Here is a 72,089-nt window from a genome sequence, read left to right as displayed (position 1 = left end):
CAAGGTCATGCAATGGCTAAGCATTAACAGGCCTTTAGAACCCCATCACTCGGGAGGGATCTCCATAACCCGCAGGGTAGTATGGGTAGGTAAAACAACAAAAACGACCCGCGGGGACTGCATTATAGTAACTTGCAGGGACCCCTCCGTAGTGGATCACATCTGCGCGTGGCCCTCGCTGGAAAAAAAGGGGGGAATTGATGCTCGGCATCTTTCTTTCTTTTATCCTCCAGCAAGACAACCTCGCTATACCCCACCCTGGAACTGGCACCAGACTCCTAAAGAACCATGGAACCAGTTGGAGTATACCTACGACCACGGAAGCAGAAATGCCCCGAGAGATTGGCCAAGGCAATACTGGCAAGATAGGCCTCTTCAATCCAACGAAGGCTGGCAGAACTTTTCAACGCAAAACCGCTTCGACTGCCTTGAGATGGTCGATTGACCACTCAGGGTTGAACCCAGGAACATAAACACCATTATCACCCCACAACTAACAAACCTAATTCAGCTCCGAGCACCCTCGGAGCCCATTCCCTGTAACTATAAAAACCTATTCCCAGAAACGTCAATTGTCTCCCCTAACACTTTTAACAATGTTACCCGCACAACCTCCATAGATCCAGACAGAACCACCACTGGCTTGTACCATCAGCAAATCACAACTCCTAAAGCTTCTTCTAACCCTCCACAGGTCCAAATACTTCAATCGCCAGAAATCCAGACTGCGAATACTTTGTTAGTTACACCCCACGTCTCTGCTGACTCCACAAACCTGAGTTTTTCCACTGCATACTGGAACATTGCAGGCTTGCCCTCAAAAATAACACTGGGGTTATGGCTTGATACAGCCAGGGAACATCAGATACTGTGCCTACAAGAAACTTGGTGCACAACCCCATTACACCTTGCGGGATATAAAACCTTGTTCACCTCAGCAGTGCAGGGAAGCATGGGTAGACCAAAGGGGGGGGCTCACGACCTATGTCGCTAATACCCTCCCCCTCAGAGTGAAATTACTAAAGGAGTCCCCAACATTCCAAATCATGCAAATCATGCAGATAACAGCACCCAAAGACAATAACTATATATTCATAAATTACTATAATAACTCTGGTACCTCGGACTGCTGGTCAAACCTAGAAGAGATCGCCACATTTTTATTTTCGCTTCAAAACGACAACAATACATCTGCAACTCATATCTGGGGTGGCGATTTCAACTTCCCTTTGTGCCCAAACCACAAAAATGGAAACTGTGGTCTCCAAAACGAACTTGGCAACCCTATACCTCACTTCGCCCACTCGATATGTGGAAATAAACTTAACGATATCCTATTCTCCTTAGATATGGATCACGTGAACGAACTGGTTGACCCGCAGCAGGATTTCTTACCTACCTTTCTTGGGCGAGGTTACTCCACAACCATAGACTATATAATAGCCTCTAACTCACTCAAAGGGCAACTAGCGAACTTTGAAATCGGGTCAAACCCAATAAGTGACCATTACCCGCTCAGTATAAAAATTAACATCGAACGGGCAAGAGCTCACCCTGAAAAGCTGACCTCCCTTAACCAGCAAACACTGTCCATCAACAAACTGAATGGGTATACAGTTAAATGGGCCAAGATCGACCCGGAAGAGGTGACACAGAGGGTCCTTGGAAAAACTGAACAATGGCTAACCAAATGTATGTCCCTGGAGGCACCACCGCAAATAATCGTCAGTTGTTTCCAGAGAATTCAGGAAACAATAAGGGACGAGCTATTTGTCAATTTAAAAAACAAGATTAAGTCCCCTACCACGAGATGGTTCGACACCGCTTGTCGGAAGGCACTTTCATCTCTTAAAGAAGCCCTGCGTAAACCTACGAGAGATCCCCATGAAATCTCTTACCTGAGAAAAATATACAACTCTGCAAGGCAAGACCGCAAAAAACAAATCAAACAAGATCTTTGGCTACGATTACACGATAGTGCCCGAAGAAAAGACAGCACCGCATTCTGGCAAATCATAAGATCTCCCTTCTTGGCCAATAGTGCAGACACCGAACATCTTGATGTGGCAATAACCGAGGAAGACTGGGTTTCTCACTTTGCAAAAATTTTTGGGACACCCTCAGATTCCGCAGCAGATAACCCAACGTACGTGGTCCAGCCAACGAGCAATGACATCTATCCGATTAAAATACACTTTCATCTTAATGAAATTACAAAAGCAATCAGGGCTTCCAAAACAGGCAAGGCCCCCAGCCCTGACGGTGTTCCAATGGACTTGTTTCTCCACGATGTAGACTTTTGGTCGCAGATAATCACCCGGGTTATGTCAGCAGTAGCTTCGATCGGCCTCTTTCACTCATGGTCAACTTCAATCCTCTTACCCATTTTCAAAAAAGGCGATCGCAACGATCCCGCTTGCTACAGACCAATCTCCCTTCTGGACTCCATGGGTAAGATTGCAGGTCGAGTACTCCTGGACCGATTACAATCTTGGGCCCGGGAGAATACCATCATAACCGACCTGCAATATGGTTTCCAGAGGGGGCTCGGGACCATGGAGCAGGCCCTCAATCTTGTTCTCCTGGCTGGTAAATACGTTCACGCCAAAGGAGGGAACATCTTCCTCGTCTATGTCAACTTAAGTGCGGCATTTGACTGCGTCCAGCATGCGAAACTCTGGCAAATACTAAGCGACCTCGGCGTGGATCCCCCGATAATAACTTTTCTACGAGAACTCTACTCAAATGCTGAAGGCCGAGTAAGATTCGGTACCAGCGGCGAACTGTCCCGTTCATTCCAAATAATGAAAGGAGTAAGACAGGGATGTGTACTGGCTCCCTTCCTGTTTAACCTTTATACAAATGGGCTTGAACAGGCTATGTTGGAAGGGAGCCAGGACCTCCCCCAGATAAATCATCGCCCGATACCCACACTGTTGTATGCTGACGACTCAGTCATTTTAGCACGGACTTTAAATCAACTTCAGACACAAATCAATAAATACGCAGCATTCATGGACTCACTTGGTCTCAAAATAAACATCAAGAAAACTTTCACAATGCATATCGGTCCCAGGATCAAAAACCCCAAACCAATAATGGTTGATAACAACAAACTGGAAAAAAAACGCAGTTTACCCATACCTGGGAATCCTAGTGGACGATGCAATGAATTGGCGAAAGGCAATTGAAGCCAGGAATCTTCACTTCCGACGTGCAACATCGGCACTAACCTCTTTCTCGAGGAAATTGGGGAAACCAGCTCCACCCGAACTCCTGACCATATACTATGCAAAATGCCATAGTGTGGCCACCTATGGAGCGGGAATCTGGGGTCATGGACGTATCGACCAGCTACAGGTCACTGAAAATGCTTTTATAAAATACATTTTAGCCCTCCCTCAAAGCTCCCCGATACTAGCCTCACGCCGAGAGCTCGGCATGGAATATATTATTGACACCGTCCGATGCCAGCCTATCTTACTGTGGCATCGAATATGGTGCAACCCTGAATGTCACCTAACTTGCTCCCTCATCACTGACTGTTTAGCGCTTACAAACTGGCGAAAAATCCCGTGGCTAACCTATATATGTAACTTTTTTAAAGACCTGGACTGTGAGTCCTACTTTGAAGAACCTCCCTCAGTGGAAGACATCTCTCGGAAACAGTTAAAGTTAATGTGTATGGGCCATTTGAGGGATCTACGGAATCAGGCAGAGATCACTAAACCACTAAACGAAAAAATCTGTGCCCAACAGTCTGGAAAATGCATACAGCCCTATCTGACGTACTTTTTATCTAATCATGAAAAGTTTTTATTAACAAGACTACGCTTTAATATTTTCTTTCGCTTAGTTTCATTTCCGGAAACGCATAACTGGTCGCGCAACTTGATGAACTGTCCCTGTGACGGAATCTCCCCACAATCTACGATCCACGTTGTCCTTTTTTGCAAATATTATAAACTACCAAGGAAAACGTGGATTATTCCGATTCTCCGAACCAGTGGATATAGACAATCCTTTCCAGCATTTCTTTACTTGCAATCTCTAAAATCATTACATGAAGCTAAACTCATAGTGACTTTCCTTAAAGCAGTCTTAACAATACGTCGTAAGGTCTCTAGTCAAACCAGTACTATATAGAACTGTAAAACCTATTTTTCTACTTAAAATGTTTCTTTTATTTTGACTCTTTCTAACTTACTCATGTGTTCAAATTTTTAGTATGTACTTTTCATGATTATTCAAATTGATAATCGAATAAAAGTTGATGAAACAGAGACTCATAAGTTGAATCAATAAATAGGAAAAAGACTTTTAACCATCTCATATGACGAATCCGATGCTTTGCTTCCATAAGTGCATAGTACATCTGGCCCATGCATTCTTATATTAGGTTCTGGTATATTCACTACATGCAGTTTAACTCCCTCAGTTCTTGAACCCACTCAGGGATAAGACTGGTGGAGGGTCAAGCACACTACCCTTTAATGTCCAATTCATCCATTGGTCTAATTTGTGGAAATTATTATATAACGCGAACACTCTCAATTCCGACTACCCCACGCCCTCCTGCCCGAACATCAACAGTCTAAAGGTAGAATTTTATCTCCGATTACATGCCATGTCTTACAAACGGGTACAAAAACCAGTCACGCGCGAAGATGAAATCCCACCAGCTTGCTTCTCAATCTGTCACTGCGATTTTGGCAGACTTATTGGGAAGTAGGATGAATAAACATTCTATGTAATGCCAGAGGAAACAGATTGAGAAACCGAGGTTGTGTACCGAGCAACAGCATAAACAAGCACGCGAGAGTAAGTCTGATCGCAAGATTTAACAATTAAAGCTATCGTGGTACTGAGCCATTTTTCATGTGGATCAAAGCTGAATATTTTCTTGGCATTCCGTTCCATTTCTGAGGATTAATTGTCATTTGGTATTTCAAAAAATGTGTTCAAAATCTAGCATGTTGTGTAAAGTTGCCATTGCATAAAAAATATTAATGAAGCTGTCAGACCTGCAATTTTTATTTTTTTTGGCCTACAGATCAGGCAAATAACAGTGGGTCTATGTAAAAAAAAAAAACATCACCAAGAAGAAGTCCTAAACTCGGGTAAGTAGTAACATAATAGGATAGGCAATACTTTTTACACATGTACTAAATGCTTTAGTGATAACTCGCATTTACTGATCACAAATATTTGAAAGGATCTCAGATCTGTTGAAGAGCTGAATAGTCCTTGAATTGAAATCTTCATGATTGATGGGAGTATTGTGCTTAAGAAAGCAGGAAACACTTAGGCCAAGAGTTTCAAAACATTCACACCACGCAGTACAGCAAGCAAAAGTTGCTGCTCAGTGTTGAGTGACAGGGAGAGAGCAGGGAGGCGACATATCTACTGAGATATGGTGCAAACCTGCTCCCTATTGTGATGTTGCTTTGTCCCACACTAAGCACAGAGTCCATATATGTGAACAGCTTGTCTTTATTACAATTATAATAGGTAAATTGAGCTAAAGGGCGCCGAGCGTCTAACAACGACTGCTCCGGTCGCCAACTCCGTTTTCCCCTCGTTCGCGCCTTCACTCTGGCGCCTACAGCGCATGCGCGCACTTCGCGCTCCTGTCTATGGCGTGACGCGTCATCGCGTTCACGCTCATAGACTAGAGCGCATCCTACATATCTCCCCCTTTTTAACAATAAACAAAGTTAACTATTCAACCTCCTCAATGTTGCACTAGGTGTCCCAATGTTCTCTGGCTGGCAGCCAGGGTGCCAACTTATCATTAATGTCCACCCATTTCATAGTCTCTATATCTTGAGGGCACTGTAACTGCCCGGCCACTACGGGTGTGTCTTACCGGCATGCTCTCCTCCACCTCTCTGTCTCCGCCTGGTCTCGCACCATCTCTCCAATCTCCACTCTGTGTTACTCCAGCCGGAGTGACATCTCTTACTGCGCACCCTGCGCCGGGATTGTCTGTCTCACTGTTCTCTCCTGTTTCCTCGGGCAACCCTTCATCAGCCTGCTCCGGTCGAGGCGTGCTCTCGTGGAAGTCCTTCTGTGCCTCTGTCTCTTCCAGCTTGGGCCATACAACAATCCTGTTTACTCAGCCATGCGGTCTTGGGACCACACTCTGCCATCGCTGAGGAGGGCAGCTCTACCTCTCACCTCCTTGACTTGTAGGGGCTGACTATATTTGCTGTCGCCTTTCTTTTGAAGGGTAGGGAGTTTAACCCTAACCCACTCTCCTTCCTCCAGCTCTGTTCCTTTCACATTCCGACGTTTGTCATAATTCGCAGCATAGATCTTTTGGGCTTTTTCCAAGTTGTGTTGAACCACCGCAGGGGACCATTTACTAGTAATGGTCTTCTCCCTCCACACAACATTGTCTCGTGTGAACGGATGCCGTCCTCTTAACACTTGAAATGGACTGTACCCCACCGCCGTGGGGGTGATCCTGTAAGACCACAACATGCTCATTACCTCGATCTCCCAATCCTTTCCCTGCATGATGGCCGCCTGTATGGAGCCCATCAGCACACGGTTGAACCGCTCCACCTGACCGTTGCATGCGGGATGATACACTGCCGTGTGTTTGGATTCGATACCATTCCTCCTCATGAACCTAGTCCATTTGTCCGAGACAAACTGCGGGCCATTGTCACTAAGGATGGTTTTGGGGATGCCTTCCCTTAAGAAAACTGAAGTCAGGAATCTCAAAATCGTGTCAGTGTCCATGGATTCTTGAATGTCCACCTCAGGCCATTTTGAGTACTTGTCCATCACTACACACAAGTACTTGTTCACACCTTTGCTATCCAGGACCGGTCCCAGTATGTCGATTGCCACATTCTCCCAAGGTCCCTGTGGCGTGTCGAACTTCCCCATGGCCGGTCGGAGAGGCCTCAGCACTTTGTCAGCGCCCTGGCATTGGCCACACTCCCTCACTTGCCTTTCAATGTGGACATCCATGCCTGGCCACCAATACATCTGCTTGACGCGTGCCTTGGTCTTTACAATACCTAGGTGGCCCTCATGTAGCAGAGTTAGTAATCTGGGTATCAGTGAATCCGGCGGCACAACTCTTTCGCCCCGATAGATAAACACCCCAGAGTCACTCAGGGACAGTTCTTCCCTAATTTCATAGAACCTTCGTACTCCCTCAGTGAGCTTCCTTTTGTCAGGCCAGCCTGATGTTAAGTATCTCTTGATCTCCCCTTTTTCCCTGTCCTCATCATAGGCGGCCTCCCATTCTTGGGCACTTATCGAACTCTCATAGTCCTCCATGCTTGCCACCATCTCTTCCTTGTCCAGGGCTTCCTCTGGCGCCACTTCCATCGCCGCAGCCCTGCTGAGATAATCCGCTACCCTGTTCTGTGTACCCGGCAAGTATTCAACATCATAGGTGTAATCGAGCAGCTTCAGAGTCATTTTGGCTATTCTCGGGGTCGCTGTCTCATGCCCCGAGGAAGTCAAGACCTTGATGAGGGGTTTATGGTCCGTTTTCAGTTTGAATCTCGTACCCCAAACGAACTGTCTGAATCTGCCTAAAGCCCAGGTGACTGCCAGCATCTCTTTTTCAATTACGCTGTATCGTTGCTCCGTCGGAGACAGCGCACGGGACGCAAAGCAGATCGTCTCAGTGGCCCCATCATCCCTCACTTGAGCCAGGACCGCCCCTAAGCCCTTGTCACTGGCATCTGTGGTTACCACGGTCTGGCCCGATGGAACAAACCCTTGCAACGGAATAGCTTGACTAATGCAGGTTTTGACGGTGTCAAACTCCTCTTGCGCCTCTGCATCCCACTCAAACTTGGTCTTGTCTCTGATGAGTTGTCGCATTCTGTATGTCCGGGTGGCGAAGTGTCTCACGAACTTACTATAATACTCGGCCATTCCCAGGAACGACCTCACCTCCTCCTTGGAGCTGGGTGCCTTCGCCTCCTTTATGGCCGTCACATTTCGTTCTTTGGGTGAAATTCCGCTCGTGCTGATCTCATGCCCCAAGTATGTCACCGAATGGGTCCCTATCTTGCACTTACTCCATTCCGCCGTTAGCCCTTTGTTCTGCAACACTTCCAGCACGCTCCGCAACTTCCTGTCGTGATCACCTTGTGACGAGCCCATCACCAAGATGTCATCCTGAAAGTATTGTACTCCCGGAATGTCCTTGAACAAGCGGTGCATCAGCTTCTGAAAAACAGCAGCTGCTGATGCCAGGCCAAAGGGCATTCTCCGGAACTGGTAGCACCCAAATGGAGTAATGAAAGCGGTGTACTTCCTGCTCGATGGATGCAGCTCTATCTGGTAGTACGCAGACGTGAGATCTATAGTGGAAAAGTGAGTCACACCTTTAGTCTTGGCGAGCATCTCCTCAATTCTGGGAAGGGGAAACTTTTCCACGATGAGACTTTTGTTGAGCTCGCGGAGGTCAACGCAGAGCCGCACCTGCCCATTTGGCTTCTTGACCACGACCAAGGGGGATAGCCACTCTGCACTATCCACCGGCTCTATGACACCTTGCTCTTCTAGCCTCCGGAGTTCCTGTTGTACTGCTCCGCTGGTAGATATGGGAATGTTCCTGACTTTATGCACCACCGGTACTGCACCCTCCTTGAGGACCATTTTGTGAACGAACTTGTCCAGTTTTCCCACTGATCCGTCAAAAACTTTGGGGTATGCTGACTTCCAATCTTCCCCTCTCGTGAGGGGCCACTCGTCTGTTAAGAGAATCTGTTCTTTACCTCCCGGGTTGAGTATGATCCCCAGATCTCCTGCATCTCTCCACCCCAGCACTGAAGGTCCTCTCTCCGCTATGTACAGGGTGCACGTGGCTGACCTCCCTCTGAATTCGAATTCGAAGTCTCGGCACCCCACCAAGGGAATGGCATTTTCCGTGTACGAGATGGGTCTGATGTCCGGCGGCCATAGGTCTGGCCCCACCACAGGCACAAAGTCTTCCTCCCATATGGACCTTTGCACGATGGTCCAAGGAGATCCTGAGTCGACGGCCACGTGTACCTTGACTCCCCCTATCAACATGTCCGTGCGAGGCTTGTCTCTTCGCTTCCCCGTTACCTCAAGTACCTGGTCCTCGATGCACAACACCAAGTCGTCGTCATCCAAATCGTCCTCCTCGCCGACATCGGCTGCAGCCGCATCGACGCACTTGACCGTAGATTTCATCCCCTTTTTGCGGCAGACTTTCTCAAAATGGCCGACCAGGCCGCAAAATGAGCATCTGGCGCGAAACGCGGGACATCGTTTATCCTGCGCCGAATGTGCCGTGCTGCCACATCTATAACATGCAAACTTGTTGTCTGTACTAGGGCGGCCTGCCTGCTTCCCTGACCATCTCAAGTCCTTCCTCTGATCTCCATACACTCCCTTGGATCTCCCAGGCTGGGGTGCATCTTCTATCTTGTTTACCATTTGCCTCGGTGCGTTCTCACGTTTTGCTGCCTCCGCACCGCGTCGTGACATCTCAGCCTTTTTGACCATCGCCACCACTTCTTTAAGGGACGTCTCACTCTGCGCCCACAGTTTGTCCTGGACCGACCTGCACGTGGTGTGCATAACAATTTGGTCTTTTATATATTCTTCCTGAAGCCCTCCATACTGGCACGTGATGGCCAAGCGTCGGAGCGCTGCCACGTAATCATCAATCGACTCACCAGCCTCCTGCTTCCGCTGCTGGAAATTATACCTGTCTATGGAGACACAAACTGCTGGGCGGTAGTGGCTGTCCAGGTCATCCAGGGCGTTTTTGAAGACATCTGTCTCATTCACTCCCCTCTCCTTGGGCACCAGATTCTTGAACACTCTCACCCCTTCCGGGCCCAGGTTGTGGAGCAATAGTCTCTTCTTCCTTTCCGAGGTGAATTCCCCTTCATTCTCATCTTCGAGTGCCTCAATATAGTTTTGAAAATAATCCTTCCAGTCCTCCCATTTTAACTGCGGTTCGCCCGGTCTAGGCAGGAATGGGACTGGGGCCATCAGAGCAGACGCTTGATTTGCCATTCTGGCTTCACCTCTGGGGTCTACCACCTGGGCACTGTGTTGACTGAGCCCACCGGATGCTCCCGCACTCCCTGCCGTGTTCCCTTGCCCTCTGGGGCTGCCAGGCATGCTATCCCTTCTAGTCTGTGTGGGGTCGTCGGTGTGCGCCCCTTCCTCTGACTTGGGTCACTGCCCTTGGCTGCCAGGGTGCTGGCTGTGCTCCCTTTTCCTAGCCCAGCACTGACCTGGTTGTTGAAGCTGGCTCAGGTGGATTCCCGTGGTTGTTTCAGCTGCTGCCACGCCCTCTGCTCGTTTATTCCTGGTTTGTCTGTTGCTGTTGTCCTACTGCTGTAAGTATGGGGCTGTCATGGAGGGTCTGCTCCTGACCACTGAAGTGCCTGGGGTTCGTGGTCCCATCCTCGTCGCCAATGTGATGTTGCTTTGTCCCACACTAAGCACAGAGTCCATATATGTGAACAGCTTGTCTTTATTACAATTATAATAGGTAAATTGAGCTAAAGGGCGCCGAGCGTCTAACAACGACTGCTCCGGTCGCCAACTCCGTTTTCCCCTCGTTCGCGCCTTCACTCTGGCGCCTACTGCGCATGCGCGCACTTCGCGCTCCTGTCTATGGCGTGACGCGTCATCGCGTTCACGCTCATAGACTAGAGCGCATCCTACACCTATCTTGCACTGGTGCACAATTAGTCTGCTGGGAGTCACACACACACATTTGTTCCATAGTGCAAAGAAGTCTGCAGGATTCTAGCATAGGTTTCATACTGCAAGGGTACGTTCCCTTGCCGTACAAAATACTATGCTTAGACCAATTAAAAAAAATATTTCAAGTTGGATGTGTGTGGTTCAGTGCAGAGCACTTACAAAATGCGAAATGTATGTAGAAATAACAGCATTTCTGCTTTTTTAACCTATTTTCAAGCGGTATTATTTTTTGGTGCAAAACCCTGGCAACTATTGTCAGTAGATAGGGTTTTGCTTCAAAAACCATGGGTGGCTGCACGGTAATGCTCATGTACCACCCATAGAATTCCCCCTAGACTCAGAGCAACACAAAGCAGAGTGTGTGCTGCTTTGTGCTACTTTCAGGGAACTTACCAGGACAAAACAAGTTTTAAGCTGTAATGTCAATAATCAAAAAACATTTTAAACAAGATTCTGCCCCTGTATTGTTTGTAACACAACAAACCAGTCCCGACCTCTAATGCCTCTTTGGAAGAAAGAAGAAGAAGAATACAGTGACTCCAAAATTTAAATTTCGACCTTCATGGCTAAAACTGCAAAACTCTCTAATATGCCCCATGCTCAGATAGGAAATCATGTTCTGCAAAGTCCAATTAAGTATTGTGCACTATTCAGAAAACTGGAAAAACCCAATTTATTTCTCAGGTCCAAGTCAAAGAAAACATTTGCATAAAATGTAGACTGACAGCAGTGGACATGTGGGTACACAATCATTGTGCGCTGATATAGTTATATCTATCAGTCGCTGCACAATCATAGGAGCACATTACAGATTCATTCCCCCACACATATACATGTCACTAGGTAACCACTGCATACACACATTCACACACATGCCAATAAACATATTTGAGGTGGGCGATACCAAATTTGTAAACCAAAAAAACGGCTTTATTTTGGCTGTCTCCTGCCTGAAATTGCCTCTGCTACAAAAAAATTCAATGGCGAACATACATTCCCTAATTTTCTCCAAAATGAGGGAATATCTTTTCTCTTCTAAAATGTTGGCATGTATGACCAACAAGTTTTTTTGGCTTTAGTGACAAAGCACCACAAATTCACAAAACCTATCTGGATGTTTTCCATGTACATATAGGTGCCTCACTGTGCATTTCTGGATAAAAAGTCTGGAACACATTGCAGAATATGGAAAGACCACTCGGCTATATAAAGACCTAACAAACCAACGTCCTCTTGGGTATTGATTGGTACCCATGCAACCTTTCAGAAGGTGAGTCTTTGGGACCTGAATATGAAATCCTAAGGGCAGCTTATAACAATGAAAACTAGACTCCTTGGCCTAGTATTTGGCACCCCCAACATTGAGTTGAACTCTTTGTGGGACGCTGAGCAAAAAAATGGGCACAGGCACTTATTGGTTCATAAACGAAGCATTGGTGTCACAGTATTTCATCTGCATCTGAAATGCAATGTCATCTTAGTGTATGGGGCTTGAAAAATAGCGACTTGCAATGTGCAAAAGAGACATTGAGGGGCAGATTTAAATTTCCTGGTGCATACCTGCCAATCAGGAAGGATGCGCCAGGAAAGATGCGTGATGCAAATTTACCCTTGCGTCACCACAGATGCGCCGCATTTAGAATGTGGCGCATCATGGCACAAGGATAAACAGATGCGTGTCTCATCTGCCGGGAATATATGATTATACCACGATTTCAATTACCACGCATGGCTTTACCACGCGAATTTTACATCGCAAGTGGCTTTACCACGCTGGTATTTACAACGTAGGATTTTACTACGCCTAGACTTACTTCCATCCTCCATTGAAACAAGCGTCAAAACACGTATACCAAAATAAAAAAAGGACTGTTTTTTTGACGTACACGGCACGTCTTTGGGGGAGGCTCTTTCCTTTTTCTTTTAAAATTATGTTCGTTTTTTTTTTTAAAGTAAACTGCTTGTTATTTTTTGGGGGGGAGACCCCCCCCCAGCCCCCCTCTGCCCCCGCTTGTTATTTTTGGGGGGGGAGACCCCCCCCAGCCCCCCTCTGCCCCCCAAGCCCACGCAGAACGACTCGAAGGAATACCACATCTCCCCCCCAGCCCGTGGTAAAGACGTCGTGGAAGGCACCCTGCGTGGAAGGCACCCTGCGTGGTAAGTGTCACGTGGTAAATGTTAGTAGTGGTAATGCCTTCGTGGTAAATGATGTTTCCCATCTGCCGGCATAAGGTTGCCGCAGTGCTAGAGTTGTGTCGCGGGCGCAACTCAATTCCAGCACTGTTCCAACCTGGCCTATCCTCAACATGGTGCGTCACACCTTACGCCTGCTTCAAGCAGGCGCAAGGTTTTGATGCAGCGGCGTCGGAAAAGTGACTGAGTGAAATCTAGTAGATTTTACTCAGGCATTTTTACGAGGCGTTCCTGCAACGGAACGCTCCCGCGACGGAACACCTGAAACCTGATGCAGGTTTCATGTGGCGCAGGGCTTTACATCGTGAAGCATCTCCCTAGATGCCTCACATTGTAAATAGGGTGCAACGTGGCGCATGGTTTACACCACCGCTGTATCACAGAAGTGGCACAACGGCGGCACAAATGTGGTGCACAGGGCTTGTAAATCTGCCTCTGAGAGTCCTGCAAAAATCGGTAGGAAAAAAGTGTGGGAAAGGGGCATCTGCTCCTTAGTTTCAAGTTGCAACGATATATATCAAAGGCCTGTGACTTACTGTTGTCACAAACCATTGATGAAATACCTACACCTGAAAGGGACTGGTCCTCCAGAGAGACCGTCCTCTTTGTGAAAGACATCAGGGAAGTAGACAGGTTGGCATTTATTAATTGTGAATTACTTTGTGGAGTTCTGCTCTCCGGCATGGTCCCCATCATTATATTCACAGCCTTTTGCAGGATTTGCATAAAAAATCCTTCCTCAATTTTACAGACAGGACAAAGAAAGCATTGGACAATATCACAGCACTATGCAAACAACAAAAACTGCTTTGGGGCCCACTCTTTCATGCATCTATCCCCACATCTATAGATATATTTTAAAAAAACGGCTGTTTTTGTTGTTTGCCTCTTCTACACTGTTATAATTTTGCAATGAAGCACAACATTTAACGAGAAGTCCCAATGTTTGTGCTGCTCGCTTCCTTTGTACTCTGCCCAGAAAAAAAATTGCTGCATTTATGCAGTGGCTGCACACAGTAAATGCAATTTGCAACCATCTAATTTACATTCAGTGAAATGCTTAAGCTGTGGCAGCCTGAAACATTTCCATCATGTGCTAACTTATCTCAAAAGATTAATTCCAGACTGCTCTTTATTCAGGTAATAATATGTTCTTGAAGTTAAGTATTACCAGACCCGACAGCATATTAATGAAAGATATTTCAATTGCATCATGGAGAAGAAGCAAAACAGATAAATCTCATTGTGTTTTTCAATTTTGGAATATTGATGGTGTAGGGGATCGAAGTTTACTAAAAGGAGTTAATTTGGACAGCCTTACAAAACAAGTGAAAAATCAATTTCTTCACGCCTAGCAAGAACCTTTGGGAAATAATTATGAGGGATTAAGGGTAATACTTAACCCTTCCCTGCGTGTGTCTTCAGAAAATCAATGGTTCTCTTTCCACCACTGAGAAGAAAGGAATGTCGGGCGTTTGCGGAAGTGTTGGGGGGTGGGGGCTTTAGATGCAAGTTAGAGCCACAGTAGCGCTTTGCAATCCCTATCTTCCTTCTAGAAATATAATTAGCATTGCAAAATAAACATTATTATAATTTACCACAAGAAATTTAGATGAACAAATAATGCAAATCATAAAGTGCTGATGATAATATTTGGTCTGTGTATTATCTGCACGCATATTTGAGTATTTGTGAAAATCAAAGAACATGAAGACCGATTTTTATCAGGGGTTCACTATAACAAGGTAGTGCCAAGTAAAGCATTGTGTGTGAAAATTGTAGGTGCTGTAGTTTGAAGTGTGTGACATTTTTAGGTGATGTAGTTTGAAATAACAACAGGTTTTCCAATTTAGAAAGCTGCAATCCTTTGGATTCCAGTCATTATGAGTTTGTCAAGGGGCGTGCCGAAAACATTGGCACTGATTTAGAAACACTTCTGTCGGGTTTGCATAACTTTTTTATTGTAGGCCCGTTGCAAAGTGTTTGATTGGTGTTCACAATACAACGCAAATCACTATCTGCATTGGATTTTAATCAAAAGTAACGACGCACGACGCAAAGCGCATCCATGAGTTTACAGTGCATCATGGAGCTGTTCCATGAGACGTGAATGGGCAAACCCCTCCCAAGAGGCGAGTCCCCTCCTCCTCCCTCGGACATTTCCAACTGCCTCCAGCTTAATCTTCAAAATACTCCAGTGACAACGTGCTTGGTACCTTAAAAGGTCGCAGTTTATTAAAACATAACATTTATACATATCGCAAATTTAATGGTCAAGCACAACATCTAGTTCACACATCTACTGTCTTTGCAATTATAGTTCTTTAGTCCGTTCTTGTTCATTATCTGCTCCCAGACAGACTGGGGAGGGCCTGGGCCACTATTTCAATGGTGTTAGACTTCAACTTGCTACCGACTTGGTGGGTGTCCGTCCGACCTGCCCGGGCTGCAAGTGCCGTCCCGCTTGCCTTCGACCCCTTCTTGGCCCCTCCCTGCTCCTCCAGGTCCCTGCCATGTGGCATCGAAAGGACACTGTGTGATTACTTCATCTATCCAGCCTGAGGCTGAGTTCTGACATCTTGCTCCTTTGGTAATCCTGCTGTGAGGCATCCCAATGGCCCAGTGGAAGCTTCACATCTACTCTGTCTGTGGCTGATTGCCACTATTGGCTCCCTCAGTTCCCCTGCCGTGAGGCATTCCAGGGACACTGTGTGAGCCCTCCATCTACCTCTAGCAATGTATCTCCTTTTTCTATCTTTCTAGGGTTTCTTACGCCACGCTACCTATGGTTTTCTGATTCGAGGGAGTACATCCCCCTGCTCTGCTACCCCTTCTTCTCAACGAGGGGGGTGTGTGCTCCATTTTCGCAGGCTTGTGCCCTTGGTGGGAGGGATTCCCGCCTCAGGGCGACATTTGTCCCGGGACCCCAATGGGTTCGGCTTTGCCTTCCTCGGCCCGGGCTCCTTTCCTTGCATCCATCCTTGGACTTTGATGCAAATCCATATCTACAAAGACTTGTAGACATCGATATGCGCCACAATCCTGTGCCTTCCTGAACATGGGGTTTGTGCTGCATTTTGCAGTACACAAACAAAGAGGAAATCGCTTTTCAGCATTGATATTGTGCAGGAAAGGACTACTTCCTGCACAAACACTATGCTGGCCACAGCACAGACACTCTTGCACAAGTAACCACTATTGACGAGGTGCTGTAATGATGATGGCTTGATGGAAGAGTTAGGTGGCATCTAATTGCTGAAACATGAGGTGATCTGATGGCTACAAGATTACATCTTGGCATGTCTGACTCAGCCTTTAATCCTTACAAGATTGATACATTGAATACCATTTAAATACCTATTTACAGAGTTTTAAATGTAATGTAAAAAAAAATGTAATGTAATGTAAATAGACACTTCTAGAGCGCTTCTTTCACTCCATGGAGTATCTTGGCGCTAACCCCACCCAGATGGAAGGGTTGGAGGGAAAAAGGATGACTTGCACACTACACCACATATTACACCAGCGCCCTACATGCCCATCGGACAGGGAAAAGACCCAGGTTTTTAGTGCCTTCCTGAAAGGGACTTCTTGGGACAGTGATCGCAAAAAGGGCGGGAGCTTATTCCAGGCCTTAGTACCTAGTACAAAAAGGGATTTGCCACCTTTTGTTACCAGCTTGAATCGAGGAATTGTAAGTAGATTCTGACTGGCAGACCTCAGGCAGTGTGTCGGGTGGTATCTTTTAAAACCATTGCATAGGTATTTTGGACCTCGCTGATGGAATGCACTGAAGGTAATTATAAGAATCTTAAACAAGATTCTTTTACCTATTGGCAGCCAATGGAGTGTGTTAAGTGCTGCTGAGGCTGAGGATCTGCGGGGCCAACATAATACAAGGCGGGCCGCTGCATTTTGGACCATTTGCAACCTATGGAGAACGGTTTTATTAGCTCCAGCATATAAGCCGTTACAGTAGTCCAACCTGGAATTTATTAAGGCCACTGCAACTGTTTTTCTGGCCAACAGCGGGAGAAGATCGAAGAACTTCCTCAGAGCTTTTATAATCTGGAAGCACGTCCCAGCTACTGCCACTGCTTGATGTTTGAAAGCTAGTTGGTCATCAAATTTGATGCCCAAATTGCGAGCAGATGTAATTGTGTTGGGAGGGGATTCTGCATCCACAGGCCAACACAAGTTTGGGGAGAACAAATTATGACTCCCAAATGGCAAGATTTCTGTTTTTCCAGCATTACATTTTAAATGATTGTTAGTCATCCATTTAAATGTTGCTGTTAGACATTCCCTGAGATTTTCCTCGGCACCCGGCCGTTCCCTATCCAACACCAGGATGAGTTGGGTGTCGTCAGCATATGATATTGAACTGATCTTGAATGATGCGATCAGTTCCACCAGGGGTACCATGTACAGATTAAAAAGTACAGGACTTAAACTCGAGCCCTGAGGGACCCCATAGCTGATGAACTTTGCTTCAGACTGGTATTGACCCAACACTGTGACTTGGCCTCTGTTGCTGAGGAAATTCCTAAGCCAGGCCAAGACCTGCCCTCCTACCCCTGCGGCAGCCAACCGGTCCACTAAGATGTTATGTGAGACCGTATCGAAGGCTGCCGACAGGTCGAGTAGGATAAGGACAGCCTTTTTTCCCTGGTCCATGGCCGCTCGTAGGGTCTCTGCTGTAAATAGCAGGGCCGTCTCGGTAGAGTGTTCAGACCGAAATCCTGACTGGTTAGGGTGGAGAATGTTGTTCTTCTCCAAAAAGCTCGTCAGTTGACTATTGACAAACTTTTCTGCCAGTTTGAACAGTACAGGAAGCAGGGAGATAGGGCGCAGGTTGGAAAGAATGGTAGGGTCAGCTAGTGCCTTTTTTTGGAGAGGCTTGACAGCTGCCAGCTTCCAATCGTTTGGAATGTCTGCCGTGGCTAGAGATGAGTTAATAATCCTATTGATTATAGGATTAACCATCTCTATTAGGGTCTGTAACACTAGGGGGGGACAGGGGTCAAAAGGGGATCCAGATTTACTGGCCAAAACAGCCTTAGAGGTGTCTTCAAGAGATACCGGGGCGAATTCCTCCAGGCGAGCAGAGGTTTTCATCTCCACTGTCTGTTCAGAACCAACCGACATGGTTGGTCCTGGAGGGAAGGTCTTCACGATGGTAAGGATCTTGTTGTCAAAATAGTCAGATATTGCATTGCAAAGATCTTGGGACGGAGGACTCTCCTGCGATAGAGCTGATGGATTCATAAAGTCCTTTACAATCTTGAAGATTGCTTTTTATCCCTGGCCCGCCGAGGAAAGGACCTGTAAATAATGGGCTTTCTTAGTAGATTTTATTCCAGCATGATACTTCCGTCTCGCTGACCTATAGGTGTTACGGTCGGTGGCGTCATAGTTTCTACGCCACCTCCGTTCCCGTGCTCTTACCTCTCCCAGTTCTAATTTCAAGGCCAATGAGAACCAAGGGGCACTTTTTTTGGTCTTAGTGGTTCTTGAGTTATTATTGCTGGTTGAGCTTAACAAGGCCCCCGCTCTGGCGATCCAGAAGCAAAAGGCCTGATTATCTGCAGAGGTATGGTCGGATAGAGCCGGTATACTGGCTTTTAGTTGTTCTACAACATCAGGTCTACTAAGTAGGGCTTTCCAATTAGGAGTGGGTTTAGCCTTAAAAATGTTTGTACTCGTTATAGGGGTAGTGATAGATGTAGGGTTCAATTCGATATGAAAAGGGATAAAAAAGTGATCGGTCCAAGTCTGGGGGCTGAGGGATTTAACTCTCAGGCTGGTGGAATTAGAGCAAATACAGTCCAGCAGATGTCCTGCCAGATGAGTGGGTTCCCGATTCAAAAGCGTAAGACCTAGCACATCGATGATGTCCATGAAGCAACCCACTCCAGGTTCTTTAAGGGAATCTAAATGCAAATTTAAATCACCCAATACTGTGAAATGGGAGTATCTAAGTGCTAGTTCACTCAATGCATCGCCCACAGTTTCCAGGAACTTTGTTGGAGGTCCCGGAGGGCGATAAATAAGGGCGTCAGAGAAGGTAAAAGAGTCGTGGATGCCCAAGGAGAAGGCTGGCGCCTCAGCCCCTTTAATATCCACCAATTCTTGAATGGAGCACTTAAAAGCATTACGGTAGATAATAGCGAGGCCCCCTCCCCGCAGATCAGGTCTATCCAGACGTTGGATGAGAAAATTCTGCGGGAGGGCTATGGCTAAGTCAGGGTTACACCAAGGTTTTAGCCACGTTTCTGTGACCAAAAGCCAGTCAAGATTAGTCTCCACAATGAGATCATTAATGTTCTGGGCATTTTTGGAAAGAGATCGTGCGTTAATTAATCCACCCCGAAGAACTGGGGAATACGCGGATGTTTTCAGGGAGGGCTCAGGGGTCAGCATAAGCTGACACTGACTACAACAGACAGGGCCGTACCAATTATCAGGATGTACCGCATCGTGGCAAAGTACATGGGGCCCATTGTGGGACAACAGAAATTCCCTAGACATACCTAAATAATGATAGGCGGATGGCAATGGTCACCCAGAGTTTCCCGCCTCCTGCGCCTCCTTAGCGCTGACGAGCGCAGACGGGCAAGACTCAGGCTCGACTCCGGCGCGAGTCGGGCGCTCCCGCTGCGCATCACCGCTGCGCGAAAAGTGGGAGGATTAAATAGAGGCTCACCTGACTGTCCGCCTGAGCACTAGAGCGCTCAGCCCGATGGCACCGCGATGGCTCCCCGGCTACCCCCAAAATGGTGGCAAAACGCCACGACCAGCAAACACAACCAATTCTGTCCGCTCAACACAGCGGTGGGGGACACAATTAATGTGCAAGTGTGTGGACAAAGTAATATTTTAAAATCAGGGGCAGAATAAACGATATAAAAATTAAATACAATAAATGCGGTAAGTTTTTTTAAAAAAAGCGCTAATAAGTCCTGTTGCACGCTCGCTTAAGCGCTGGTAGATTATAATGCGCCGCGAGTACAAAGTACAGCCTTTCTCTGGGACCAGCTTGCCAAAGTGGTCGCCTTAAATAGAGGCTCACCTGACCGTCCGCCTGAGCACTAGAGCGCTCAGCCCGATGGCACCGCGATGGCTCCCCGGCTACCCCCAAAATGGCGGCAAAACGCCACGACCAGCAAACACAACCAATTCTGTCCGCTCAACACAGCGGTGGGGACACAATTAATGTGCAAGTGTGTGGACAAAATAATATTTTAAAATCAGGGGCAGAATAAACGATATAAAAATTAAATACAATAAATGCGGTAAGTTTTTTTTTAAAAAGCGCTAATAAGTCCTGTTGCACGCTCGCTTAAGCGCTGGTAGATTATAATGCGCCGCGAGTACAAAGTACAGCCTTTCTCTGGGACCGGCTTGCCAAAGTGGTCGCATTAAATAGAGGCTCACCTGACCGTCCGCCTGAGCACTAGAGCGCTCAGCCCGATGGCACCGCGATGGCTCCCCGACTACCCCCAAAATGGCGGCAAAACGCCACGACCAGCAAACACAACCAATTCTGTCCGCTCAACACAGCGGTGGGGACACAATTAATGTGCAAGTGTGTGGACAAAGTAATATTTTAAAATCAGGGGCAGAATAAACAATATAAAAATGAAATACAATAAATGCGGTAAGTTTATTTTTTTAAAGCGCTAATAAGTCCTGTTGCACGCTCGCTTAAGCGCTGGTAGATTATAATGCGCCGCGAGTACAAAGTACAGCCTTTCTCTGGGATTAGGTACGTTTTTATCACAGAAATATAAGTAGAATGTGTTATTTTTGGCAATGGTTGAGGTTTTAATGGCATCGTGGATAAAAAAAAATTCATAGGATCCATGCAAGGCACACCATCTGGTTGTCTAATTTTCAGTAAACTCTGTGGTTCATAGGTTTGCATGGGTGGCACGAAAGCACAGCCACAAATACTGCTGCTACCCCTATTCCTTATCTATCATTGCAGTTCTTTAGAAGCTTTTGTGTCATGGTCTCTTCGCCCGCCCACACAAATGATCTACCATTCTTATCCATAGACACGTGGGAATTCAGGATACTAGGAAATGTATTGCCACTGTGTAGATTCCATAACTTTCAGTCATAGAAATGTGAGGGCAATGTGCCTAGCTGTGGATTTTGGGCATGAACTTAGCCAGTACCAAGAGAAACCAAGCAAACATGCACATTTTTTAAAACTAAACAGTAATGGAGACCAGGGATGTGTGACCTACATTTCTCTCAATAGGTAATTTTATCCAGAAGCCCTTGCAAATGTCAACATTTGGTGAAAAGCACTAATTTCCCACACATTTCCATGACTGAAAGTTATGGAATCTACACAGTGGCAATACATTTCCTAGTATCCTGAATTCCCACGTGTCCATGGATAAGAATGGTAGATCATTTGTGTGGGTGGGCGAAGAGACCATGACACAAAAGCTTCTAAAGAACTGCAATGATAGATAAGGAATAGGGGTAGCAGCAGTATTTGTGGCTGTGCTTTCGTGCCACCTATGCAAACCTATGAACCACAGAGTTTACTGAAAATTAGACAACCAGATGGTGTGCCTTGCATGGATCCTATGAATTTTTTTTATCCACGATGCCATTAAAACCTCAACCATTGCCAAAAATACCACATTCTACTTATATTGCTGTGATAAAAACTTACCTAATCCACAGAAACCCACAAAATTCCTACCACTCAGCGTTACCACACTTGTGTCAATAAAAATGATTGGCCACTTGAGTGGCTGGTCCTGGTGCTTGTGATAATTCAAATCAAGCTGAGGTCAATGGGAGTCCCCTTGCTTCCCATTGACCTTGGTTTGATCCATTACTGTTGCAGGCACTAGATCCAGCCTCACAGGAGGTGCACCAGGGAAAATAACCCCCATCCACTCCCCAGTGGGGAGGTAGAAAAACTGAGATATTTAGAGGTGGTGGAGGAGCACAAGCCCTTGTTTAAGTGCTTGCTCCCCCATGCCCCTGAGGCCTAGTGGGTGGATCCCTACTTTGGGGGTGGATCTCCTGTGGCGATTCTCAAGCAGGGATACACTGGGCAGAGATATCATTGGCTGGGGTAGATTCTCCCCTTTCCAGCGATTCCTTTACCAATGCAATCAGTGCTCAGAGGGGCTAAGATACACCCATCATTTACTTTCACTTTGCTGTAATGTTGTCAGCGTGCCCTGCATGCTGATTGTCAGCACAGCAATAAAAAAAAAGCTCTTACTGAGAAGGGCAGACACCCGGGCTTAAGTGGCTGAAGGAAATGGCCGAGGGGCGTGGCTACGACGTGGAAAATGGTGGACATGTGAGAGAACGGCTCCACTCTGTCCCACCCGAAATCCTGAAGCACCGTCATGCTAGTGGGGTGATAGTGGTGCCAGGATTGCCACTTGTTCGCAGGAATCTCGGGCACCCTGGCAGAGGGCTGGTGTAGCCCCACCAAGGACGACACTGGGGCCAACTGAGGAAGTGCCTTGTGAAAGCTGGACTGCGGCCCAGAGGCTGGCCTGGGCCTCCTCGTGGTGGGTTCTCTGGTTGCGAGCATTGCACCAGAGTTGGAGCTCTGAGGAGAGTCCCCACCATTGGTGTGTCTCCCATCTCTGAAAGCCGACATGCGGGTACCCCCAGAGGTCCGGCGGAGAATGGACGGTTCCCCGTCCAAACTACGGAGACTGTCATGGCGGGGCCTCTGTGACGACTATTGCAGCAGGACCAGAACTGTGGTGTCAACAGATTGCTAGTAGGCACAGGGTATCTGAGCAGAGTCCCTAAGTGATGGGTGAAATGGAAACAGACCGGGGTGGCACCCCGTCTGAGACCGGATGTGAGGACAGTTGGGTTTGCTCTTCTGGCCTGGGTGCGGCAGGCCCTGGTGCTATGCGGCAATGCGGGTGCTGTCAGAGTCGTTTGCAGGCTTTGTTGAGATCCTGCTGTGCTGGTGGTGAAGGGACAGCTGTGTGAGGAGCAGAAACCGAGGCTGACATCTGTCCCTGACAGGAGTGCTGAGGTGGGAGCCATGCCTACCCGCATGGGTGAGAACAAACAAGACCGCAGTTGTGAGCCTGAGGGTGTTTTTGGGAGCAGCCCTCCCAGCCATCTGATGGGAGCCTGGGACCAAGGCAAGGTGAAGGTGTTGGCCCTGTCATTGAGTGGGAGAGCCTGAAGTGCACCTGAGTTCGGGGCCTACCTCAGACCAAGTGTAAGAACCCCCTGAGGTCTGTGGGGGTTGCGTGGATATTCTCTAGTAACTCTGGAAGAGGTGCCGGGCTATGAGACTGCAGAAGAGGGGATTGTAGCAGTAAGTCCCTGGGCCTTGCCTGGGCCATTGTGGCCCTGAGTCGCATTGGGAAGGAAGACATAGGCGCATTTGTATGGCCGCCATAGAGGTGTTGGCTGACGGGAGGGCTGGGACCCAGTCTATACTGGTGGATAGTGCTGGACACTATAATCTGTTCATTCCCTTGTCGGATGGGAGCAGCCCTGTATGGCTGACTGCTTAGGGGCCTGAAACTACAGAATTAACTGGTGCCTCTTCCATATTATGGCCCAAACAGAGAGGGAGTCTGCAATGAGCAAGTTGCAACCGAAGCAAGCTAGCGTGCCACCGGGGGGGGCTCGAATCTCAGGGGAGCTGGGGCAGAGGAGCCCAAAGCTGCTGACCAATCAATACATGTGCACTTAGATAAAGTACTGGCTGCCATTGCTGACACAAAGGCCACTCTACAGCAAGACATTGGGACAGTGTCTGTCATGCTGGGCCTCCTTCAGGCAAAGCACAATAAACTGGTTAATAGAAGGAATTAAATGGAACAGGGTGTACAGGTAGTTCACCCTGCACAAGCAGCTGCATCCCGCAAACTTGGCGATTTGTCTGCCAGGGTGTCGATCCCCGAAAGGCAGGTGGATGACACCAAAGGATGAAACCGTTTTAATAATATTAGAGTGGTGGCGGTCCACAAGGGCGCAAACATGGTGACCTTCCTTCAGGACAGGCTTTGGACCACAGTGGCTCCGGGTTTGCTCACATAGTTTTTTCCTTAGAGAGAGCGCACAGAGTACCGGCACGCTGGCTGGAGCTGGGGCAACCCCTCGCCCCGTGGTGGCATGTCTCCTGCACTACAGGGACTGGGATATCCTAATCCACATTCCTAGCACCAACGATATGTGATCTGCAACAGTAAGGTGTTAATCTTCTCGGAAATTGCGGCAAAGGTACAGGCCCAGAAGGCTTCCGTCCTGGAGGCTAAGAAAGCATTGCAAGAAAAAGGCCTCCAATACTCCTTACTATTTCTGGACAAGCTCTGAGTGACTCTTGATGGAGTGACACATTTCTACGACTCTCCGGATGAGGTATGGTCTTGGCTGGAGACCTATAAGTCAGGCACGCCACCACCATGACTGACAGGTGGCCCTGCAGCAACAAACAGACTAAACTGGAAAAAACATTGGAGCAATGCCAGTAGGAATCCGCAACAGAAGCCTACTTCATCGCAGACAGCACAGGAAAGACTGGCAGCGTTGCAGGTGGTTGCTGAGGTTATGGTGACCCAAGTGGCGGAGGGGGATTCTGGGGATCCTCTGACAACAAAACTGGAAACTTAAAAATGGGGGACTCAATCCAGAGCGAGATGGTGCTCCCGGTGTTGACCCCGAGGTCAGCCGACGATTTGATTTAGCAGCTGGTTGAGTGACTTGTGTTTGCCCGGTGGTAAGATGAGAGGCACAAGACCCCTTTTTTCCTGCTGTTGGTATGGATGAATAGTGCTGTGAGAATGGCACTGTGGCTGAAGCGGTGAGCACAGACCATGCAAAGTAGGGGTGAGACATTCTTCTGAACAGGGGCCACTGGCCAGACTCTGCCCCCCATGGGGGGGGCTTCGATTTTTCTTTTTGATTATTGGGCCAGAGAAGGACTACTTCAGTGTTTAGTTTCTTAGCCTACCCTCGATCAGATAGACCCTACTAGGAAACAGTGGGAGGCCATCTCCTTTTGATGCTTTTGTTTTTCAGGTTTGGGTTGTTAGCTGTTGCGAAGCTGCCCTGGGGATGGGGAGTTACTTATTTGTGGTGTTCAGTGGTCGTCTGGTAGCTATTCTCTCTTTGGATCTAGGAGACTGGGCTATTGGGGGGTTGGGGGAGTTCTAGCTCATAAATATGCCATGCATGACACAGGTACACCATGAGGTGAAAATGTTATCCCAGAACGTGAGGGAAATGGGCTCGGCGTCCAAGCACCACAACATACACAGCTCCATTATTTGTAGGGGGCTCACATAGTGATGCTACAGGAGACCCACCTCACATCCAAAGAGGGGGGTCTGTTGTGATGCAGATGGCAGGGTCAGCTGTATGCCACCTCCTATTCTGTGTTCTCAAGAGGAACACTATTGTGGATCAGAGCTGGCACACCCTTTGAAGTGGGCTACGCCTTTCTGGACCCCAAGGACCGCTATGTACTGTTGGAGGGAAGATTACTAGGGAAAGTGATTACTTTGGGTAGTGTTTACGCCCAAACCAATATAATAATATAATATAATATAAGAACAAATACAAAACATTAGGCACCTGTCTGCACCCTTCTCCTTTCTCAACACAACTGACCTCCTTATAGAGGAGACTTCATCTGTGTAGCTGATATTGAACTGAACAGGTCGAAGCCACCTCTGCATGGTACACTGGTCTCCAAGGTGACAAAGGGGTTCCGGGAATATTTGGGGCGGTGGGACCTGGTAGACATTTGGAGAGTGCAGCATGGGCGACTGCAGGACTACTCTTACTACTCTCACCTTTATAACCTTCACACAAGATTAGATATGGTTGTCTGTTCTGCCCACCTGGGACCCACTATATTACTCACTGAATATTTGGGGTGCTCCTTATCTCACCACAACCCACTTTTACTCTTCCTTTGCCCTCTGGTGGAGTCTACCATTACGTCCACTTGATGGCTTAACCCTGCCTTCCTTGAAAATAGTTGCTTTAGAGATTCACTACAGACATCGATCTCTGAGTATTTCCAGTTTAATCAGGGTACAGCCAGCTCCAGGGTTGTAGAGTGGGAGGAATTTAACGTGGTGGTGAGGTGGCACTCCTGGAACAGATGGTGTGGATGAGGAAGGAACTGTTGGAGGAGCTCACCAAATTGGAAAACACTCCATGTCCAGGTTGCCCGACTGATGCATTAACAACTGGAAGACAGGAGGGAGGAGTACAATAGGGCACTAGAGCGGTTGAGATGCTTAGACCTGTGCAAGTACCAGACACGAGCACATGCTGAAGGGGGTAGTGCGGGTAGATTACTTGCATGGTTAGTGTTCCCAGAATCTAGGAGTTCTCCCATTAAATCTGCAGATGGGACCATGCTGCACTCCCCTATGTCTGCAAATGGGACATTTAGCAACTATTAAGAGGTTTCATGTGGTACAACATGTCCACAGCCGTGGGAAGGCAGGGTCAAATTCTGACACAGAGGACACTGGACCCCGCTCCGAGGTAGGGTTTGGAAAGGCCGTTGACAGCGCAGGAGATACGTGAGACCTTTAAAGAGATGGCCAGAGGGAAGATTCCAGGACCAGATGGATTGCCTGTGGAGTTCCATTCCATGTTCGGACAGACCTTGGCTTCTAAAATGGAGGCGCTCTACGCAGAGGCATGAGAGAAGGGTGAGCTGCTGCTCTCCACCAGGGATGACCTGGTTGTGCCCATCCTGAAGACAACATCGTTAGGGGCACTTGCATTGGAATCCCACTCCCTCTCCATGCTCAATGTAGATTTGGAAGTATTGAACAAAATCCTGGCCTCGCACCTCCTACCTCATATGACACAGCTTATAAATGTGGACCAGAATGGATTCATACCAACTAGGTCCACTTTTGGTAGCATTCGCTGACTGTGTTAAGTCATGCATTATACGAGTTAAGCCATTACCTGCAGGCTCTTATCATGTTTATTGACCTAGAAAAGGCATTAAACTCGGTGAGATGGGGCTTCTTATATGCCATGATGGAATGCATGGGATTAGGTGGAGTATGGATCAGGTGAGCAAAACTGTGATACTCACACCCAATGGCACATGTTAAGACAAGTGGGGTTATATCACACTCATACAACATCCATAGAGGCACCAGACAAGGGGTACCCATTGTCCCCGCGGTTGTTTGCTCTGGCTATTGAGCCACTAGCTGAAATGTTCAGACAATGAGGGCACTGCCACAGCATGTGGTAGGGAGGGAGGACCCATCTAATTTCCTAAATTAATTAGAAGTTTTTCTAAATTCTATGCCAATGATCTGCTATTGTATCTGGGGGATGGAAGTCAAGGGGTGGAACAAGCATTGGCTCTGTTTGACGAGTACTCTGGACTGGCGGGACTTAGGCTCAATAAGGCAACGACTCATGCCTTCCCACTGGTGAGTGACTATCATTGTCCTGAGGGCCTGCCTGAAGGTTGGTCCTGGTTCCCCGGATCCTTTAAGTACTTAGTATTACAGATATTTCACACAGTGGCGGACCTGAGAGCTGCCTTCGACACAGTTTCACATCCTACCCTAGCCTGCGGACTCCACGATGCAGGAATCCAGAACAAGGCCCTCAACTGGATCCGCTTATTCCTCTCTGGCAGACCCACATCGACCACCTGTGGAGTCCCCCAAGGATCCTCCATCAGCCCCACCCTGTTCAACATCTACATGGCCCTGATCGTATCTTTCGTCAGATCACACAGATTCAACATTGTATCGTAGGCAGACAACACCCAAGTCATCCTCTCCCTATCCAACAAACCCAACATATCCAAACACAACTTTCAAGATGGAATGGAAGCAGTCACCAGGTGGATGAAGCACAGCTACCTTCAACTCTACACAAACACAAACGAAGTACTCATGGGCCCACACTCTGATGCCTGGAACAACATCTGGTGGCCCCCGGCCCTCGAGATCCCTCCCCCCCATGGACCAAGCACACGCAACCTCAGATTCATCATCGACTCCAAGCTCAAAATAGACCGCCAAATCAATGCTGTCACCTCTTCCTGCTATCACACCCTCCGTCTATTCTGAAAGACCTTCAACTGGATCTCACGCGAACACAGGATAACTGTCACCCATGCCCTCATCAACAGCAGACGGGACTACGGCAACACACTCTATGCCAGGATGAACAAGAACCTCATCCACAAGCTCCAGAACATCCAAAATGCCACAGCCAGACTAATCCACAGCCTACCATGCCTCTGCCACATCAGCCAACACATACGGACACTACACTAGCTCCCCATCGAGAAGAGAATCACTTTCAAGCTACTTACCCATGCCCACAAGGCCCTTCACAACACCGGACAGTCCTATTGAAACCACCACCTCTTATTCCACACACACCAAACATCCCTCCCATCAGCCCAGCTCTCCCTTGGGACGTTACCCCACATCAAGAAGACCAGAACAGGAAAATGCACCTTCTCCCTCCTCGCAGCCAAGGCATGGAACTCCCTCCCTCTCCACCTCTGACAGACACCAACACTCTCCAAGTTCTTGAAGGACCTCAAGACCTGGCTCTTCAATGAATCACTGTGAACATCCAGGAGCTGCGTGCCCCCCTACCCCTCCAGCGCCTTGAGACCCTTTCGGGTGAGTAGCTGCGCTCTACAATTCCCTGATTGATTGATTTAGGGACAGCAACCTGGATCCAGTCATGAGATCACTAAAATAATGTGTCCAATGTTGGCGGTCCCTGAAGTTGCCACTGGTGGACACCATAGCGTTGCAAAAATGATCATGCTTCCCAGACTCTTATACTATTTAGTAAACCTACAAGCGGTGGTCATTGTTTGCGGGCCTAAATCAATTACTTCAGCAGTTGATCTGGGATAGTGGATGGAACGGGGTCCAGTTGGTGATATCGCAGAGGGCTCCAGAGGAGGGGGTTTGGTCACCCCAAGTTTTAACTGTACTACCTAGCTGCAAAGGTTAAATGGTTAGCTCAGTGTTTGGACAGCAGTAATCTTGAACTGCTGGGACCAATAGACCGGTAGATAATCAGGAATTACTACTTGCTGGGCTCCTGCACCTGTCGGTAATTATCCTGAAACCGGGGTTGTTGTTGTAAATGGCATTGTGCCCGCCTGGTAAAGCAATTTAGGCCCATGGGCCAGGATGGAACAGAGGGCGCTGCAGAGGGAGGATGCAAGGAGGATCTGTCCCTGCCCTGTGGCAGATCTGTGAATGGAGCTGTTGAGTGGCTGGGAGGTCACTGGATTCAAGATAGCCTGGCTGATGTGGGCTGTGAGCCCGAAACCACTCCGAGGATGCCAGTCCAGGGAAGACATGGCTTGGCAGTTCGGGCTGGACTGTTCCCATGAGGCACAGGGTCAGACTGATTTGCATATAGCCATGTCTGAACTGGGGTGGTGGAGTGAGCTAAAGAATGATGATGGACTAAACCCAGATCTGGTGACTGGGGGTGAGCGCTTGCTATGTTCAACACTCCGTCCATCATCCCCTTTGGTTTTGCTTATCTCATAATGAGGCCTCAGAGTGGGAAAATAGGTCATGTAACTGTACACTCTGCCAGCAGACACCATATGTTTTAGGCCCCCACTGAAGTGAATTAAATACGTCAGATCATGTCCTAATATTATGTCAGATTGGCACAATTTTGCAACTGTTCCAGACAGAATGACTACACGTCTAGGAAATCCCTGTTTTCTTTTGTTTACTGAACCTGTGTCAAGGTGTTGTTGTGTTTTGTTGAGTGTTTTATATTCCAAGAGCTTACTATTCAATACATCATCACATCTTATCTTGCCTTCTTCTTTTACTTCCTTTAGATGGACTGTCTTTCTGTAGTTACAAACCCACTGTATATTCAAGAATGTAATGGTATCTTGAAAATACACTAGCTGCAGAACCCTTGCCATTCTATATAGGCTATACATGTATGTACCCAGAAGTTTAAAAACAAATGTTTGCTTTTTTGCAAATACATCTCTCTAATGGATCCTAGTCTAGGTACATCTTTGCTTCATCACTCCAATAGGCACTCATATGGAACAAAACTCATGCCTGCAATGTGAAGCATCCTCAATCTTCTTCTTCCATCCCAAGGGGTTTCAATGTCTGAATTTTTTTTATCAACAACCGCACGAGAAGGACTAGCGCAACTTCAGAACCCACGAACCCCATACACATGCAGGATTACTCCAAATGCACGGTATGTTTGTGTCCTTAAAATTCTTTTTGAGCACATAGATAGGGGCTCATCCCCCATGAGAACACAAGGGATCTAAACATACTTTTTTATATCCTCGGGCAATAGTTAAGGATCTCCGACCACCAAAGGAAAGAGCCAACGAGTACCACCAGGACTACACAACAGAGGGTTAAAATATTTACCCCACATTTAATAATAGTACAAGACCCTAGTTTTAATTTTTACATGTATTTTGTCACGTGACCAATAATAATGCATGTACATGTATATGGGATTTATGACCTTATGAAGAATATGTTACTGTTCTTTTCATCACGCTATGTATTTATATTTGTCTCAGTAATTACATGTAAATGTTCCTTTTTTACTAATGAAAAAGAGTAATATTCAACTATACACATTATCCCTTGTTTTCTCTTAAGTTTGGGGACCACAGAGCTATATAAGAATTATACACATAGCAAAATCAGCCTCCAGACTTTCACTTTTACAAAATCCACCAGAAGTCATTGACTGACAATCAGAGACACAATGTCAATTAATACTATTGGGGGTACACTGAGACACAGAGGATACAAAACACAATGTCACCCATGCAATGAGGACCATTAATTGGTGACTAACTCACAAGTGTAACATGAGGTTCAAATACAGTACTCTCATGACCGTACTGTATAAATAAAGTGTTGAAATGGGGAAAACCAATCTCCTGAAGAAAGTAAGTTGAACCAAAATGATAGACACCAGAAGCTCTACTACTGTGACACAGAATAGAAGCAGAACCTGATTTTGTGAAAAGATTCACTGATTTTTCCTACAACGCATTTAGTTGATTTAACTGAATTTCAAATAAAGAACATCAGGACACAAAAATAGACTAAGGCAATTTAGATTGTTTAGTTATTATATTAATGTTCCAAAATCGATAGAGATAAACAATTTCTTAAGCACTTCAGTTAGGAACATTAAAGCGTGTAGTTCAAGACTATACACTTCTTCAGAGGTTCAAATTCAAAGAGGATGGTTTAAAACAAACACCAGATGTGAGGTTACAGGCTTCTGCCACCAGTAAATGCAGCAGAATAGTTTAGTCCATTGTAATAGCATCTAAATATTTAAATTAAAGGGTTAAAGGACTCATATTTAAAGTCCTTTAAGGGTGAGTCCATGAGTATTGGCAAAAAGGACATATGAGGCAAAAATCTATTAGTTCAGCAAATAAGGACTCCAGATCAACAGCATAAATGCAGCGGAATCAGCAACAATCCAATCCAAGATAGTTCTGTTCTCTCCCAAGGAAAGGAAAAAATAAAGCAGTGTGTTGCATCAAAGAGGAAAATACATATCGTTCTAATATTGAGAGGAAAAGGAACATAATAGCATTGAGTGGCTGAAAAATAATTGTGACACATTTTACCTCCTTTTGGGTTTCTTCTTTGTTAGTCCTTATGACACCTTAATGACGTGGTGTCACTATACTAGTCAGTCCATTGTATGATTAGTTTACGTATATAGTCACACAATACATTTAGTTACTCCTGCATGAATTCAGCAACATTAGCAAGAAGGCAGTCCAAGATAGGATTTTAATAGATGATTATAAAATCCTAGGAAAAGAGTTCCATTCTCCGAAGAAAGGGAAAAAATTAAATAATGCATTATATCAAAGAGGAAAAAACATTTCATTCTCAAAAGGAAAATAGAGTTGTGTGTCCCAAATAAAAATAATATAGACATGTTTCCCCCACCTTTGGGGTTTCTTCTTTCATAGTCCCTATGACACCTTAATGACGTGGTGTCGGGAAACATCCTTTACAACGCAACTTTTACCACGCAGTGCCTTTACGACGCAACTATTACAACGCCTGTCATTACAACGCATTGCGCTGGGGGGCGCTCTAGGATAGGGAATAGATTTAATTTACTATCCAACACCTTCCCTACTATCCACAGGGACTGGAGTTGGAATAGTAAATTAAACTATTCACTATCCAGCACCCCTAAGCGCTATGCGTTGTAACAGCATGCGTTGTAAAAACTGCGTTGTAAAGGTATGCGTGGTAAAAGCATGCGTTGTAATGTCATACATCCCGTGGTGTCACTTTACTAGTCAGTCCAGCATATGATTAGTTTATGTATATGGTCACAAAATACATTTAGTTACTCCTGTATTATTTCCCAAGCACTTCATATAAACGACTTAGCTTTCTGGGCCTCCAAGGTTTGTCAACGGTAAGAAATATATACAATGCTACAGTCTATGGCATTGGGCTAGAGTTGACTTTCCCACCGAGCCCTCCCACATTGATCCTTGAAACTATTGAAATGCCAATATCCCCTTCCATCTATATGCTGATGACACCCAGATCTATCTGGAAACCACATCCCCTGATGACATCCTCAGACTAAACAACATCCTAAAAGAAATCCAGAACTGGATATCTCTAAATCACCTTAAACGTAATCAGGACAAAACAGAGATCCTCCTCATCTCCAACAAAGAAGAGAACCCACACATTGCAGAATGGCTTAAAGCTCTGGATACTCTAAAAGACAACCTCACCCTAGCTAACTCCGCAAAATCACTAGGAAACACCTTTGAACCCAAACTGGACATGACCAAACACATAAAAAATTCAGCGAAGACCGCCTTTCTCAACCTGAAACTTCTCTACAAAATTAAACCATTCATTCCCAACAAAGACCTCAAACAAGCCACCCAAGCACTGGTGCTATCTAGACTTGACTATGGTAACGCAACCCCAAACAGCACCGCAAAAACTCACCTAGCCCCCCTCAACACAACCCTCAACGCAGCAGCCAGAATGGTCACTGGAGTCAAGAAATACAACCACATCTCTCCTGCTCTAAGAGATCTAAAGTGGCTCCCAATTGACCAGTGGGCGTACTTCAGAACAGCCTGCCTCACGCACAAAGCACTAGATACAGTGAAACCGGACTACCTAGCAGCCAAACTCAAAAGGGCAGGTCAGACAAGGAACCTCAGGAGTTCCAACTCCCTCCTTCTCATCCCCATGAGAGCACGCAAGCAAACAACCGCTGCTAGGTCTTTTGCGAGAAATGCGCCCAAAGTCTGGAACTCCATCCCAGCAGACATCAGAACATTCCCGTCCTTCACTAAATTCAAAATGCGCCTTAAAACCCTCCTCCTCAACTCCATCTGACTCACCACAGCCAAAACCGAAGCTTCCTCAGGTCTTCTGAACTACCCCATCAAGGCATGCACCAAGACCACCCCACGACTCTACTACTACCTCTAGAATTTGCAGCACCCTTGAACTACCTCTACAATTGCCTGCAACAAAACCTCCTCAATACTCTACGACTACCTCAAGAATTGGCAGCACCTGTGGACTTCTGAACTTTTGTTTGAGACTGCTTTATTAAATATCTCCACTGAAACACTGTTGTAAAGCGCTCCGATACCCCCGGGTCAGGCTAGCGCTATATAAAACTCCGGAAATAAATAAAAATAAAAAAAAATCATAGGATGAAATATCGGAAGAACAAATAATGCAACACTTGATGGACTGTCAATGAATTATTTTGTTTGCCAAGGGAAAAATGCATCTCAAGAAAGATCATGTTTAAAGCTAAAAATGCATATATCAGGATTAAATGAATTAAACTTAATTGGAATGAAATATAATGCATTGAATCATCATTCCATAATAAAAGAATTATAATAAACATTTTCCCAATGTATCAAAACAACAAATTGATTAACGTTAGATATGATTTACTTCCACACATTTTTAACATCCATGTATGTAAATTATTCTAAAAAAATTTTTTCCCAAACTCTTTCCTACATTTTTATAATCATTTACTTCTCCGCTATCACTTCTGTTATTTTCTATTTCCTAACTACTTTTATCGCATAATTGCACCACAATCTATTAATAATGCATTTGCAATGAAAGGAATAGAGCTGTTAGGTCTCATCATTAGATTCATTAGTTTTCATCAGTACGTGACAAGCAAAACATCATTTCATGAGAAATCTATTAATAAGCATTATAACTATTTAGCAATGTATTTTCTCCTTTTCTAACTCTTTCAAGCATGCTTTTACTGTGCTGTTACTTCTTTGTCTGTATTTCTGTATCACTATGTTAATCTTCTTCAATGTGCACATTCAGGTATTAGTCTCTAATCGGTAAAAGTGTCATGTAACGTGGGTTTAAAATATTTCGCTTAATCAATGGTGAGGCTCTTAATAATTGTTTTGTTAAATACAATTTTCTATTTGTGTAAGATGTGTGTCATTGGCCTCTGTGCATGAACCAACATTCACTGGTAGAAGTGATCTGACCACTATACATTGTATGCTTTTTACAGATAGACTGAGACATCCTGTCCTTGATTTTTCTTTCATGCTTAATTGTGCTAGTGACCACAGTCCTTTTTTTAATAGTCTTGCCCATTGGTACAATGCCCCAAGAAAATATATAAAGAGGCTGATGTCTCTAGAACTCGGGGGATAAATATCAGATGGAGTAATGTGGATCCAGATCAGGCACTATCAGATGTGATAAGACATATTTTAAAAGATTTTATGGTGTGCTTGAATGGTGGAGCCAGTGAGAGTGCCATTAAGTACTCCTTTGATGTAATTTGTAGAGTTGCTCAAGTGATTGATGACAAGTGCTAAGAAGGTAAATTGTGAATTGGTTTTCAGTGATAAGACATGTTTGTGCAAAAATAAAATTTACTGGGTTACAATTGCTAAAAAAAACATAAGAATCGACCAGAAATAAAGGTGTGTACATCACTGTATGTGTAGTGGATTCTCATTGTCAGGAAAACTCTGATTGGAAAGGAGGCTTAGAACTCCTAAATGGCAGCTAGTGAGCTAAAAAATAATGAGGCCTTTTTGAGAAAGAGTAATTCCTCATATTTTAAGGAAGCTTCTGCTCCTTCAATAAAAGTTACGATCTCTCAGAAAAGTAGGTGGATTGTTTTGATACGATACTTGCAGATAAGTAGGCAGATTGTTTTGGTACCATGTATGCCCAGGTCCTGAGTCCCAGTACAGATGTTCGTGAAGACTCTCCATCTTCAGAAATGTTGAGTGGTTTTCTAACATTTGAGCTTTCTGAGGTTCTTTAGCTATCAAGCAGAGTGGGGTGGCAAAAGCAGTCAGACCAGATGGTGTACCAATGGATATGTTTAGAAACAACCAGACATTTGGGCCCCCATCTTGACAAATGTGCTAAGGATAGCAGCACAAAGTGATCTTCCCAAAGCATGGCCCAAGTCCATCATAGTTAACAACAAGGGGTGGTGATGGACGGAGTTTCTGAATTAAGCAGAATACACTCACCCAGTCAAGAGATCAGGGCTAGATCCAACACCGTTTTTTAGCTCACTGCACCATCCCAGTTCAGAACCTGGCTATATGCAAATTAGTCTGTTCCTGTCCCAGTGCATGATGGGAACAGGACGAACCAAACTACTAAGCCAATTCTTACACTGGGAAGGAAACAAGCTTCCGGAGACCGGTTTCTGGCATTTCAGCCGTCGTCGGCCCGGCTTGCTTGAATCCTGATGGTGCAATGAGCAAGGGACTCACATCTGAGTATACCCTTCCACGCTTAGGGTGGACAAAATATTTAACAACAAGGGGTGGTGATGGACAGAGTTTCTGAATTAAGCAGAATACTCTCACCCAGTCAAGAGATCAGGGCTAGATCCAACACCGTTTTTTAGCTCACTGCACCATCCCAGTTCAGAACCTGGCTATATGCAAATTAGTCTGTTCCTGTCCCAGTGCATGATGGGAACAGGACGAACCAAACTACCAAGCCAATTCTTACACTGGGAAGGAAACAAGCTTCCGGGGACCGGTTTCTGGCATTTCAGCCGTCGTCGGCCCGGCTTGCTTGAATCCTGATGGTGCAATGAGCAAGGGACTCACATCTGAGTATACCCTTCCACGCTTAGGGTGGACAAAATATTTAACAACAAGGGGTGGTGATGGACAGAGTTTCTGAATTAAGCAGAATACTCTCACCCAGTCAAGAGATCAGGGCTAGATCCAACACCGTTTTTTAGCTCACTGCACCATCCCAGTTCAGAACCTGGCTATATGCAAATTAGTCTGTTCCTGTCCCAGTGCATGATGGGAACAGGACGAACCAAACTACCAAGCCAATTCTTACACTGGGAAGGAAACAAGCTTCCGGGGACCGGTTTCTGGCATTTCAGCCGTCGTCGGCCCGGCTTGCTTGAATCCTGATGGTGCAATGAGCAAGGGACTCACATCTGAGTATACCCTTCCACGCTTAGGGTGGACAAAATATTTAACAACGAGGGGTGGTGATGGACAGAGTTTCTGAATTAAGCAGAATACTCTCACCCAGTCAAGAGATCAGGGCTAGATCCAACACCGTTTTTTAGCTCACTGCACCATCCCAGTTCAGAACCTGGCTATATGCAAATTAGTCTGTTCCTGTCCCAGTGCATGATGGGAACAGGACGAACCAAACTACCAAGCCAATTCTTACACTGGGAAGGAAACAAGCTTCCGGGGACCGGTTTCTGGCATTTCAGCCGTCGTCGGCCCGGCTTGCTTGAATCCTGATGGTGCAATGAGCAAGGGACTCACATCTGAGTATACCCTTCCACGCTTAGGGTGGACAAAATATTTAACAACAAGGGGTGGTGATGGACAGAGTTTCTGAATTAAGCAGAATACTCTCACCCAGTCAAGAGATCAGGGCTAGATCCAATACCGTTTTTTAGCTCACTGCACCATCCCAGTTCAGTACCTGGCTATATGCAAATTAGTCTGTTCCTGTCCCAGTGCATGATGGGAACAGGACGAACCAAACTACCAAGCCAATTCTTACACTGGGAAGGAAACAAGCTTCCGGGGACCGGTTTCTGGCATTTCAGCCGTCGTCGGCCCGGCTTGCTTGAATCCTGATGGTGCAATGAACAAGGGACTCACATCTGAGTATACCCTTCCACGCTTAGGGTGGACAAAATATTTAACAACAAGGGGTGGTGATGGACAGAGTTTCTGAATTAAGCAGAATACTCTCACCCAGTCAAGAGATCAGGGCTAGATCCAACACCGTTTTTTAGCTCACTGCACCATCCCAGTTCAGAACCTGGCTATATGCAAATTAGTCTGTTCCTGTCCCAGTGCATGATGGGAACAGGACGAACCAAACTACCAAGCCAATTCTTACACTGGGAAGGAAACAAGCTTCCGGGGACCGGTTTCTGGCATTTCAGCCGTCGTCGGCCCGGCTTGCTTGAATCCTGATGGTGCAATGAGCAAGGGACTCACATCTGAGTATACCCTTCCACGCTTAGGGTGGACAAAATATTTAACAACAAGGGGTGGTGATGGACAGAGTTTCTGAATTAAGCAGAATACTCTCACCCAGTCAAGAGATCAGGGCTAGATCCAACACCGTTTTTTAGCTCACTGCACCATCCCAGTTCAGAACCTGGCTATATGCAAATTAGTCTGTTCCTGTCCCAGTGCATGATGGGAACAGGACGAACCAAACTACCAAGCCAATTCTTACACTGGGAAGGAAACAAGCTTCCGGGGACCGGTTTCTGGCATTTCAGCCGTCGTCGGCCCGGCTTGCTTGAATCCTGATGGTGCAATGAGCAAGGGACTCACATCTGAGTATACCCTTCCACGCTTAGGGTGGACAAAATATTTAACAACAAGGGGTGGTGATGGACAGAGTTTCTGAATTAAGCAGAATACTCTCACCCAGTCAAGAGATCAGGGCTAGATCCAACACCGTTTTTTAGCTCACTGCACCATCCCAGTTCAGAACCTGGCTATATGCAAATTAGTCTGTTCCTGTCCCAGTGCATGATGGGAACAGGACGAACCAAACTACCAAGCCAATTCTTACACTGGGAAGGAAACAAGCTTCCGGGGACCGGTTTCTGGCATTTCAGCCGTCGTCGGCCCGGCTTGCTTGAATCCTGATGGTGCAATGAGCAAGGGACTCACATCTGAGTATACCCTTCCACGCTTAGGGTGGACAAAATATTTAATAACAAGGGGTGGTGATGGACAGAGTTTCTGAATTAAGCAGAATACTCTCACCCAGTCAAGAGATCAGGGCTAGATCCAACACCGTTTTTTAGCTCACTGCACCATCCCAGTTCAGAACCTGGCTATATGAAAATTAGTCTGTTCCTGTCCCAGTGCATGATGGGAACAGGACGAACCAAACTACCAAGCCAATTCTTACACTGGGAAGGAAACAAGCTTCCGGGGACCGGTTTCTGGCATTTCAGCCGTCGTCGGCCCGGCTTGCTTGAATCCTGATGGTGCAATGAGCAAGGGACTCACATCTGAGTATACCCTTCCACGCTTAGGGTGGACAAAATATTTAACAACAAGGGGTGGTGATGGACAGAGTTTCTGAATTAAGCAGAATACTCTCACCCAGTCAAGAGATCAGGGCTAGATCCAACACCGTTTTTTAGCTCACTGCACCATCCCAGTTCAGAACCTGGCTATATGCAAATTAGTCTGTTCCTGTCCCAGTGCATGATGGGAACAGGACGAACCAAACTACCAAGCCAATTCTTACACTGGGAAGGAAACAAGCTTCCGGGGACCGGTTTCTGGCATTTCAGCCGTCGTCGGCCCGGCTTGCTTGAATCCTGATGGTGCAATGAGCAAGGGACTCACATCTGAGTATACCCTTCCACGCTTAGGGTGGACAAAATATTTAACAACAAGGGGTGGTGATGGACAGAGTTTCTGAATTAAGCAGAATACTCTCACCCAGTCAAGAGATCAGGGCTAGATCCAACACCGTTTTTTAGCTCACTGCACCATCCCAGTTCAGAACCTGGCTATATGCAAATTAGTCTGTTCCTGTCCCAGTGCATGATGGGAACAGGACGAACCAAACTACCAAGCCAATTCTTACACTGGGAAGGAAACAAGCTTCCGGGGACCGGTTTCTGGCATTTCAGCCGTCGTCGGCCCGGCTTGCTTGAATCCTGATGGTGCAATGAGCAAGGGACTCACATCTGAGTATACCCTTCCACGCTTAGGGTGGACAAAATATTTAACAACAAGGGGTGGTGATGGACAGAGTTTCTGAATTAAGCAGAATACTCTCACCCAGTCAAGAGATCAGGGCTAGATCCAACACCGTTTTTTAGCTCACTGCACCATCCCAGTTCAGAACCTGGCTATATGCAAATTAGTCTGTTCCTGTCCCAGTGCATGATGGGAACAGGACGAACCAAACTACCAAGCCAATTCTTACACTGGGAAGGAAACAAGCTTCCGGGGACCGGTTTCTGGCATTTCAGCCGTCGTCGGCCCGGCTTGCTTGAATCCTGATGGTGCAATGAGCAAGGGACTCACATCTGAGTATACCCTTCCACGCTTAGGGTGGACAAAATATTTAACAACAAGGGGTGGTGATGATCAGAGTTTCTGAATTAAGCAGAATACTCTCACCCAGTCAAGAGATCAGGGCTAGATCCAACACCGTTTTTTAGCTCACTGCACCATCCCAGTTCAGAACCTGGCTATATGCAAATTAGTCTGTTCCTGTCCCAGTGCATGATGGCAATAGGACGAACCAAACTACCAAGCCAATTCTTACACTGGGAAGGAAACAAGCTTCCGGGGACCGGTTTCTGGCATTTCAGCCGTCGTCTGCCCGGCTTGCTTGAATCCTGATGGTGCAATGAGCAAGGGACTCACACCAAGTCCATCATAGGCCCAATATTAAAAAATTGGGATACAACTAACAAAAATGTTACCAACCCATTTCGTTGTTAGACTCCCTAATGAATTTGCTTGGGCGAGTATTACTTTCTAGGATGGAGAGTTGGGCAGAGGTGAACTCTTTTTTTTTACTTACAGTATGAGTTTTAGAAAGGTCTTGGACAGCTGAACAATGTCTTAATCCATACTTACTGTTGAATATATATGTGATAGCTAAAAAGGGGTGTATTCACTTGACATTTATTGACCTTAGCAGTGCAATGTGCCTGCCAATTAATCAGTTCTGCTTTAATCATTTGCAGTTTCACAACTGCAGTGAGTGAAGCTGAGTGGAGATGCAGCTGATGGTAATTTCTCAGAATTCTCATGATAGAGATAATAAAGAGCCAGTGTTGCTGACCCACCAACCTCCACCTCCCATGACCTAAAAGATTTGGACAGGGTAGGATGTGATGACCCTGGCATGCAAGCCTTTCCACGTGTACTACAATCCATGTCCACCCATGAACTGCCCTTTTGCTCTTTGCGAGAACCTCATTGTCCATGACACCTACTGATGTTGAGGAAGGGCAAAGGAGAGGACACTTGCTTGTAGACCACACATCAAAACCTGTTCTGGCCCCCACTTCTGGCACTGACATGAGGTGGGTGGTGGATGGCAGCATGAATTGTGGCATAGCCATGTCAGCCCAGACTGACAGTCCCGATCAGTGCATGTAAGCTGTCTTCACAGATGTGATGGTGTTCATGTTACCAGAGGTATTGCACCAGCAGACACTGAAGTCACCTATTCGAAGTGCTAGGGTGATTACTGAGCAAATAAAATGTGTGCTATGCCTTGTACAGTGAGTAACTGAATCACTTGCAAATGGTAATAGATTCTTATTAGCGAAGCCTGTCTATATAATAGATTAGCTTTTACAGCAGTTTCCCCACACGAAAAGAAGATTCTAATTGGCTACTTTTCAGGAATGTTTGATATGTGTACAATTATTAATATTTGGGTATGTTTTCTAATGTTCTTGTAAGTGTAAGAATTGGTTTTCAGTGAATTAGTTTCATTGTCTTTAAAAGCACAATCCGACCTGATAGGGTCCATCAATGTGATATTTTAATCACTGGCACCCTAGTTTTTGAATACTATGTAGAATTTATGATGTTCCACGTAAACACCAAGTTCATTTATGGGATGCCCTAACTTTTATTGTCTCAAGCATGATATTCATTTTGAAGAGCCCTTCCAATCATGTTTTATCTTAATTAAGCTATTTTGTGCTATCTCTGCATAAAGAAATCATGCAGAATCATATATATCAATGAATAGGACCTGAAATTCATTATCCAGTGGCCCATTACCAACCCATAGACTCCCCAGTTTTGCAAATTGTTTTCTTTTTTATTTCCTGTAGGAGAATTTTTCAGAGTTGCCTCTCCACTCACCAAATAATATTTGATATCATTCTCTCCAATATCTGCGCCATTGTTTTTCTTCTGTCCTTGACCTCCTTTATTCTAGGTTTTCTGCTCCTCCTTCTAGCCAACTATTTTACTTTTATGATCCATCTCCCCTTGTCCCTGTCTCTCTAATCTCCCTTGCTGTCAATGTGGCTTTTCCTTTCAAACGTTTGCACAAATAAAATAAACATGCTCCTTTTGCCAACTGTGCTAATGCACTAATTATTTACACATTCTTGGACGTGCAACACATCACTGCGTGAAATAAAGTATTGTCTAGAATACATCTATTCCTCTGTATGCCCTTATGCAAAAAAGGGGCATAGTAATATCTTCGCTTGAGGTGTCCATGATGGTGCCAGAAACAGATGCAGGAAGCACTACCAGTATATGAGGGTGATGAAGTGGTTGACAGCCTTCTCTGAAAAATATTTGTCCCCCGCACTCCTTATTTACATATTTAATGCTGATGTTCTCTGATTTAATGCTGACCTAAGTATGTAGTATTACCATTTAATTTTCATTATGTGGCCAGGAGGGCAGAAGGCCTGTAAGCTATGAGGAGATTGATGGAGATGAACTGACTCAAGTTCTCCTCCATTAGATCTACTCACTTGCCTGGGACCACGTTAATTAAGTGATATTTACCAGATTTTCTGAAAAACATGGGTGATTAGTTCACAAAGCTTTATGCAGGTGAAAACATGACACGTCAGAAAAAAAATCATATGTAAATATGGGTAAAGCAAGTTTGAGTCACAAAAATATATTACAGGTGCATGTGCTTATGCCTCATGCCCCAACTAATTCATACATTAAGTGCAAATATAATTTTGAATATAGGCCAGAATAATAGGCATTCCCTGGTGGGTGTTGGAGTCATCAAGGAAATTGATCCAATGGAATATTGTCATTTTTAAGTGAACCCAAGTAACATACATGGGTTAAGAATAGAACGAGTTATTTAGCCAAAGAAGTACCCACAATCCAGAAAAATCAAAGGGCCTCATTATGATGTGGGAAGGAAAACCATCTGACATCTCATCTAAGGCATTCGGCCTGACATCAGAGGTTTCTGCCTGACTGCCGTATTATGATACTGGAGATCAGAGGGAAACCTGTGGGGGAATTTCGTTATTCTTTTTGATAAAGTAATCCCCAAATGGCAGCCAAGCCAGTCTCGGCTCCTCCGTCAAGATTACGATTTCGCTTTCCACTTACACTTTCATGGCAGCCCAACCGCCATGAAAAGGCAAGCAGAAAGTGAATTCCCTCCTGGCCCTCCACTATGGGGTCTGGAGGGCACCTGTTGAGGCCCCCTAACCATCCCTGCATCATGTGGCAGGCACCGCATGGTGCCTGCCACAAAGTGCAGGGTTGTTTAAAAAGTGCATATTTCCTATTGCTGTTTGTGTTGCAGCCCACAGCACAGCCACAATAGGAAATATGCCCTTTCTGACCGCAGTTAATTCGGTCACATCATAATTAGGGAAGTGGGACGGCCAATTCCTTGTCGGGTGGTCCAGTTTCCGACACGGTGCCTGTCGGATGCTCCTCTGACCAGTGTCATAGTGTGTACACCATCAATCATTATTGAAATATATAGCTTTCATACTGCACAGGTTTTACTGACCGTTTTCTGTTGTGAAAAATCTTGTGCAACCTGGACTATTAAAACACTATACTATATACTAGACCTGAGCAGTGAACTCCGCTCCATTAGTGGACTTTTTCACACTCATGTGTTTTTCCTCGCTGATGAACAGTAAGTTGGTTAGCGAGGAAAATCCAATGCTAGACTGCTGCCCCACAAGATTTCTCAATGCAGCTGGTCACGTTGAAGAAGCTGTTTTTCTAGTAGAACTTCTACTCAAGCAACAGAAAGGAGCAGCGCCCACCTAGCACTGTGCGTGATGCCATTCGTGATGGTTTTGCAGTGCAGGACGAACACCCAGTGCTAAAAATCAGGGTGAATGGCACAAGGTAATGCACTCCGCCACTCACGGAACTCTGTGTAGCTTGCCAGAGTTTTTGTGTCACTTCATGGAGTTCCAAGTACTCCATGGACTCCACCCACGCCCACTATATACAAAACTATCTATTGAAAAAATATATTCGGACAGTAACACACATTTTCAACACTGCAAACCTCTCTCCAGTTATGTATCTTTCACTTTCAACAGGTTAGAGAAGGGAATTATCTGATATCGGAATGCTATAGCACCTGGAGAGGCATGGCTCGGTGTCTGCAAATATGGCTGCCTTCCCTTGGTGTCCAGAGCCCCCCTTCAAATAGACATGGACAGCGCCAAGTCGTGGCTCTGACTGTCATTGTCTTAGCTCTGGAATCTTGTGTATGGTAGACATGTACTAGGTTTGGCATTTCAAGGCATTAATACCCTGTATTGACATCTATCCTTGACAGTTCTTTTCCTCTGCCATGTCTTCTTTGAATTGTTGACGCACTACACAGCCTTTATCCAAAGCTATTTCAGTTATGAGCCTCACAAAAAACAATGTGATACTGTTTTGGACACCAATTTCCTCCCATGACTACTGTTATTTAGTCATCATGTGAGGAATTGTAAATGATATGTCTTTTTTCTTCATGCACTGAAGAGTTCTTTACCTAATACCTAAATAAGCTGAGCAACGGTTCTTCATTTTCAAACCTCTGCTTATAATGCTGTTACACCATAACTGCCCTTGAATGCAAGTGACTTTCCCATGCTCCTCTTGAATTGCAGGCTTTTTCTATAGTGTTGTTTTTCCATCTCTCTTATTCATTGAATACCCAAACAACCTTTGACCAAAATCCATAATATATGTGTTAATTCACTCCCTCAGGCTATCTGCCTCACTTCCTCATATAAGCATAATGAGAAGGTTAGAACTGTATTATCCATCCCTCCTCTTGCATTCTAGTTCCAAAACTCAGGAAGATATGCTCACTGATTTGAAACTAAGCACTATGGAGCATCGCAATATCTAAAAGCAGGGCTCTAAAATTTCTGCCATTCCTAAGCCATCTTTCTCTGGTAAAACCCCCATGAACTCTACTAGCATTCCTTCTAAAAGACCAACTAGTATAACTGTTTAACCTAAAAATCGTTCACCTTGTGATAGAAAGCTGAAAGTTGGTCCAGATCCAAGTGGATTTTTCCTATGATGTCAGATAGTCAATCAATCAATCAATTCAATCAATCAATCAATCAATCAATCAATCTCTTTATTTGAATGCCCCTGACAATCAGAAAAGATAAAAATACATAATAAAAGAACACAAATATCTGTTAAAATTAGCAACATAGAGATATTACAACTTAAAAATCAAGATTATTACAATAAAACACAGCTGTCTTGAAAAAACTACTCCCTCTGAAGCAAACATCAGTACTTGGTAAAAACTGTAAAAATCTGAGGGTGACCCTGCACTGTTTAAAAGTGTTAATTTTAAAAAGTAATCATAAAGCTCTAAAATATGTATATAATGTGCAAAATGTCATATAGTGCAGCAAGGATTGAGAGGAAAGATTATCACAGAAACATTTCTTGTTAGAGAAATCCCAATAGCATACCCGCAGAAAGTACAACATGTAGCATATAGTGCTGGCTCTGAATTTTAACAATAGGTTCTTTCCCAGTTTTTGGTCACATACTTTAGATAGCATTCTGGGCCAGGACTAGTTTTAAAAACAGAGTAATTCTGCTAAGTGGTTTGCCTAAGTCCAAGTAATTCCTTTCAGGATAAGGTTTATCAGGAAACTAACGGTTCACTATATTCTTATTAGCCTTCTATACAGATGAGGGATTATCACATAAAATGGGTTTACCCAAAATAGTAAAGTTTTGTTTAACATAAGAAAGCCAAAGGATACCCAGGCCCCGGGCACAGCACGCATATCCGTTAATGATGTTATGAGTAAAGGAAGCCCTCATTTTATTCCAAATTGATAGCTATAACAAAAGGGGGCCCAGCTTAATGGGATCCTCATGATATGGTAAGATCATCTCTTCATGACAGATATAGCTGGGAATTGAATGAGGAAGGAAAAGAAGACGCCTCAAAAGCAATTCTCTTAATTTTGACAGTCACTGTAACCACATTTTCTGCACCCACAGCTTGCAACAGGTACTCGGTGCTTAGTATATATATCTATGAGCGAGACTATTGGCTTCTTACCGAAATATGTACAAACGTTAAAAAATGAACAAATAGCTTGCTTGAAAGTAATGTTTCTGTTACTCGTGTGCTGGTCCCAAGAACTATTAGCATCAAATATTAGGCCAAGGTATGGAAAAATTAAGAACACTCTCTAAACAATTCTTATCAACCCTTAGACTGTGCAACAGATAGCGCTTGTGGCCAAATGCCGTTGTTTGTGATACAGGATAGTTAGTGGATAAATCTTAGTCAAGCATAAACTTAGCAAAAAGCTTGTACCAGGCACCTCAGAGCACATGGGGTCAGTGCTATAAGCATGGCGTCATCAGCGTACAACAGTATAGGTATGGGAACAGAATTAACATGGGGGACATCTTGAGTAGTAGTACTTAAAACATCATTAAGTTTATTAATTTATAAAATAAATAAAACAGGTGCTAATATACCTCCTTAACTAACTCCAAATTTCAATTTAACAAGGTCAGATAATTTGCTGTTATGAACAAACCTAACTCTGGTATTTACATCTCGATGAAGGTGGGCTAAAAAGTGTACAATCAAGGCAACCGTCCCTGTCTCATAACAGCCCACAATTTGTTTTGACTAACTTCTTCAAAAGTGGAGATAGATCCATGAAGGAAAGGTATAGAGGACATTTTTTCAATATAGTGTATTTCCCTAACAGCAATTCAAGATTTCTCAGTTGGTCCATTGTTCCTAAGATTCGCCTAAACCCATATTGACATGGAGATAAAACACATTTTCCATCACACCAATCTCTTAACCTGTTAAAAAACACTCTACCAATCACTTTGATGGTCGAATTGATTAAGGATATGGGTCTGTAGCACTTAGGATCAGTGCAACTAATTTTCTTTTATACATGAACTATAATGGAGATAAACCACGAAGTTGGGAGAGCATTCAGATGTAAATTGATAAAAAACATTAGTCAATAATGGTGCCCAGAGGTCAGTTCTACATTTACTACTAAGGCGGGCAGACATCACCTCCTTTATAGTGAATTGAAGCCTATCAGCATTTTCAGTTGGGAAGGATGGCTCTACATAATCAGTGACATCAGAAGTGTGAAATACATGTTATTAAAATGAGCGAATGACTGATCCCCCATAATGCGACTGCTCAATAAAGTGAGAGTAGACATTTGTGCTTGAAGTTCACTATCCACTTTTACAGAATTCACATTCATTCTTAAGGGAGGCTAAGTTAGTTAGTTGACCCCTAGTTATTTCTTTGAATTTCACGCTTCCTAATCCTCAGGGCCTCTTTATAGCTAGCTCGATGCAAAGCAAGTGGACTAGAAGTTTTGGGTTTGGCTGACAGAATCTCAGATCTCTTTTTGCATGGGAACAGGATGTGTCCAACCATCAATTGGGTGCATGAGCTGGGATGGCAATTGGTTTAAGTAACTGGTCCTTTATCACTGCAAAATGCTATAAAATGAATGCACAAATTAGCCCCCAAGGGAACCTCACCCAAACAAACCAGGAAGAAATCCATACTCAACTTAAGTAATTCATCCAAAAATGTTGTTGGCTCTGGAAAATGCCATATAAGCCTTAGACCATTGTGTTGTGGCATTCTCCGCAGGACTACTTCCTCAGGACATTTAGGGACTTATTACGATGTCAGGCGGAAGGCCATCCAACAGCTCGTTGGTGGCAGTCCACCTGACATCAGATGCATCAAACCAACCACCGTATTATAATACAGGTGGTCCGACCAATGCCCGCGGGGGAGTCCACACTCCCTACAGCAGGCTCAAGGTGCCTGCCGGGGCATAGGGCGGATCATAATCCCTAAAATAGAGGCGGGACTGACCAGGCATTGCCATATGGATGATGATGTCCTTTTCAGACAGTCTTTTATATGGCGATCCGACCACCATGAAAAGGCTGTCAGAAATGGACTTTGTGGGCCCCTAGCAGTTACCCTGTCCCCTTGCGGCCTCTGCTATGAGGCCTGGGGAACACCTGTAGTGCTCCCCAAAACATCATCTAGCAAGCACTGTGTGGTGCCTGCCAAACGGTGCACGTATGTTTAAAAAATTGTATTTTTCCTATTGCAGCGCGGCGCAAGCAGCAATAGCAAATATATACTTTCCGGCCAATGTGAAGGCGTTCACTTCACAATTTGGGAAGCAGGACTGCCGGCTACTTGTCGGATGGTCCCATTTCCGATACGATGCCGGTCAGATCTCGTCTGACCTGCATCGTAATGAGGCCCTTAGTGGTATCTAAGATCTAAGGGTAACAGTGCAGCAGTCATTGGATTGTGGTCACTGAAGGTGGAGCACAGTATCTTGCATTCAACAAATACTGTGCTAAACCATGAGTGAAAAAACAATAATCAAGTACTGAATTTCAACCTCTACCATGGAAAGAAGGTACTATGGGTTATCTGGGAGACGCGTCACGTTGTAAAGCCCTGTGCGACATCTGGGCGTTCCGGCACGGGGGGCGTTCCGGCCTTCCATTGTAAATGCAGTGCATCAGTGGTGGCGCACGGGTGGTTTGGCATGTCGCAACTGTTCTGGCGCATCCCTGCTGATTATCAGAGATGCACCAGAAGTTGTAAATCTGCTCCTAATTTGGACCAACATCATGTCTAAGAAGAAGAAGCAGGGTTGGGTTCTCCAGGGTAAGTTGGGGGGGTGATAGAGGGTGTCACAGAGTGGGGAGCATTTGGGGAAAAAAAATCCTCAAACACCTCAGTAAAAGTAAGTAGAATTAGCATAATAAAGACATGTCCATACAGATCCTAACTTGGAATGTTAATGGGTTACGTGTGAAGGGCCGTAAGGATAGGTTATTTCAATACCTTAGAGAATCCCCTGCACAAATATTGATTCTACAGGAGACACATTTGTTGAAAAAGGAATGTGTTTTTTGTACAGATCAGAGTGGAAATGTCAGAGGGGTTGCAATAATTGTGAAAAAACAGGCAAAAATATGGGTGACACAAAAGAAGGCAGACAAAGGGGGTAGGTGGATTATAGCGGATGCTAAAGTAAATGATAGGCATTTTATGCTAGTAGGATATTATGCCCCAAACCAGGATGATTGCGAACCATTAACAAACAAATCTGTTTGTCAATCTCTTAGATTTGCCTGCCCCAATAATCATGGGAGGAGATTTCAATGTTGTATTAGATCTAAAATGAGATAAATCAAGTAGAACAAGAACAACACTGACACTCAATTCACGATCATTACTAACAACCATGATGGCCCAGCATACACTGTGTCACCTCTGGAGAGAAAGAGCGGGAACTTTGCAGGGTACATCTTTTCACATCAAGAAATATGGGAGCAGGTCTAGAATTGACTACTTTTTTGTAGATTGGAGCTTTAGAAAAGCTATTACGGACATCGACTATAAGGCGGCCCACCTATCAGATCTTTCAACAGTCCTCTTAGCACTCAAAAACAGCATTAGGTGTAACGAGAATAAGTGGACTCTGGACCGGACCATACTGGGAGACAGTGAAGCAATGGAAAACCTTAAAAAAGAGGTTAGAGAGTTTATTGAGGTCAACAGCGGCTCAGCCACAAATGGAATAGTGTGGGATACTCTAAAAGGCTTTTATTAGAGGTGGGATCACCAGTGTAACCTGCCATAGGAATAGGTTATACAGAGGAGAAATTTTACGACTAGAGAATGAGATGAAGATAATAGAGATAGAAATAAAAAAATCATTCTTGAGGAGAATAAAGTGGAATTAGAAAAGCAGCAGCTACTAAGGAGGAATCAACTATCAGAGACCCTCCAAATAAGGATAAGGAAAAGGAAATGTTAGAAAGCTAGCGCACTTTGAGTACAGAGAGGGAGCAGGAAACTCCTAGCCTGGAAAAGTTAAGACAGAACGGAATAAGAACAGGATTAAGGAAATCAAGGAAGACCGATCAGGAAATATCCTGAGTAGTGAGTCCAAGATTAAAGAGGCCTTTAAGGAGGTATTTAGTAATTTATACATGGAAGAGAAGGAAGAAATGGTAGACACCGAGTTAGAGGGCTGTCTTGCTGAATCCATTCAACCTATAGATGCTAATCAACAAAAGATTCTAAATCAAGAGATTACCAAGGAGGATGTAGTTAAGGCCATTCAAACTAGCAAAGGGGGTAAAGCAGCTGGGCCTGACCGCATACCAACGGAGCTGTATAAAATCTTGGCAGAGTTGGTATCTGCTCTTTTGACATTAGTGATGAATGAGGTATTAGGTCATTTAACACAACCACCAAAATCATGGAACGAGGTCACGGTGACCCTCATCATGAAACCGGGCAAAGATCCAACAATATGTGAGTCATGTAGTCCAATATCTTTTTTAAACTCAGATTATAAAATCTTCACAAAACTTTTAACCAGTAGACTAGCCAAAACTGCGGGTTGCACAATCCATGAAGATTAGAGAGGCTTTGTGAAAGGGAGATATCTACATGAGCTTACCTATGAGCTTATCGGCCTATCGATTTCGCTACACCCTTTGACACCCCTTTAGCTATAACAACATTGGATGCCTCTAAAGCATTTGATAAGGTGAGATGGTCCTATCTATTGTCAGTACTAAAGAGATATAATCTGGAAGACAATTTTTGTAGGGCTATAAAGTTGATATACCAAGAACCTGTAGCAAGAGTCCTGGTGAATGGAAAACTATCCTCACTTTTTAAAATTTGTAGGGGAACAAGACAGGTTTGTCCTCTCTCCCCCCTTTTCTTTAATTCTTACATGGAGCCCTTGGTCTTTAGAACTAGACATACAACTGAGATTCCACTCTTTTATCAGGGAGATTGGGTTAGGAAAGTTGCGCTATATGTAGACGATCTTATGGTATATACACCAGACTTGGGCGCTGCTCTACCAACAATCTTACGTATAGCAACGGAATTTGGAGAAGTGCCGGGGTACTCAGTAAATGAGCACAAGACAGAAGTGATGATATGGAATCAAGTAAGTAGTAATCCTCTATTTAAAAGGGAGATGCGATACCTTGGTTTAAGAATAGTTCAACATATCAACGTAATCACAGAAATTAATTTAAGAGGGTGTTTAAAGAGATCGTCCAACTAATGAAGAGCTGGGTACGCCTCTTGTTAACGATCTTAGGGAGAGTTAGTTTGGTTAAGATGACTATTCTGACAAAGATTACTTTTATTTTAAATTCCTTACCACTACACTTTGATAAAAACCACCGTACACAAAATACAGCAGGCAATAAACGTATTTATATGGCCTAACAAAGGGGTTAGGATCTCATAGAAAAAGCTACGAAGTAGGAGGGAGAAGGGAGGCCTATCCTTGCCAGACATACAATATTACGCGTGCACTTTCCAATTAAAACATTCCATAATGCTCACAAAGATACCTGATGGATCTATAATAGGTCTTATGTACTCAGCAATGTTAAACTGACGGTGCTACAGTCGATGGCAATAATGTGGTATCACATCAGACACTTTTTAAAATTTGACTATTATTCCCACTTTGCCCCGATTTTGGATTCACTAGGAACCCCCAGAATGCCTCAATGATGAGTTGGCGATACCAATCAAAGATGCCGACCTAAAGGTTTAGGGAGATTTGACCAGAGAAGGAAACCTATTACCCTGGTACGATCTAAATGGACTGAGGAAGGGTACCCTTTCAAAATTAAAATATCTACAACTAAAAAGTTGGGTGCAAAGTAGAGAATCAACACTGGGTGTAGGCAATATCCTAGAAGATCAATTGGTAACCAAATCATCAGGAAATAAGGAAGTAGCACTCTGGTACTGGCACCTTCAAGATATCATGGATGGAGAGTTCATTCTGGCTGAGGAGCTGTGGGGAAACTACTTGCTAAGGGAGCAGTTGCAGAATATTTGGCAAGTATCTGTGCGCACAATTTACCTCCTTGTCAAACCTGCTTTTTTAAGGAGAAACCACCTTTTCTCACTTCACGGTGAGCATATATCACCTGAAAAACTATCTAAGATGGGGAAAGGAAGCCGAACCCACTGTGCTAAATGTGGGCTGGAAAAAGAAACAGATGTACATATGTTCTATCAATGCCCCACAACCAGCGAGTTCTGGAACAAAGTGGAAACGACAATGTCAGGTATTTTGGATCAGCACATAAAGGTAAGCCTTTCATTGGTTATATTTAGGGTGGCTGATGAACTTATGAGCAGCGTTAGAGACTTGCTGTTTTATGCAATAATACTAGCCAGGAGAGAAATGTGTCGCAAACGGGTGAGTAGCATACCCCCCCCAACATTCGGAATGGTTGGAATCCCTCATATATATGTCTAAGATGGGTTTATCTGGGAAAAAGTCTAAGAAGAAAGCTTTCTGGAACTTACTATCAGAATGGTTGGAAAGCCCGGAAGAGGTATTGTAAAGTTTGAAGGATAATGTTGATAAAAAATCATAAATATGTCCAATGATTACACCGGCTAACACTCCTGGACTGCTATAGGGCCCCTGTAGACTTCCAAAAATTAAGCAGTACTGGTGTTCACACCGTGCAAGAGAGACAGCTGCAAAAAGGCGAGTGTCAATTGCACTAAGCCCGTCAGCGGTCAGTATCTCTCCTAAAAATAAGGGCAAAAAAATTGACTCCTTTTCTGAGGTGAATGAGGACAAAAAAAAAAAAACTCACGATTTTCTGTGATAAAGGAATATAGAAATCCCAATGATTCAAGTAAGCTTTTGGCTACTCCTTTTTCCTGTGCAGAATGAGGGACGTAGTCCCCCCCCCCCCAGCTACATGGACAGCAATTCAGCCTGCAGGCATAAGGATACCTCTGTGTGACCAAAGACCAGGCTGTGAGATAACCTGGAGTGCTTTTAGCACATTCAATGAGAACGACCCTGCACCCTCTTTCTTTCGATGTAGCACCTCGGGGCACAGGGGATTATGGTGGTCTCCATCCCCCAAGGAGTGTAACAGGCAGTGTCCACGGGGTTACAGCCCCCCTTGCAGCCTCAGTAATTACAAGATACAAGTTCAGCCAGAGCTATTTCTTCTACTGAGGTGTCACTACATGATTTATTTTATTCTTTCGTATGCTGCAAGCGATTATAAAGTCCAACTAAATATTTATGATGGTATTCAGCATCCTGTGCATGCATATCACCCATAGACAATTTTGCAGTAAGTGTTGTATCTTGAAATAACTTGGAACACAGACAAACATCAACATTCACATCTGTTTCCATTTTATGCATTACAGATGTATCCAATTAGTCACAAAAAAACATGATTTTCTTCCAGGAATTTTCTTTGGCACAGGAATTACCAAATGCGTTTTAATTGGGCTACCCTACAGATCCACATCACAATGTTTTCATTTCTGAGCCAGTTGCAAATTTAGATTGTTGCACTTGATGAAACACGATTTATTCCACATGGCATTGTTAGACCTTAATGTCTTCTCAATACCAGAACCATCACTAAGCCGTCCTAGTTTGATATTCATAGGCATTCATTCCGATTCTCTAAATGGTTATGGTCTAAAATACTATATCCAGACCCATAATTTTTACGTGTAGTATTCATTGTGCTAAGTCTTCCTGAAGTGCTTATCTGGCAAAGAACACAGATGGACCAATTTGTTGCAACAACATCATTGTACTGGACGGCTTGACCACTGGTTGCTGGTATTGTTTTGACATGCTACTCATTTTCAGGCATTACAGAACCTAAGTTAAGGCTGAAAACAGAAGAAAGATCAATATTAATATATAATACATATTATTAAATGTTGATACATGTCAATAAGTATTAATATTTATACCGAATTTATAACAGATTTGAATTTTAAAGTTTTCTTATTGATCTTGGTGGCCATTTTGGATTAATTTTTATGATTTCACTGTCTAGATCCAATATGGGCATGCACATGATAAGCGATGATGTGTACACATGAACCTGTGTTCCAAATTTGACGCAAATCAAAAGATTTAAAGTGAAATTTTGATATTTGTCGGCCAGCTTCGATTTTGATTAGACTTATGACATCATAAGCAAGATAAACTTGGGGACTTGCTTTTATATGATTACTCTTGCAAAGACGAATGTGTGTACCAATGTTCAGCTGTTCGATTTTCATTAGAAAACAGGCTTAACAACCATACTAAAATAAAGATCCTCCAACTTTAATTAAACATATGTCGTCTAAATCTATGGATCTGTTGTTGGAGGAAAATAAACATTGAAAACATGTATTATGGAAACCAATAAAAGAATACAGTTTGTTGATGATAAATTGTTTCATAGTGATGAGAGTCTCTAAAGTTGAGCAAAGATAAGTAATAGCCAGAATATTGGAAGTTTGCAGCAGGAAATATGCCTTCTCAAAAAACAGGCCGCGGACATGGAAAATAGAAGGAACAGCCTTGGAATACATGGATTACTGGAAGATAATGAAGGAAATAATTTCATGCCCTTCTTTCATTCCTTTATTGCAACAGGTCTGGACATGCCTAGCTCAGTTTCACTAAAAACATAAAGAGCACACAGACCACAATTCAGTCATTCTTATTTTTCTAGGGTATACAGATGTCCTCAAAGTCATTCTTTAAACCAAAATAAAATTATTTGGTGTGGTAGTGAGCTATACTTTTTATAAAATGTAGCCTAGAACGTTGCTGATGTTTGTAAGAAAGTTTGAGACATGAGGCCTACTCTTCAATCTCGTAATGGGTATTATAATCTGTTCCACCCATGTTCAGTTAAAGTCACCTATAGGTGCTACCATTATGCATAATGACTTTTAATGCCACTTCTGCAGTACCTTTAAAGAATCCACAACACATCAAACACTAGAACTAGAACACTCAAGTTCATAAATAATCCTTCCACTGAACAGTCATCCTCTTTTAATAGCTGCCCCTGAAGAGATAAGCACACCTTTAATTTCTTTTCGAGAGAAAGATTAGATAAAGTATTGTATGTTGTAATTTTAGATATTTGATTCATCGAGCTGGCTTCAAATTTATGGAAGCGTGCTCTCTAGACTGAATGTTTTATAGGCTTTTGTATCAGGGTAAGACTAGGATGTTAGATCATTTTAAAAAAATCCCGTCATTTTTATGTTGAATGAGTTTTAAGAGAGGATTAATTTTTTACCAGTTTAAAAGAGATTGACTGCGCGTGCTCTTAAGTGCATCATTTTTCAAATGATGCTAGCCTGAGTCTAACTGTTCTTACCTGTGGTGTGGTCTTGCCGGTTTGCGTATGAGAGGTGCAAGGATCGGGACTTGCATAAACATTTTGCCTCAGGTTCAGTCTCTCTCTTCAAAATAAAGTAGGAGAGCATGCTTATGTAGGCATTCTCTCAACTTGAACACTCTATTATAAAGAGTGGGTTGTAGACATTCTCCCCGCTGGACCACTTTGGAAATAGAAAGGGTGGTCGCACGGTGTTGGGAAGCCATGTAGTTTGGCAGGAGTGGCCCTTTTAGATAGGGATCTTTAGCATATAGTAGTATTACAGAAGTGTAGGTGCGAAGACCGTTAAATGGTATATTGAATATGCTTCAATTAACGCTTGGTTTACATTGACAGGAGGTTCTTTATGGTTAGTGGGAGTTTAATTAGAGTGTTTAGTGGCTTTGATGTTTTTGTACAGGATTTGTATATTGAGAAATAGGAAAAAGATATGGATAAAGAACAGAAAGTGAGTTTACTGTTACAGTGAGTATGGGAAATGAGGAAATAGTTAAAAAGCTAATTCAATTAAAATGAAAAAGCAAGTTAGAGAGACAATGGAGGATATTCTCAAGAATAGAAAAAGAAGCGAGGTTGAATCAGGTGAACAGCTTTATTCCCTTTCTGAGGGAGAGTGAATAAGTAGTGAAGTTGGTAAAAAAGACTAAGAAGACAAGACATATTGAAGACATGGATTTGTCAAAACAAAATAAGGTTGGCTTTAAGGCAACTGTGAAGAAAGGTGTCCTTAGCAGCACAAGTAGAACTGGTGTCCATTGTGGCACACATGGAAAGGATGCCCTTGGCGGCACACAATAGAAAAAGAAGATTTTCAAAGCAATTTGCTAAATTCAATGTGGACTAATTTGAAAGATTTGTTTTAGATTTACAGGAGGATGATGATGACGAGGATTTGGAAGAAATGGAGGTAGATGTTTCTAATGATACTATTAGGGATCTATTAAGGGGAGATATGTTTAAACCTCTTAATAATAAACATCCAAGAAGGGGAGAATGGTGGCCGATGGACCATCTAGGGAAGTTTATAAAATCATGGACTAAGAAACCTTTAGATAGGGAAGTTCATAGATTAATGAGAGCAGAATGTTCCAAGCCAAAAATGGAAGAAAAGGTATGTGCTTCCGCAAATTTGGGCCCGTACCTTCTTAGTTATTTGTTTCGCTTGGGAAGGGACCCAAGGAAATGTTTAGAGACGTCCGTGGCCGTAATTTTGGATATGGCTGAGGACGCTTAAGCAAATGAGGAACAAGTGGATTGGATTTATTAAGGAGATAGAGCCAAAGGGTTGTGGTTCTTTTAGGAAATGCAGGATTGTTACAATAAAGAAGGAAAGCTATACGTATGAAAATAAATCAGAAATTGGGGGATTTGGCACAAAAAGAGGCAAATGAAGATACAAAAGGATTACTGTTTGGGAAAGGGCTATTGTAAAGCATTGGAAAATATGTCAATACATTATCAGCATTAGATAAGGCTCAAGGAAATATCAGAAATGTTTTGGGAATTTTTGTAAGGGCCAGTAGGAGGGCGCCCTTTACTTCCCGTGGAATGCACAGGTCCCATTTTGGTACGCAGTACAATTCACAGTACATAATGCAATACAGAGGAAGAGGTTATCTGTCATGCACAGGATTTTACCCTACCCAAGGATGAGCAGGAAGGCAAGGCAGGAGATATTCAAGAGGATTAGGTCTATTCAATAAGGGAGGACAAGGTAAGTACAGGGTTTATTTCTTGTTCTTTCCAGAAAGGAATAGGAGGACGGTTGAGGTATTTCAAGAAGGAATCGTAAAGGTTAACTCAGGATCCTAGGGTTTTAGACACAATTCAAGGCTATACAATAGAATTTGTGGGTTGCCCTTATCAGAGGGGAGAACAAAGAGAGATAAGGATGTCAAAGGAAGAGGAAGGAATCATAGATTCATAGATAGAAAATCTGATTCAAAACAGTGCACCAGAGGCAGTTAAAGGACCATCAAAGGTTTTTGTGAGAAAACTTATTTTGGTGGAAAAGAAGGACGAAGGTTGGCGTGCGGTCATAAATCTCAGAGAATTAAACAGATTTTTAGTTTATTGGCATTTCAGGATTGAAGGTATTCATTCTCTGAGGGTTTTTTTGACAGCAAAGGATTGGTTGGCAAATTTGGATTTAAAGGATGCATATTTTACTGTTCCTATGGCGAAAAACCTGAAAGTATTTACAGTTTAAATGGAGCAAGTAGTTGTACCAATTTTTGCTTGCCTTTCAGTCTTTCCTCAGTACCTTGGTGTTTCACAAAGGTAATGAGGGTACTTGTGGAGGTTTTGTTTGGCAGAGAGGTATAAGAATTATTATCTATTTAGACAATATCCTGTTATTTTAGCAAAATCAGGAATATCTGAAGAAGGAGATGCAAGAAGTGGTGCGCAAGTTGAAGGATTAAGGATTTGTTCCGAACAGGGAAAAGTCTGGTATGGAACCTACACAAAGATTGGAGTTTTAGGGGTTTCGGGTAGATACAGTAGAGTGTCTTTTATGTCTTCCAGAGAAAAAAATAAAAATGATAAAGAGGGAAATTCAGCAGAATTGGAAAAGAGAATTTGTGACATTTTGACAGATTTGGGAATGATTCTAGTTCTTTTGCCTCCTTCGAAACAGGCTATTTTCCCAGGACCTCTCCATTATTGTGCGTTGCAGAGGTTGAAAGGAGAAGCATTAAAAATACATTTATGGTATGGAGACAGGATACCTTGGAATACAGAGGCAAAGGAAGAATTATTTTGGTGGATGGACAATACAGAGGCCTGGAATGGGCGCGAAATATTTGGAAGTGCTCCAGATTTTGTCTTGGAGACAGATGCAAGTTTGAGAGGCTGAGGAGCATGTTTAGGAAAAGGGGTAATAGCTGGAGTTTGGACAAAAAAGGAGAAATTTGGTCACATAAATTGCTTGGAATTAACAGCAGGTTGCATGCATTTAAAGGTTTCAGGAAGGATTTGAAGGGACATACTGTGTTGATGAGAATGGACAATGTATCTGACCTCTCTGAACCATTTTAGGGGGGACCAGATCCCGAGGTTTAGCAGATCTACCGGAGGATTTGGGGAATTTTTGCCTAGAGCACAGGAGGATGGCGAAGGCAGAATACTTACCGGGAGAATTAAGTATAAGTGCGGATTGGAATTCAAACCTGGCTGGATTTTATCTAATCTGATCATAGAAGATGTTCTACTCAAGCATCCTCAAAGCGAAAGGAAAGCGTCTCAACGTGAGCTGTTGCGGCCATCTGTGACAGCCCGCATTGCAAAATCTCACCAAGTGCTGGTCTGGAGTAAGACTTTCCTTGCTTGTGCTCGCCAACTTAATGTTGGTGAGTGTGAGCAAGGAAAAAACTCCATTAGGTCAGTGCACTACACAGATCACAGTGTGGGAAAATTCTGTGAGCGGAGCGGAACTTCACTCCAAGGCCTAGTGAAAACTTACCTTTTCACCACTTTCCACCCATGTTTGTGCCTGCACAGCACATGCCCTTGCTGCTGCCTCTGACCCATGGAGAAAATGGGACCCCACCGTCAACAGACTACAAGGTAGGGACGCTGCATTGCCAGGGTACATTGGATGGGTCCTGCGCTGGAGGTGGAAACCACTGAAGAATTATACACGTCACAATAAATTTTAAATCACTCTGACATGCATATGTCGGGGACTCGAGTGGGTCAGACGTAGGTGGGGACAGAATTTCTTGCCAAATGAATGCGGGCACCACAATTATGGTACATCTACACCTGTCAACTGTGTCCATTTGTGCACATTGCCAGGGGACCTATACCTGTCATGTTGTGCTGCGAGTTGTGTGTGTTAGTCAGTATGTGTATGTGTGTACGCAATGTGTGTATGCAATGTGATTGGCAGGGCGAGGTGTGGGTTTGTGTGTGTGTTGCTGAGTGTGTAGTTGTGTTGTTTGTTGTGATTGTGTGGTGTGTGGGTGCAGTGTCAATGGTGTGAGCATGTTGTGTCATGGATGTGTGTCAATATGTGTTTTCAGCATGTATGCGTTGTGTTGTGTCTGGCAACATAAACATTTGTGTATGTGTTGGGTGATGTAATGTGTAGTGCAGGGGGCAGCTATGGCTCAGGGGACAATGTGTGTGTCACTTACCTTCCTTCCCCTATCCACAGCCATTGTATTAAGTCCATTGAGTCCCCCTCACAGTAAATCGCCACCAGTACACTGCATGCAGGACTGTGACATCTAAATACGGCAGATGGAACACTGCTGCCTTGACAGTCTTCTCGAGCCCCCCACTGATGTGGCTTGGCGGTAACTCTGCCAACATCTAAATCAGGCCCTAAGTCTTCTTCGTACAAACATCCTTTGGCAGCCATCACTATCAATGTTGAAAAAGCATTTGATAGAATGGGCTGGGACCTTGTTTCACCCCTTCAATGGTTTGATTTCTGCCCCAAGATTATTCATTACATTTTACTCCTGTATTCTGCACCCAAGACAGTTATCCTTGTTAACAGAAGTTTTTCTACAAATTTCTAATTGCAGCAAGGCGTGAGACAAAGTTGTTGTCCACTTCTATTTATCTTAACACTTCAACCATTTTTAACAAAAATATGTGAGAATGTAGACATATAAGGATTTCCATATGGAGATAGCCACCTAAAACTGTCAGTATAGGTGGATGAACTTCTTCTATTTCTGTCAAATCCAGAATCTTAACTCCCAATTTTTCATAAAAAATATGAATCTTTTGGTAGGTTCTCTGATTGCAAACAAAACCCTGTCTGAGGTACTACCTCTAAATATATTTGTAACCACATGTTTAATACTTCAGATTTTGTTGGAAACCTCATAAAATCAAATATCTTTGTTTGTGGTTCACTAAATCCATGAGGGATACTCTTAAATTCAAGTTTGAAGCTACACACACCAAACTAAGGGGCCTATTATGACACCGTAACGGTGAACGGGACCGTCCGCCAGAGGTGCGGCGGTCCCGCTGTGGCCAATAGGATGCCACCGTCATGGTAGCGGTGGCAGCCCCATCCACATTATTGTGGCTGGCGGAGCTCACAGCACCGCCTATCACAACGCTGTGGATCCACGTTGTGCATTGGCATGAACACGGTGACAGGCACTATGAGGTGCCTGCCACCTTGTCCACACCAATGTATGGGGAGTGAACCACCCACACCCCCAACACTCCGGGGGCCTGCACGGGCCCCCAACAGCAGAAACCGCATGCCACATGGACCCCTAGATAATTTAATCTCTGGATGGGATCCTCTCTTCTTATCCTGGTTGGGTTGTTTTGACTCAATAAAGATGATTCTGGTACCACTTATTTTATATGCGCTTGTGATGATCCCCCCTAACTTTTCCTATTTGTTTTATTAAAAAGTTTGAATCCCGAGAAGGGGAGGCTCCCGCCTGACCAAAGACTGGCCACTATTGTGGCTATCCCCAAGCCCGGGAAACCACCGGAGGACTGCGCCTCCTATCGCCCCATTTCGCTGCTTAATGCAGAAGTTAAAATCCTTGCCAAACTTATAGCGTCTAGGATTATGCCACATCTGGCCGATCTTATACACCCTGATCAGTCCGGGTTCATGCCACACAGGAACACGGCACTGAATTTGCGCCGACTGCATGGGGCATTGGCAGGGGCAGGGGCACTCACATCGCCGGCGGTTGTACTGGCCCTTGATGCCAGGATGGCCTTTGACCTGGTGGAGTGGAACTACCTGTTCGAGGTCCTGTCCCGTATGGGGTTCGGCCCCAAGATTATAGCCTGGGTGAAACTGTTGTACGCCGTCCCGGCCGCACAAGTGGTGGCCAACGGACATATCTCTCGCACGTTCCCTCTGGGTAGAGGCACTCGTCAGGGATGCCCACTCTCACCCCTGCTGTTCGCAATTTCGCTGGAGCCCTTGGCCACCATGGTACGGACCTCGCCACTGTTGAAAGGGATTAGCTGGGCGGGGGGCTGGGAGGACCGGATATCCCTCTACGCGGACGACATGCTGGTATATCTCACTGACCCGGAGCAAGGAGTGCCGGCCCTTCTTCGGCTATGTGACGGCCATGGGGAAATCTCTGGTTACACAATCAACTGGGCCAAATCGGAGCTGTTTGTCCTGAAGGGCCCGGCTCCGGCGCTGACCACGGACTGCCCTCTGAGGATTGCAGGTTCCTCCTTCAAGTACTTGGGCATCCATGTCACTGGGGACCCTGCAGAATTCATGGACAAAAATTTGACACCCCAAGTTGAGCGACTGAAGCAGGATGTAAAATTCTGGGCGAGGCTGCCCCTCACGCTGTTGGGGAGAGCTGCTCTATATAAAATGAAGTCTTTACCCCGCTTCCTGTATGTACTCGAAAATACTCCATACCCCGTGAGCCCTAGGTTCTTTCAACGGGTGGCGGCACTGGTGTCCAACTTGATGTGGGGCAACCTCCCGCCGCGTATCGCGCAAACTAAACTGCATAGAGGGTGGTATGACGGCGGGATAGCACTTCCCAACTTGACGATGTACTATTGGGCGGCGCAGCTAAAACCCATCAACTGCTGGTTGCACACCCCACAGTCCGAGCCTGCATTCCAGGCAGACAGGGCGCAACTGGGCTTGACCAGCCTACTGGCCCCACTGTATGACTTACAAAGGCAAATAAATTGGAGGGGCCTACCAGGCTAACCACGGCACTGTGGCATAAGGCAACCGCAGCATTGGGCTGGAAGGGAAGAATTACGAAACTCACACCGCTTTGGGACTCCAAGGTCTTTGGCACTCTGCGAACCAACAGGGGCTTCTCCCAGTGGGACACAATAGGCATATCTACAGTTGGGGACCTTTGGGAGGGAGGCGCGGTACTCACCTTTGACAGATTACGGGAGCTGTTCGACCTTGGAGAGAGGGAGTTATACAGGTATATCCAGATCAGACATGCACAGCTAGCGGTCATTACCCCCGATAGTACATTGCCGGAGGCATCCCCACTTGAGGACCGGCTCCTCACTGAATACATGGTTGAAAAAGCGACCTCCCTAATATACCGTAAACTACTTAACAACCTACCAGACCCACTGATTAGGCTCAAGGAACACTGGGAGGAAGAAATCGGGGACATGGACGAACATGAATGGAATTTGGCGATTGCATCTCCTAAGGAAGTGGGTATCTCAGCTCGACTGAGACTTGTGCAATTGAAAGTCCTGCACAGGGTCTACTACACTCGAACCATGCTCCATCGCATACACAGAACGCAACACCCTTTCTGCCTTCGTGGATGCGGAGAGGAGGGAACCTTTTTTCATACTGTGTGGGATTGCCCGCGTGTCCAGGAATTCTGGAGACAGGTACTGCGGACGATCTCACAGGCATTAGAGATTTCACTGCTGCCTGATCCGAGGCGGTGTCTCCTGAACATATGGGAACAGACAGATGTCTCCAGGCAGGACCAAACATGGGCAACAGTGGGGTTCAAGGTCGCCAAACGGGACATAGCACAGAAGTGGGGCGCGGCTGATACACCTACAACGACACAATGGGGTATTAACATGGACAGGGTCATGGTGACGGAGCGTGCAGTATACTCCAACAGGGCCTGCCCGGGGAAGTGGAATAGGGTCTGGTCCAAGTGGAATATTTATAGGGGAGGAAGTTGCGAACCCTTAGAGGAGGAAGAGCTGGATGAGTCCGATGGTGAGGAGGAGTTGGGCTAGAGGGGCCCGGGGGACACATTAGAAGTGGGGGACAGGGGGTGGTACATGGAGTATAGGTCACATTAACACACTTAGGCCTTGCCCTTGGCATTAAGAGAGAGTGCCCATAGGAATGTTACTCGGAAGAGCATACACACATCTGGTACTTGGGTGGGAGGTACATAGACACTGGTGAGAGGGACCGACCGTAGGGGGGTTATACCACTAAATAGCGAATAGACCTGTTCACCCATAATGAACGATCAGTATGTGTTTCTTTTGGTTGGTTGTTAGACTTTTGTTTCTGCAAAAAAGAAAAAAACACAAAAACCTCACTGATTTCCTGAACACTCCACTAAATGCACCTTTTCTATGTAGCGGTAACCGACTAATGTACGGAAAAATGTCAACATGAGCTACGTTGGGCATTACTGCATTCTGACGATGTTGTGATAATGGCGGCCAGCCCGATCGGGTTGTAGGCCAATTGCTGTGTAATCTGTAAGGTGCAATAAAGGTTTAAAAAAAAAAAAAAAAAGTTTGAATCCCACCTTTCTTGTTTTTTATGGAATAATGCAAAATATGCCTCTCAATATCTAGATTAAAATTGTTCAAAATTGAGGGTGGAGTACATTTTACAGATTTTGTTTTATACCATAAAGCTTTTCTACACAGACAATCATCCTTCTGGATGTCTGAACCTAATAATTCCTTTTCACCATTAGGGCTAGTTTTTTTAAAAAGCCTTCATGAATCTGTTCTCTTTCTAAGAATTTTTACAATTTACAAAAAACTACTTTTTATCTATTGATTTGTTTAAACAAATGTATAGCTTACTCCAACCACTTCTATCTAATTAGAATGATAGACATACCTTCCTCAATTACCCATAGGGTATAATACACTCAATGGAGTAAATCACAAACCTATTTACTGGTTTACTTGGAAACTCAAAGGACTTACTTTGGTACATCAGACTATCTCAGATGAGAAAAGCATTCTCTTTTTCCAAAAGCTAGAGAACAATTTAATTTTACTGTATCTTTTAGAAAGAAATACACTTCATTATGGTGCATTTTGTCTGATACTCTTCAAAGTTGTACAACTGTTGCCTCTTCAAGTACAAAAGATAGCCCTCTTTTATGAATCCACTCTACCACCCCAAAAGCCTTTTTTGTATTTCAAAGATAAAACATATATTCTCATGGAGATAGGTAGAAATTCAGAATTGGATATCTTTGGGAGCAACATATAAATGTCTCATGCCCTCCCTCCCTCATTATGGATGAATTGTTGCAGACACTACATAAATCTTCTTTCACAGACTCTCGTTTTTATACATCAAATCAATTGTTATTTACATTAGATTTCTTACATAAGATTAAGCCTACTTTGCGAGCTAATTGTTGAACATGTAATAAATCTGTTGCAGATTTGAAATATATGCTTTTTTATTGTAAAAATGTTTCAGATTTTTACATAAAGTTTGGTATTAAATTATATGTACTTTTTGTACCCATATACTAATTACCTTTTCAGATTTATTTCTGCGTGGTTTATCAGAATATTGAATATTTGTTTATTTATTATCTCTAATGGTGATCTTTTGATTGCTGTTGCATTCCAACAAAATGCAAAACATTGAAAAGATAATTCAAACGTTACCGTCTTAGGTTGGTGGTATTGAGTCTATCCATTAAGTGTTTTTATGGTCACCTGCAACCTCCTTTTTCATGTAATATTTCAAAGATTGCATTCCTCAGATGTTGAGGAAGTACGTAAAGCCACTTTGACAATTACCTTATGTATTTATGTTTGTCCCTTATATAGACATAATTATTTTTCCCTTTTTGTTATAACAGATATCATATTTATTGATAGGATCAATGTTTGTGACATGAAATAAAAATTTCTACCTCCCCTATCACCTCTTTTGTGTTGCTGCAAAAGGGTTAGCACCCAAACCACGCTTAGAAGTCTAACGGCATGGGGTATAGTTATTAACATTTTGCATGTATGATAGCATTGCACAAGGAAACACAGATGTGAAGACATCTAACATGACCTTCGATTGGAATTCATAGAGCCTATTACCAAGCCCATTATCGCCACTTTACCGGCAGTTTCCTGTCGATAAAAGCAGCGATAATGTAACGCCCTTACTTGATAATATGCCCCCTGGTTATTTCTGATGACTGGGTGGGGGTATTGTAATTTGACAAAGTGGTACTGTGACAAAATGCCACCATATTTGAATGTGTGTGCATTTAATCTTCATAGTTAACTCCCATATCAAATTGAAGAAAAACGTATTATCTAAGTATAGCTGCTAGTTGGATAAAACATATTGTATGGGAATACTGTTCGAACTGCTGGTGGTTTAAGATACCAGCAAAACCTTCATCATGGTTGCTGCCTTATGTGCAAATGAATGTTGTCTGGAATCAGATGTTGAGATTATGTCACAAACGTTCATTCGTACCATTACCAACTCAAAATGCACCTCCTCCCCTCTCTGTTGCTTTTTAGGTATTTGCAGATGTAAAAGCTTTTAACAGAGATGTTCTAGTTTGTAGCTGATTTGGTCTTACATTGGGGTGATGCTTCAATGTCAGTGCTTTTATTCTTTTAGTTTTAAGATAGACTTTTAAGGTAAGTGAATATGTAAAGTTATACATTTAAGTATTTGACAAGCTTTAGTTTAATAATTTGTTTTTGTATGCGTCACTTTGGTGTTCTAACAGCACTCCTTATTAGCATTGCTGATGATTAGAACTTCTGAAATTTTAAAGCAGCTGTCATGGACATATGGAATAATCATTGTGCATCTTTTGTAATGAAACTGTCAGAAGTGATAGATTAGCAGCAAACATGTGCAGCGAACATACTGGAAAGAAAGTTTAAGAGAAGGATGTCAAGATATGTATTATTTTAAACCCAAACTGTTTTGACTGGCAAACGTGTAAGAAGATATAACAGAGCTGGTACATTTCTGTTGAACAGCAGTCCACATAAAGGAAGAAACTTTAAAACATGAACAGCAAAATAGTATTGTCACCCAAAATGAGCAGTGCAAGCGGGCTTTGAACGTGTGCAGCAAGCCATCCAACACCAATGCTAGACACAATTAAAAGCCTTGGATTTAAGTAGTCCAAGCAATCACATGATTTCTATGGACCATGAAAAAAACGCACATTGAAATTAATAAAACACTGAACTATGTCATGCTGTTTGCTATACCACAACTTAAAACATCATCCCGCTGAAGTAAATAATCGAAAATCTACTCTGAATGAGAAGTAGTATTTATTGTACACGAGATTTAAGACGTTATTTATGACAAACGATATTTCAATGTATGATGTTCTGACATTTAACCCATAACAAGTTATTAGTCTGAAAGGTACCAAAAGGAACCGCTAATAACAACCCAGTTGAGAGACCTCTATTTCTTTCAGGAGGTCAAAGCTTTTTATTCAGTTTGCTCCCATGTCTGGTATAATCTCTAGAATGTTCTCATAAAGAAAGGCTTAAGAAGAGAACCTGAGCCCACATATTAAAAGAGATATTTTTATTATATCAGCCAACTATTGTTAAAATGCCCAACCCTCTTTAAATTAGCCATTACATTCTACCATGCTTGGGCCAATGTATAGTGCACTCCCATATTAAATTGATTACTATACGTGAACCAACTGCCCTTCATTGTGCCACTGAGACACAGGGACCTCCCATGTGTTCAACAGCACTAGGACACTTTCTATAGTTTACCCCTCCCCCACCATCAGTTCTGACTGCACCTCTGGCCTCAGAACTGAGTGAGCTTTAATTGATGTGCACACCAGCCCAATCCAAAAGTAAAACTAGGTGAATGTTTATGGCTGCATGTTTCTTTGCACCACTTCTGGCACATTATTGTTATGTCTCATTTCGAAATGGTAAGTGAAAAAATTAGTTGTAGTTCCTCCTCAGTGGGCATCTTTTCTGGTGATTTGCTCACTCATTCCAAATCAGGCTCCACTTCTCACATGCCTTGACACAGTCTGAACCTTTTGAGGTCAATGTATAAGCAGCAGGTATTACTGGAGCAAACACATAGGGGTCCATTAGGATGTCGGGCGGATCGCCACCACCATGCGGGCGTTGGCGATCCACCCGACATCCTTTGCCGCCCGCCACCCATTTCCCCCCGCCATATTAGTATGGCGGGGGGTACCGCGGCGGACGGAAAGACCGTCCGCTGCTTTTCCGCCCCGGTCGCCTTGCGGCTGGGGCGGAAAATGTTTAATATGGTGGCGTTGTCTATTAGACACCACCAGCCATATTATGATGGGCTTTGCGTAGACCCCATGAGGGGGCCCATGGCGGGCCCCCTGGGTCTCCAGGGGGGTGCACAAGGGGGTACCCCCCCCCGCATTTCAAAGTGCAACATGGCAGGCACCTGTCATGTTGTGCTTTGACGTGCATTTTTACCATTGCAGCGGGCGGTTCTTTCAGCACAGGATACAGCCAGTGTGGCGGGCGCATCCTAATGGCCAAGGCGGGACCGCCGCTCCGATGGCGTCCGATCCCGTTTTGCACGGGGATGGCGGGCGGGCAAAGTCCGCCCGCCATCCTAATGGACCCCAAAGTCATTGAAAAGCAGCTTTTTGCTCAGCTACATGGAGTTCAATGAATAGCATTTAAATGTGCCCGCTTTATGGTGGGAGTAGAGGAGACAGGGAGAAGGCAAAAGTCAAACTATGTCCATGCATGTAGTACATGTCCTTTGACATAGTATGAGCAGGAGCATTGGGGTAAAACCCCCCTCAATGTGAAGACGTGAGCTTTGTTTGTAGTTTTCATTGGACTCAGCACATGCACTCTCTCATATGGAGTTTATGTTATTTTCAAACTCTTCTTAATTCGTATAGTTGCACATTTAGCTCCGGTTTACCAAACTAAGAAGTAAAATTAAAATATATATTTTTTGGCATCAAAGATTGTTAACTTACTGCGTCTATACACAATGCTGACTGTTCAGTCTCAGTAGTATCAGCTCATCAACAGTTTTCAGTCATATATCGACCCACAATACCTACTGGTGACTTGTTATCAACGTTGAGGCCCCATTTCTACACTGCTGCACATGAAAATGTTTCAAGTTTCATCACTTCCTGATGACCACGTTGGGTTGGCTTAACAAAAAATAGGTTGTAAAACGTTTTCCTCTGGTGTGCAGTTTTTACAAGATGCTAATCCCTACGTCATTTACTTGCTTTGCATCTGGATGCCATATTTACTGTACACCATTTTGAGGTTTTTGCATCAGGGTTGCGTCACTTTCGTGACATTGCCCTGATGCAAAATCATTTTTGGGATTTCCTAAGCCAAGCAAGACACGTCGTGGTGTAGTAAATACAAAATGCAGTGTATAAATATTACAAGGATGGAGCATGGGTGTTACCATGCATCCACCCATGTACCTTGATGCAAGCCCATATTTACAAAGACTTATAAACCAGGGTTTGCATCATAATGATGAGCCTTCTCAACTGAGGCGTACCAACGAGAAATATCTTTATTTCTCCACTTTAATTTTCCTTATGTTTGCTGTAGAACAGCACACATAGAAAGAGGAATATGCATCTAAGGATTGTTTTTGTACAGAAAGGTGTCCCTTCCTGCACACAAGCAAACCTGCCTGAATCACAGGAACCCTTGCACTATGGACGCACACAGTGCACAAGTGCAAGAAAAAAGCAGATATGCTCCATAACTGAACACAGCAAGTTTTCCTGCTGCACCACATTGCATCAAAAAATAGTAAATGAGTCCTGTAGTTCATGGCAAAAAATGAGTGCAAGTGCGCAGAAACAAGGCAAACGATCAGAATGTATATACCTGCTGTTTGCAGCACTTGTATGTGTGCACTATTTTCTTTCAGCAACAATGCATTTTAAAGGACTAATTTTTAGCTAAAAGGTAACGCAAATAGGTGGATTTGCATTTTGAATAATTACGAGTAATGTCGCATAATGTTTCTGACATTTTGCAAAACTACACAACCACATATTACAAGAATTACTCACACCTCTTTCTTTACCTAAATGGACATTCATGCATACCTTCTTGTTCTTGCAGCAGTGCAACCATCTTCCAGTCGTTTACAATTTTATCAACCTTGATTTAGCTGCCGTAGTATTGTGTTGAATGATTATATTACACGTTTGAATTAACCTATGTAATCAATCAGCACTCAGTAACGGACCAACATAAGTTTTCAACCCTCAGAACTTCAACCTAAAATAAATGTTCTCTGTTTTACCTGTATACCGCAAGGGATTAGAAGTGTCTGCGTTTTAGGGAAATAACATAATCGGTAAGGACTTCTGTGTATCAGAAAGTGCTAATCACATCTTTCAATAACTAAATGTGTACCAGAAAGAGGTAAAAAGCTAATTTAGTTCTCTATGTCAGATCTTGTGTTCCTAACAGTATGAGAGATAACATCTCATTAAAATGAGATCATTTCGAACAATCCATCTAAACAAGTGAAAAATCAATGGTTTTAGTTTCTGCTGGGTGAAAAAATTAGAAAGGATTAGAGAATGTATAAAGACCTCCCCTGTTGGCATTAAATCAAAATCAATAGCTCCCTTTCCACCACTGAGAACGAATGTAGGAGGTAGTGCCACTGCTCTGCAATGACATGCATTAACACTCTGCTGATATGTGGTATTGATTTTTTATAGTTTACTGCTTTGCTATATGTATTATATATACTATAATTCCAGCCCTGAAATAATTACAACTCCTGCCCTCGCCATGGACAGTGTTTTCCGTAATTATGTGCTTTCAGATATTGCAGTGGTATCGTCAGTGATGATGTAGATCATGTCTTGAGTGATGTAATAGGCAGGGGAATTAGCAGTTCATGGCGAGGGTGCGAGTTTTAATTATTTTAGGCATGAGGTATAGTTCCTTGAGATAACTGTAAATGGTAAATTTCAGTGGTTTTGTTCGTTGAAAATGGTATGTTTTAAATGACATTTTCTCCTAAGAATAACATTCATTTAATATATTTTTCAGTAAATTTCCAAGATTTTTTTAATGTAAGTAATATTTCAATATCAAACATAAAGTCATCCCCATGCCGCTCATGACTTTCAGTTGTGTGCAGTGTGGTGTTGGGCACAGGGTCTAGCCTAATAAAGGGCCTCCGTCCGTGTGCAGCATGGGGTGTGCGGCAAAACCTGGCATGCAGTCAGGCCCTGCAGCAAACTCCCCGCATTTATCTCTCCACTGCAAATGACCCAGTGTGGGGTTAAGGGCAGCCACCCCACATCCCACATGGCTCAGGGGTTCAGTGTACCCCTATCCTGCCCCCTTATATCTTGTCTTGCTGTATTTTTTAGGCCTTCAGATTTGGTTACTGAGTCCTAAGATAGCAGTTGCTGATGATACCCAACTATACCTGAAGATCGCCTCCCCTGAGGACATTCAGTCCCTCAACTCAGTCCTGCTGGAAACACAAAGCTGGCTGACATGAAGCTTAATGCTCTAAAAATGGAATTCCTCCTAATCTCATCCCTCAAACAATCTCAGGTCATGGAACAATGATTGAATCATCTTACTGCTCTTAATTGTAGACCTCACCTCGTTGATTCGGCATGCTCTCTGGGTATTATATTAGACAATAGTCTGAACATGCAAAAGCACATTACTTCCCTAACCAAGGGAGCTAACTTCCAACTCAGCATCCTAAGAAGATTCAAACCTCATCTCCCTGCTCATGACCTAAAGGTTGCAATTCAAGCAATTAGTGATCTCAAATCTGGATTATGGTAGCGCAATGCTGTGCGGCTTTCCCAGAGTGCAGACTGTCCCTCTTAGGGTTGCCCTCAATTAGGCTGCTAGGCTCTTAACTGGCACTAAATATACAACCATATTTCTCCAGACTTGCTGGCCCTGAATTGGCTTCATTATGAAGCTTGGATACAGTTAAAAATTGCATGCATGGCACACAAAGCCATCCACTTCAAAACTCTGCTTTACCTTGCTCAGAAACTTGAGCTTTCATGTGGTTCGAGAGCCTCCAGAAGCACCAGCACCCTTTTGATCAAACCACAAAAAATCAAGAAAAAAAAGATCTACGATCAAACCTTTTCAGATATGGCTCCAAGGATCTGGAACTCCCTCCCCCCGAAGTCAGGGTGAACCCTTCCACTGCCCTCCTCAATAAAGAAGTCAAAGGGCTCTTGATGAAGAAAGTTCTGCCTCAGTAAGGCTTCTCTGGGCTAGGTCCACTGGCTCAAAATTATTGATCCTACAACCACTGTTCCATCATGTGATGCTGCTCTTCTTTACCGCATTGTGTGCCCCCTTGTAGCCCGCTAAATACCTGTTTATTATGTTACTCTCCTTTGTTTCATTTGTCTGTGAATCATGCGATTATTCATGTTGTGTATTCTTACTTGATGTCGATATTGGGTTTTTGACCTTCCTTCCACCCTATTGTAAAGCGCTCTGATATGCTTCGGGATCTTGTTCGCGCTATATAAAACTTTATAAATAAAATATCAATTCTCCATTGGACTCTGAGGCCATAGGCGTTGATTTGTGGCCCAGCTGCCTGGCTCACAGGTATGTAGGACATTACGAGACTGTGAACCTTTTCGCTTTGTTGATTCTGTTTTTTTGCTTGTATAAACTGTAAAGCGCACTGATACCCTCGGTGGTCATGTTCTCGGTGTATAAAACTTTCTAAATAAATAAAATAAATAATCATCCAGGTTGGGGATGGTTATTTACATTTTACTCACAATGACTATGGAGTATACTGAATTCAATGATTACTAACCTGGACCTACACTTATTAAAATGTGCCTGCGATAATAATGGAGACCCGATACCAACCTTTATGGGAAGAAAAGTCAAAACCGTTATTGATCATATATCAATTTCAGCCAATGCAAACAAGTGGTGTACTAAACCCAGGGTTGTGCAGCTAGGCCTGAGTGACCACAAATGTATTGTACTGACTGTCTTTTTTGGGGGCAAACCAGCAAAGTCCCACCAAGTTTTATCATGAACATCACCCCTACAGGACCCAAAGAGAATTGTATCAAGTGGGATGAAGTTGATCCACCCAAAATCCTACACAGCATTACCTCCAGGGGCTTTATAGATATTCTTTATTGTCCTGAGGATGAAGGTACTTTCAATTAATTACTCTCTAGTGTCATTAACATTACCAATTTAACGAAGAACCTATTGACCCACCCTTGTAATCCATACCATGGCCAACATAGAGGTTGGTTTAACCATGCATGTACCATGGTCTCTCAACAACTGAATTTGCCCCTTTATTGTCAACCCAGAAACAACATGTTGGTTAAACCCCTTTGATCTAACTTTAAAGAAAAAATGCCCTGTCTGTTAGGAAAAAAGAGCTACAAGAGAAAGCTTGGTCTAAGTTGTCTCGGGCAGCAGATACAGCTGATAACAAACTTTTCTGGGACACAGTCAATTCATCATTTTTAAAGAGTGACTCTTTTCCAGAGCGGTTATTTCATGTAACATGTTATGCCTGGGTTGTCCATTTTACGGAAATGTTCAGTTTGAC

This window comes from Lissotriton helveticus, chromosome 8, assembly GCF_964261635.1.
Source record: "Lissotriton helveticus chromosome 8, aLisHel1.1, whole genome shotgun sequence".
NCBI classification, from domain to species: domain Eukaryota; kingdom Metazoa; phylum Chordata; class Amphibia; order Caudata; family Salamandridae; genus Lissotriton; species Lissotriton helveticus.
The sequence above is the reverse complement of the archived record's forward strand: the minus strand, read 5'-3'. Positions refer to the sequence as shown.